At 44.9% G+C, this 72089-nt stretch overlaps 1 protein-coding gene across 2 annotated transcripts; it reads left to right on the top strand.

Annotated features, from left to right (window-relative positions):
* The first annotated feature begins 14687 nt into the window (after window positions 1-14687).
* On the top strand, window positions 14688-53708 carry LOC148524104 (C-X-C chemokine receptor type 1-like). Of its 2 annotated transcripts, none has more exons than XM_088472427.1 (2): window positions 14688-14721; window positions 52031-53708. In XM_088472427.1, exon 2 carries the CDS (start codon window positions 52046-52048, stop codon window positions 53096-53098), a length of 1053 nt encoding a protein of 350 aa, XP_088328553.1. In that variant the 5' UTR covers window positions 14688-14721; window positions 52031-52045; the 3' UTR covers window positions 53099-53708. The 2 variants fall into 2 exon arrangements, with proteins under 2 accessions (XP_088328553.1, XP_088328554.1); XM_088472428.1 differs by lacking the exon at window positions 14688-14721 and adding an exon at window positions 45974-46016 and having other exon boundaries at window positions 52095-53708.
* Window positions 53709-72089: the final 18381 nt, after the last annotated feature.

Genomic DNA, 72089 nt, shown 5'->3' on the forward strand with positions numbered 1-72089 from the left:
ATAAGCTCTATCCCTACTCCTCCCACTAAGGATTTAATAGGTTGCACCAACCCCATGATCACCACCCCTGGCCAAAGCCCAGCCTCCTGGTTTAAGTCACTCCTGGCTTATTCAAGCCCTGCGTTATTCAGCACCAAGCTGAAAAAGAAAGCCTCAACCAAATGCAGACTGCAGGAAGAGGAATGAATAGCATATTGTGTAAAACAAAGTAATTTCTGAAATAAAAATTATAAGCAATTTTTTGGGGGGCAGATTTTGGAAAATGGATTTTGTGGGCAAGTATAGTGCCAGGGAGTGGGCATGGGTGAGGGGGTAAGTGTGAGTTATGGTGTCAGGAAGTGAAAGTGAGTAAGAGAAATTACAGTTGGTAAGTCATGGTGTCAAGCAGGTGTGATGGCTGAGGGATATCTTAGTGGATGAGGCATGGTGCCAGGGAGTGGGGATGGGTGAGGGGGTAAGTGTGAGTTATGGTGTCAGGAAGTGAAAGTGAGTAAGAGAAATTAGAGTTGGTATGTCATGGTGTGAAAGAGGTGTGATGGATGAGGGATATTTCAGTGGATGAGGTATGGTGTCAGTGAGTGGTGGTAGGCAGGGCCAGACTGGGACTAAAAATAGGCCCTGGCATTTAAAGCACACAGGCCCACCTCGCATCAGGATCTGGCTGCTGGCATAGACTCCTCCCATTATTTCTACTGACTCCTCCCACTTTTTAATATATGCACTTACAAATATAATTAATATTAGAACATATAAGTGTACATAATTCTTTGTATTAATCTCATTCTGTAGGGGATTCAAACGTGCTATAGTCAGACATTGGTATTTGATTGGTTCTGGTAGGTAAAGCTGGTACTTCATTGTAGCCCTAGCTTAGCAGTTGTAGAGGATTAGATAGTGTTCCCTGTAGGATTTTTTTTTAAGGGCAGGGGGTGCTGAACCCAGAGGATGACACATCTGTGCACCAAAGCAGAGCCGTTAATACATATTGGTGGCCTGTGTAGTGTTCACTGTAGGATTTTGTTAGGTCATTAGCTATCACCGAGGATGGCACACCAGCGCATGCCTCTCTGTGGGAGGCATGGTCCCATGGCATGCCCCTACCCCCCTTTCCATCATCTATACACGAGAAAAAGAGACACATGATGTTTAAATGAATATAAACATGAGCCATTAACACCCAAACCACAGCATAATGTGACCCCTAAAGTATACATGCCTACCCTCCCGGAATTCGTGGGAGGCTTTTTCGGGTAACACCCTGCTACCCTGGAAGAGTAGATACTTCTCCCACATTCTGTCCACTTCCTAGTGAAGTGGGCAGAATGGAGAGAATTTTCATGGCGATCGCGGGGCCCTGTGCAGGGGGAGGTACTTAATGAGGCAATTCTTCACAAATCGCGTCATTTAGTCCCGCCCCCTATGTAAATATTCGCCAATCGCGGCAATTTACCATGAAGGGGGTGGGGCTTAATAACAGGAACCATCAGGCCTGGCCACATCACAATTCATGTGCTTCACCTACCCAGACATCTCCCGGGGAGGAGAAAATAAAGGTAGGCAACTATGCTCTGAAGATACACAAGGAGAACACATGAAACACAAAACAAACATTTGGATGGATAATAATAATATACAGAATTGAACTCGCATTTATGACTGCATTACCTACTCAGCGACATGTGGAAAGCCGCACTCACACTCTCCTCACCCTGGCAGCAGACATGACACAGTCACACCTGTACTCTTGTGAGGGGGTAGGCAGAATGCGACACTGAGCCCGGATTCGCACAGTGACAGCAGGCCTAATGCCAGAGCCTGCAGTGATATCATTCCCACCTGCCCCCCAAACAGGCCTATACTACACACCAGGGTCCCCGATTCAAAGCATAGTACACAACAGGGCCTCCTTCATAGCATGACACACAGTAATGCCCTTTATAACAAATTATTCCACACAGTAGTGTAATGCCCCTTATAAGACATTATGGCACATACAGTAATGCCCCTTATAAGACATTATGCCACACACAGTAAAGCCACTTATAAGACATCCCACACACAGTTATGCCCCTTATAAGATATTATGCCACACACAGTAATGCCCCTTAAGATACATTATGCCACACGGTAATGCCACTTATAAGACATGCAACACATAGTAATACCCTTTATAAAGTCACAGTGCAGCGTTGAATACAAACGGAGATGGATAGGACTCTGCAAATAAAATTGCCCTTTCTTCTATCAAGCAGTGATACTTGTAAGTTCCTTTAAAAGCTAAAACCCTTTTTAATCTTAAAGCATCAGCAAATTGGACTGATCTACAGCTGACATAATAAAGGTGAAAAAGGGTACAGAGTCAGCCTTGTGATAAAGGCAGTTAGCTAGTGTACACAGTTGAAAGGCATTGAAGGGGTTAACACCAGTCACTCTTCAAGTATGTGTACTGCTGTGGTACCCCAGGTCCTGGGCATACCACTTATGTGTACCATTTGGGTAGAAAACCTCAGCTTCGCTATAATATAAAGTAAGGTACATGCTTTGTATTTGCGTTGGTGATACAGTTAATATATATATTGGACTGTACCTCTAACCAGCAATCATTCCCCTTTCTTTATGTTAATGACTCTGCTCCTCAAGGAGCATAATGGTTTCCCCTAGCAACTTGGACTGTCACCAGGGGCGGATTGGGAACTAAAAGTAGCCCTGGAAAAATTTGTGGAAGTGGCCTCACGTGTAGGCGGCGCCAACATCAAAGTGTCCCTATACACATATCTTAAAAAGAGAGTGGTAGAGCACATACTACACGGACCCCCTCACGTGTGTCTCCATATGTAACTCAAATCAGCCCACCTGCTTCCAAATAACAAACTTACCCCTCAGACCACCCCACCTGTTTCCACATACCACAACATGCCACTCTGACAACCCCCCCATGCCACCCTGACCAGCCCATGTGCCTGCACAAGCTAAAACACATGCTAGTCTGACTTCAAATGCAGGGGCCCCCAATGCATCTATAGATATACCTCTATCTGCAGGGCTGTATCTCTTAATGCTTTTGGATGTTGACAGTCAAAATGTTGACAATGCAATTTTATCCTAACACTAACCTTCACCTAAAATGCACCCTAACGCTCACCCTAATGGCACCGTAAACCTAAATGAAGCCTAACTCTAACTGCAGTCTAATCCTAACCCTACCCTGACTACAGCCTTAACCAATCCTCTTTACAGACTTACTCTTACCTTAGCTTAATCCTAACCCTACCCTAACTACAGCCTAATCCTAACCGCAGCTAATCCTAACCCTACCCTAACTACATCCTAACCCTAACAGCAGCTAATCCTAACCCTACCCTAACTGCATCCTAACCCTAACCGCAGCTAATCCTAACCCTACCCTAACTGCATCCTATCCCTAACCGCAGCTAATCCTAACCCTACCCTAACTGCATCCTAACCCTAACCGCAGCTAATCCTAACCCTACCTTAACTATATCCTAACCCTAAACCTACCCTAACTACAGCCTCACCTTAACTGCATCCTAACCCTAACCGCAGCTAATCCTAACCCTACCTTAACTGCAGCCTAACCCTAACCGCAGCTAATCCTAACCCTACCTTAACTATATCCTAACCCTAAACCTACCCTAACTACAGCCTCACCTTAACTGCTGCCTAACCCTAACCGCAGCCTAATTCTAACCTAACTACAGTCTAACCCTAACTGCACCCTAATGCCAGGCACACACTTAACGATATGCTCCATGAGTGATATCGTTAAGTGTTTTCCCCTGCATTGCTGGGCTCAATGTCGTTAACGACATTGAGCATACACACTGAATGATATAGTTAACGATATCGTAAATGACGTCACCGGCTACAACCCCGAATTTGCAGGAGCTGACGATATTGTCAGATTGTCCTGCAAGTTCGGCCGATGAAAAAGACGATGGGAGGGCGCATCGTCAACAATGTCTTGCATACACACTGGACAATATGAACGCATATGAATGATAACGATATCATTATAATTCAAAAAATCATCTAGTGTGTACACGGCTTAATTTTAACCCTACCCTAACTGTAGCCTAACCCTATCCTGACTACAGGATAACCATAATTACAGCCTAACCCTAACCGCAGTCAAATCCTAACCACACTCATCTATAGGCTAACCCTAACTGCAGACTAATCCTAACTGCAGACTAATCCTAACACTACCATAACTACAGTTTTACCCTAATGGCAGCCTAACCCTAATCCTTACCCTAAATGCATGTGTTGACATTCTGGCTGTCAACATTCACAATGGCGACAATATGTCAATATTGACATTGTAAATGTTGACATTATGAACATGTTGACATCCTGAATGTTGACATTATGGTGTTGACATCCTAAATGTCAACATGGTTACCACATAACCTCCAGTACTCTTCATTTCTAATATAAAGGGCCTCATTTAACAATGAGTGACATTCTTATTATCACTCGTTACTAATCTTAAATGGTGCTCCAACCAATCAGCTCTTGTAATTTTTCAAAAACATGCTGGGATCACACTGGCCGATATATTGGCCGATCAATTGATCGGACAATTTATCGTGCCCCCGTCGGCCAGTGTGTACAGACGTTATGTCTGTGAACAACGTCGTTCACAGACATATCGCATTGGCTGTGCTGCACAACCAATGAACAGATATGTCTGCAGACATATCTGTCCATCGGCAAGTGTGTATGGGTGGATCAGCTGATCGCCCGTACACAGGGGTGCAGAGAGAGGGGTGGGGCCGCGAGCGGGTACTACTTGCCTGGGTCCGGCACCGCTCACCATCCACAGCAACCCTGCACACGCTGCTGTGTGCTGGGCTGCACTGGGAGACTGTCTGACGCTGCTAAAGCAGCAGCCCGAGCAGTCTCCTATGCCAAAGGGGGAGCGATCACGCTGATCGCGCCCTACATTGGCTGTGCACCGGGCTGAGGGGCACACAGCGCCCCCCTCCCCAGCGCCGCAAATGTTTTTCTTTTTTTTGAAGGGGGCGTGGCCATGCCTTCCGTGATTGCCACGCCCCCTACCTGCCCCCGGCCGCCGGGACCCGCTGCAGCATGCAGATGATGGTTGTTCAGTGTGTATGAACGACCATCATCTGCAGATATTATCTGCAGATATATCTGTCAGGTGTGTACCCACCTTTACAGTAGGAGCGGATTGGTTGTAGCACAATTTAAGATTAGTAACGAGTGATAACAAGAATATCACTCATTGGTAAATATGGCCCATAGTTATTACATATAATTAATTATAAGTGTAACGTACAGTAAGTGACTTACCTTCAAGCTGGAGGAGCAGGATTCAGTGGTACTGTAGCTCCCACACAGGACGAGGCTGTGTCGGTGTCTGTAAGCAAAGAAAATAAATAAAAAGTACTCTATATCCGGGGCACACTCATACGGTATGACGTTAATTAATTAAATAAAACTTGACATTTTTTACCTTTGAAACTAATAAAAGTTAACGGCCAATGAAAGATAAGGAAGAAAAATTATAAGGAAAAAAAATTGGAAAACGTCCTAATCCACAGATCTTATAATATATTGGCAAAGGTCAGTTTTCAAGAAATAAATGTACATACATATATATGTGTGTGTGTGCAAGATAGTGAATATCTCTGATTATTAATAAATGCAGAAGAAATTCCAGTACAAAGTGTTCTTGTGGTGACAAAAACAGTGTATAGGTAAGTGAAAACATTAATAGATAAGTGAGTATTGGTGAAAAATATACAAAAGAACATGTGAAAAAGTAAAGACAAAAAAATGACATAAATTAAAAACCACACCATCTACTCATTGTCGTAATTTGGAAATAATTTATATAATTGACCAACACTGCAGGAAAGAAGATGTATATCCACAGAGCATTTGCCTGTCAGCTGCAAAATAGTACCGTTCTTATAGCAGTTTCTGTCATTTGAGATAATATGCTTCCCAGGGTAGGGTAATTCATTAGATCATCTTTATAATTAGAATTGCATAGAAACATATATAATTCATCCACAAAGTATATTATGATATCATACAGATATGTAGCTCTTTTCCAAGTTTTTTTTTAAAATATTGGGCTAATTCCTAGGTAATACACCCTCCAAGATAAGATAGAAAACCAAGTAAATTATAGTGACTTATCTTGCTCTTCCCTGTTTTGCCTATTGACATAACAGCATGGAATGAGAGTCACGGTCACTTAGCTCCGGAGAATATAGTGTATCATCAGCATCTGCTGTGAGACTACTGATTCTAATGATAACCCTAATGCCAAAATGCAGCGCAAGGTAACATACATGTGTTCGTCCAATGACAGTGGCGGGAAATGAGAAAAAAAGAAATTAGGGGAGAGAAAAGCAAGAATAAGGGAGCAAAATAATTAATTAATTTAGATCATGTTCATGACCAACATTATGAGTAGCATATGGAGCAACATCTGATGATACAGAGATATACATTTCTTTATCATGATTGTAATGTGATAAATAGTCCCTGAATAATAAATCCTCCAAAGTGAGATAGAAAATAAAGTCTGTACAATAGCAGTGACACGTGATCTGCTTTCCCCTGTTTAGCCCATAGGCATAAGAGCAGGGAATGAGAATCACAGTCACCTAGCTCCAGAGAATGTAGTAAATCATCAGCCTCTACTGTTAGACTACTAACTGCAGTGATAACCCTGCTGCATAACACACATATTTTCGTGCACCTCATTTGTTATTATTATCTACTATCAGTAGATATCAGCCGATACACTTTTAAGTGCCTATTTATGATCTTATCTTTCTGTGCAGTCCCCTATCTTCCCTTCTTTTCCACTTTACCCAATAGCATCGGTGCCTGTAAGGTCAGGGGTGTTGCGGGTGGGGGAGATAGTAGGGAGTTTGGTGCTCTGAGAGGAGAGAGAGTAGAGGGGAACCTGGGTGGGGCAGGGGTGCTGCAGATGGGGAGGGTTTGGAGTTGTGAGGGGAGAGTAACCAGGAGAGGGTAACCTGTGTGGGCAGGGGGGGCGGCGTGGGTGCCACAGATGGGAGAAGTAAGGAGCTGTGAGGGGAAACAGAGCAAAAGAGAGGAACCTGTGTGGGGGAAGGAGAGAGGTGCCGAGGATGGGGGAGGGGTTGGATCTGTAAGGGGAGATAGAGCAGGAGAGAGGAACCTGGTGGGGGAAGGTGAGGGAGGGGTTGCCACAGATGGGGGGTTTGGATCTGTGAAAGGAGAGAGCAGAAGAGGGGAACCTGTGTGGGGGAAGGGTGGTGGGGTTGGATCTTTGAGGAGAGAGCAGAGCTGTGAGGGAAGTGAGAGCTAAAGAGAAAGACCTGTGTGGGAGAAGGGGCTGGGGGGTGCCGTGGATGGGGGATGGTCGGATCTGTGAGGGGAGAGAGAGCTGAAGAGGAGGACCTGTGTGTGGGAAGAGGGTCAGGGGAGCCATGGATGGGGAAGGTGTTCGATCTGTGAGGGAAGAGAGAGAGAGCTGAAGAGAACCTGTGTGGGGGAAGGGGGGAGTCAGGGTTGCCGCAATGGGAAAGGTGTTCGATCTGTGAGGGGAGAGAAAAACATGTGTGGGGGCAGGGGGGTGGTGTGGATGGGGGTGGTGTTGGTTCAGTGGGGGGAGGGAAGTGGGAGAGATATCTGAAGAGGAGAACCTGTGTGGGGGAAGGAGGGGTGAAGCGGATGGGGGAGGGGCTGGATCTGTGAGGGGTGAGAGAGCTGAAGAAAAGAACCTGTGTGGGGGAAGAGGAGGTCAGGGGGTGCCACGGATGGGGGAGGGTTTAGATCTATGAGGGGAGAGAGAGCTGAAGAGAACCTGTGTGGGGGAAGGGGGGGAGTCGGGGGGTAGGGCGGATGGGGGAGGGGTTGGATCTGTGAGGGGAGAGATAGCTGAAGAGGAGAACCTGTGTGTCACGACCCTGTCTGGTTTTTACCTTTTGCCTGTTGACTTTCCACTGCCAGCTGGCTCCATGGATCTGTGTGTGTGATTGCCTGAGGGATCTGCTCTGGTCATGCTGGCTGCTACACTTCTCTGTGTGCATTCCCTTCTACACTGATTGTCCACCTGAGCCTCCTGTGTCTGTGAGCATTGCTAGCCCTGATTGGAGTCACAGGTGTGGTTCTGATTCTCAGTGCTGCAGAGATGAATACTCCCTCCGCATGTTGTGCCTTCCACCACTCAGAATGCTACTGCCAGACCACCTGTCCGTATCCACCAATTGCTGCCAGACCCAGGGTATATATTTCCTCCCCTGATAGCATTTGGGGCCTGAACATCTCGTCTTCCCATGGTGTATGGTTCATGCTGTTTCTGCGTTCTAGTGTATCCCTGAAACCTGCTACAGCAACCCCTGGTGCAATCCAGAAAACCTATTGCAGCTATACTTGGCAATCCAGTAAACCTGCTGGCAGCAACCCCCGGTGCATCCTGAAAACCTGCTACAGCTATACCTCGCAATCCAGTAAACCTGCTGACAGCAATCCCTGGTGCATCCCGAAAACCTGCTACAGCAATACCTGGCATCCAGACGCCCTGTTACAGCAATACCTGGCCTGTGCTCTGCTACTAGCCTTACTCCTGGTTGGTCCCTGGCACCGTGCAAACCTGCATCATGTCATCCTGCCTTGCTTCCTGCTGTGGATCAACTCCTGCTCCTTTTACCTACCTACTACCTCCCTGAACCTAAATCCCAAACCTACCCATTCCTTCCTGAACCTGTAATTCCCAATTATCCAATCCAGCCTGCACCTGAGTTCCAACCTTTGTCACAGCATTTCCGGATCACCCTGTTTAACCCTCGTCTCAGCATTACCTGACTTCCCTTTAGCCATTGTCACATTATTCCAATCCAGAGTCAAGATCAAAGCTCATCAGTTCAGTCCACGATGTTCCAGTCCAGAGTCAAGTTCCAAGCTCATCAGTTCAGTCCACGTTGTTCCAGTCCAGAGTCAAGTTCTTAGTTCATCAGTTCAATTCAACAAGTCTTCCTGCCGGCCCCAGTCCAGTTCCTCCAGTTCCTGTCATTTATCATCAAAGGCAGTTTTCACTGCTACACAAGTCTTGTAAATAGAGCTATCTACATCACCCATGGTTCCAGTCCAGCCGGCCTCCAGAGAATCCAGTTCATCACCTGAGACAGGTAACTCACAAGCACCAATCATGACAGAATGTTCAGGCCCAACGATGGTGGCGGATCAAGCACCTAATAAGGGACTAGATGCTTTCCATAACCTGGTCGCCCACTTGGATTCACAGGAGGCCGTACAGCATCAAGTGCTACAGCTTTTGCAAATCCTGAATAACCGGCTAGATGTTACCCAAACCTTACCTGAACCCCTAACTACCTTCCATCGACTGCTGGAACAGCTTCATGCTCTACTCAGCAAAATTTTTCAGATCATTCCTGAATTTCTTAGAGCTGCCTCTGTCTCGACTTAAACCTCTGCCTTGGAATCCCTAAGAAACAAGGATTCTTCCGAACCAAGTAATGTCATCGTAGTTAGCCACGCCCCAAGCTCTCTGTGGCCGAACGCCAGCGGCGCAAAGATTTACAGCTCTGCCTCTATTGTGGGAGTTCTGACCACTTCATTAAAGACTGTTTCCTTTGCAACTCCAGCAGTGGTTCCAAGTGTCAACGTCTCAGTGCCCGTTCCGGCTCCAGCCCGGATTCTGCCCGTTCCGCTCCCAGCCCGGATTCTGCCCGTTCCACTCCCAGCCCGGATTCTGCCCGTTCCGCTCCCAGCCTTGAGTCTGCCCGGTCTGCTCCCAGCCCGGATTCTGCCCGTTCCGCTCCCAGCCCGGATTCTGCCCTTTCCGGTCCCAGCGCGGATTCTGCTTGTCCCAGCAGGGGACTCCAGTCAGCAGCCCCAGGAGGGGTCTTAAGTCTCGTACCCCAGGAAGGGGCTTCAAGTCTCATACCCCAGGAGGGGGCTTCAAGTCTCGTATCCCAGGAGGGGGTTTCGAGTCTCGCACCCCAGCAAGGGGTTTCAAGTCCCATTCCCCAGAAGGGGATCTCAAGTCTGGCACCCCAGCAAGGGGTTTCAAGCCTCGCACCCCGGGAGGGGGTTTCAAGCCTCGTACCCCAGGAGGGGGTCTCAAGTCTCATACCCCAGGAGGGGGTCTCAAGTCTCATACCCCAGGAGGGGGTCTCAAGTCTCGTACCCCAGGAGGGGGTTTCAAGCCTTGCACCCCAGGAGGGGGTTTCAAGCCACGCACCCCAGGAGGGGGTCTCAAGTCTCATACCCCAGGAGGGGGCATCAAGTCTCGTACCCCAGTAGGGGGTTTCTAGCCTTGCACCTCAGGAGGGGGTTCCAAGTCTCGAACCTCAGGAGGGGGTTTCAAGTTCCTGTTACCAGGGAGATGTATCTTGTACTACAAAATCTGATAATGGTTCCTGTTCGCCATCTCCTGCAAATATTGTTCTAGAAGATGGCGATCTCTATAGCCTGTTCCCAGCTTTGATTGTTGATGCTACTGTCTCTAGCTCCTCTGGACCCCTTCCAGTCCCATCAGTTGGTCCGAATACCGAACATCTGTCAGCTTCAGTTGTTTTGACTCCTCATCAATCGGAGCATCCTCGCGTCTCTTCTAGCCCTGCACCTGAATGTGCTCCACAGTCCTTGAACACACAGGATTCGTTGGATACTCCAACATGCATTTATTTCGATGGGGACTTATCTCAATACTATGCTTTATTGAAACAATTCTTCAGTATGATGAATTCTTCTTTGCCATGTGGAGTCAAGTCTACTAATATTGTAGAGTTTATTATCCCATCTTTTCAAGGTAAAGCTTGGGACTGGGTTGCCCCTATTTACAACTCCAATGATCCAATGCTTCAAAATATAAAGACTTTCAGTGAAGCTGTTGTCAAAGAATTTGGTCCTTAACCTGTAAACCAAAATTCTAGCGAAGTTCTCAGTTCCAAAATATTGTCCAAGCAGTCTGTTTTGTGCTACCAGGAATTCGTCCTCCACTCCTCTGAAATTCGAACAAGGTCAAGTTTTCAAGGGCCAGCGTGCTGAAATCCAGGCATCCCAAGGAAGCAGCACTATAAAATCTGTATCCCTGAACATGAGATGTGCACCCACCTTCTTGTCCTCTCCATACTGCGGTACCTCCCAAAACACCATCAAAACTGGTCAAGTTTTTATTTAGATCCTCCCAGGTGTCCTATCTGTCTTCAAGTCATACTAATTCTTGCATTTCACCTTTAGACACTGACTCGGAATCTGAGTTCAATCATGCACACAATAATTCTCCATTTCCTGAAGACCATTTGTCATTTGACCCTGTCCTTCCCAGTCATGTATTTCCTCAGGAGTTGCCCGAGAGAGCTACGGCTTTCCGGGTAAGACGATCATCTTCCCACCAAAGATACCAGTGAAATAATGCCGGTTCTACATCTTCTCATACTACATTTCCAGAAGAATGTTCTCATATTGGGATTACTAAAAACTTCCTAGGTGATGAAGGTTCCACCTGTAGTGAGGAAGAATGGTTTACTTACTCTGAGGATGAAGATGTCTGAAGAGATGTTTTCAGAGTTATGGGGCCAAATGTAATAGGGTGAGAGTTTAGGAAATGTGAGAGTTTAGCAGTAAACTCTCACATTGGTTGAGTTTTATCTTCAAAATGGGAAAACATCTGAATGATATTTTAAATCGTGAGAGTTTTCTAAGTCTAAAAAAACATGCAAGTTCGCTCTGTTACTTTGTTTTTGGACTCTATTACATTGGCAAAGTTTAAAAAGTGTCAGAAACTCTCACTTTTTTAAACTCTCACCCTATTACATTTGGCCCTAGGTGTCCCTGTGTTTGAAGCTCCTAGAATGTCATGTCTGAAGAAAGTTTTTGTTTTGGTGTCCGGAGTAAACCCATAAAGAGGGGGGTACTGTCACGACCTTGTCTGGTTTTTACCTTTTGCCTTGAATACTCCCTTTGCATGTTGTGCCTTCCACCACTCAGAATGCTACTGCCAGACCACCTGTAAATATCCACCAATTGCTGCCAGTCCCAGGGTATATATTTCCTCCCCTGATAGCATTCGGGGCCTGAACATCTCGTCTTCCCGTGGTGTATGGTTCATGCTGTTTCTGCGTTCTAGTGTATCCCTGAAACCTGCTACAGCAACCCCTGGTGCAATCCAGAAAACCTGTTGCAGCTATACTTGGCAATCCAGTAAACCTGCTGGCAGCAACCCCCGGTGCATCCTGAAAACCTGCTACAGCTATACCTCGCAATCCAGTAAACCTGCTGACAGCAATCCCTGGTGCATCCCGAAAACCTGCTACAGCAATACCTGGCATCCAGACGCCCTGTTACAGCAATACCTGGCCTGTGCTCTGCTGCTAGCCTTACTCCTGGTTGGTCCCTGGCACCGTGTAAACCTGCATCGTGTCATCCTGCCTTGCTTCCTGCTGTGGATCAACTCCTGCTCCTTTTACCTACCTACTACCTCCCTGAACCTAAATCCCAAACCTACCCATTCCTTCCTGAACCTGTAATTCCCAATTAACCTATCCAGCCTGCACCTGAGTTCCAACCTTTGGCACAGCATTTCCGGATCACCCTGTTTAACCCCCATCTCAGCATTACCTGACTTCCCTTCAGCCATTGTCACATTATTCCAGTCCAGAGTCAAGATCCAAGCTCATCAGTTCAGTCCACGTTGTTCCAGTCCAGAGTCAAGTTCTTAGTTCATCAGTTCAATTCAACAAGTCTTCCTGCCGGCCCCAGTCCGGTTCCTCCAGTTCCTGTCATTTATCATCAAAGGCAGTTTTCACTGCTACACAAGTCTTGTAAATAGAGCTATCTACATCACCCATGGTTCCAGTCCAGCCGGCCTCCAGAGAATCCAGTTCATCACCTGAGACAGGTAACTCACAAGAGGAAGAGGGGGGCAGGGAGTACCATGTATGGGGGAGGGGTGGATCTATGAGGGGAGAGAGTTGAAGAGGAGAACCTGTGTGGTGGAAGGAGGGTCGGGGGGTACCGCAGATAGGGGAGGGGTTGGATCTGTGAGGGGAGAGAGAGCTGAAGAGAAGAACCTTGTGTGGGGAAAGGGGTGGTTGGGGGTGCTGCAGATGGTAGCGGGGTTGGATTGATGAGGGGAGAGAGAGCTAAAGAGGAGAACCTGTGTGTGGGAAGGAGGAGTGGTCGAGGGGTACCGCGGATGGCGTAGGGGTTGGATCTGCGAAGGGAGAGAGAGCTGAAGAGGAGAACCTGTGTGGGGGAAGGGGTCGGGAGGTGTCATGGATGGGTCTTGAAGGGAGAGAGAGCAAAGCTATGAGCCTCTGACAGGATGGGATGTAGTGTAGCCGGCACATGCAAGAAGACCTGAAGGAACAGTTTATAAGGGGCTGCGGAGCTGACTGTTAGGAGCCCTGTGGTGGATGAGGAGGTGCGGACCTTTGCTAAGCGGCTTACCTGGCTTCCAATGGTGACCAGAGCTGAGTGTGGGGTGAGTACAGTGCTGTTTGGTGGAGCGATGACCCAGAGGTGTTGTGTGGAGTGGCAGGGACTGGCAGCCCGTGTGTCAGCAGGTGGACTACAGGGGCAGAGCCCATTGACCCGGAGGCCAGCTGGAAGGTGTGCCAGAGCCCTGAGGCATTGCATGGTGCAAACTGCTACAGAACAGTTCCGCTGACATCACAGAAGAGGTGTGGCTTACTTTCTTTGCTCCCCTACGCTGTTTCAGCAAAAGGAAACTGCTGCTGCTCGACTGGACCAGCCCATGTGGCCATTGGCCCTTTTGGCATTTGCCAGAACTGCCAGATGGCCAGCCAAGTCCTGGTGGTAGGTGTGGGGTATTTCAATGGGTGAGGTATGGGGTCAGGGATTGAGGAAAGTTAAGGGAATTATAGCGGGTGAGGTAGGGTTTCAGGAAGCGGCGGTGAATTAGGGGTATTTCAGAGGGTGAGGTTTGGGGACATTGTTTTATGGGTCCCCCGCTGTCATATTCATGTTTTTCCTTGCTCTCTCATTTCTCTAATTCTGTGCTTACAGTGCATGCCTATTTGAGTAACAAAAGGCTATAAGTATTCAGCCAGAAATTTAGATCCTGGTATTTTCCCCTGCACACCTTTTCCCCTGCTCTCTGGCAACATCGACAGCCATTCCAACATGTCTGACATGTCATGGGACTGTGATGCTGCCAGGGCGGTGTCCATCCCCTTCTCTCTCTCTTTGCTTTTCACTCCCAGCCAGGCATAGAGGGAAGCTCCTCTAGCAGACAAGAGCCCTAAATAAAACAAATTGAAACAGTAATATAAATATTGAGGGTTAATTTTTGATATTGGGGGTAAGAAGGGCAGTAGGCTGAAGCTATGCTTAGGGTGTCAAGAAACCTTGCACCGGCCCTGCCCGTTCCAATATATTCATGTATGTAAATCTGTCACAACTACACACTTATGTTTGAGAAATTAGTCAATTTATTGGTGCTAATTCAGTCTGTCCCACATAATATGACATGATAGCACAATGGGTTGGACGTTTGGATTACCACATAGTGTACATATTAAGTGAGCCTAGGCAATGCATGCCTGCTTTCTGAATTTGGGAAGTCTTCATTTGTCTTTCACTCCCCCAACCAAATTACATTGAAAAGAAAGTTCCACTCTGCTAATTTGTCTGTACAGTGGCAGAAACATCAGCTGGAGCTGGAAGCCAGAAGCAGAACAGGTTGGTACTTCTTATCAAATATATGATCTGAGTAGATATTATATGATAATTGATATATTAGAAACAGGAAAAGCAGGGGACCAGGTACAAGCAATAAAGATGTTACCTTGGGCTCAACAAAACTTGGGGACATAGACTTCAATTCAGGGTCTGCAATTGACAACCACCAGTAGAATTTACATCACATTATATTACAAATAATTATTTACCCTAGCATAATATAATTCAAGAAGAAATTATCTTAGAAACCAGTTTAGAAAAAGAATACTAGTTATGCCAAATATATTTTACATGCTATATAGAATAGTTATCTTGCAAATTTTATTTTAAATGTTTTACTCAATTTATCCTCTATTCCTACTATGGATTACATAAAGATAAGTCTCATTAACGAACCAGTAACAATAGCTCCCTGTTTCAGAAAATACTGCTTATAATCTTTATAAGATATATATATATATATATATATATATATATATACATATATATATATACTGTAACAAGATAGTTTTACTAAAAAAGTTCAAAGTGAAAAGTAAACATGTTACAAGCTCTATTAAACAAGTTGTCAATACACTGGCTAATCCATATGTAGAGGTACTGTGAATCTACAAGAGACGTTTATCCGGCAATTGTCAGGTTAGACAGGATTATATTGATTAGAATCGGTGGACTTTTTGGGCCAACCCTCCCTGATTGTCAGGGAGTCTCCCTGAAATAGTAGCAATCTCCCTGACTCCCTGAAGAGTCTTGCACCTCACCCCCCTTACAGAGATATTTAGGGCTCAATCCAATTAGGTGCGAATGGCGAGTAGCGAGTTTGTTTCTTGAAACTCGCACACTTCGCAACAAAGCGCTTTCCCCGAGACTTCGGCAATCCAATGAAAAATGCCTATTCGCACTACTCAATTAAAAATAGAAATAGGTAAGTGTGCTCCAATTCACAGTACTCCAATTCGCACTACTCGCAGCGGAGGGGTGCGAATTGACTGCCATATGAGATTTGCGAGAAATGCATGAAAATGTGGGGAGACCATCCTGGACCCCCCAAAATGGATAATTTTGTTAGCAGGACTGTATAGAAGGCGGTTTGTGGGCATTAGGAAGTAACTGTAGGTTTTTATATTATGTCAAATGGCTAATTTGTGGGGGGGATTTTTAAATGCAAGAACATTCTAAAAAAAACAAACTTTTTTCGTTTAACCTCAAACGAATTAAATGAAAAATGCAAAAAAAGGAAGAAAAAGGGTGATTTTGCGTTACTTTGAGGGCACCTTGAAATTTTTTTTAAAATTATAAAAACAATTATTTTTCAAGTAAAAAATTATTGTAATTAACTTTGGTGTGCCTAAACTAACGAAAATGTAGATTTTGAGGTAATTTGCGTACATTTTTTTTTACCCCAAAAAATTACATACAATTATTGGACTAATAAAGCTTATGGGAAGCATCCTAATGCCTAATTAGTCAGAGGGGGTGTCCGAGGCGTTCAGCACAGTGTCACAACATTTTAACCATAAAATAAAGATTTTCCTTTCCATCTCTCACCCTTAGGGAGCTGCAAATGGAAAGATGCAAATTCAGTCTGAATGATTCAGTGCGAGTTGCTAATTGGATTGCAAAATTAATTCGCTATGTGAATTTGAAGTGAAAATGGCAACTCGCACCTTGCCATTCGCACCTAATTAGTACAATTTTCTTGCATTGGTTATAAAGCACAATGAGAACTATGGCTACATGCATTTTCTGAAAAGTATCAGTGTGTATCAACAAATAGATGTTCATAACTGATTTGGGGCTTACTTATATTTGGATGTAAATCAGTTTTATGACATGCTTCTCAGATGTAGCAGCAAACGTCCACTTTACCACCGCGATCATAGGTGTTGCTTTCACAATCTCCCTGAAAACCTTTTTCAAAAGTAGGCAAGTATGTTTTTGGGCCAGTACATATTTGCAGCAAATTACGCCTAAAAGGACCTTATTGGGGTTATTTTTAATTCCAACATTTCAAAACCATTAGTGCATATCATACCCCTTTTACACCGGAGCTAAAACCCGGGTTATTGAAGGATGAACCCGGGCAGCTCCCTGGTGTAAAAGGGGAGAGGGTTGGATCGCCGGGTCGAGTGACCCGGCAATCCAACCCAGGTAACTAGCAGGGTTTAACACGATGATGACCTGGAGTGCGCTGCTAGCCGGCCGATTGGTCCGGCTTCAGTGGCGCTTGGAGATGACGTCATCTCCACGCAACCATTTTCACTCCGGAAAAGTCGGATCTATGCAGACCCGACTCCGGTGTGAGCGCCACCGACTCGGGAGTATCCCGAGTCGGCACCGGCAAAATTCCGGGTCTGATCCATATAGGAACTTCGTTCCAACTCCGGGTTAGACATGGAATTTAGGTGGAAAAGGGGTATTAGATAGGCTTGCCATAATACTCCTTTAATCCAGGACACATATGACTTACACAGGTTCTGTGGTTAGCTAAATTCAAGTCTGGATTTCACCTTGTTTTAATCAGACACAGAACCTGTCTAATCATATGTGTCCTGCATTAAAGGGATATTATGGCAAGTCTAATATTATATGAAGATGGCTCAGGATTAATTTAAATTATGTAGAACAATTATTCCCAAACTCGGCTCTCAGGACCTCAAACAGTACATGTTTTCAAAAGCACATAGCTCAGGGGCAAACGCAGGAATTTCGTTATTAAACACGTACACACACATATATATATATTATATATAACATACACACTAACACATATAAACACATACCACACATATACAGTATACATACACACTAACACATACATATACAGTAGCATATACAGTACATACACATATAAACACATATCACACATATACAGTGAAACACAGGTGAATGCAGTAATGAGATTAACCCCTCACAGGTGTGATCCACAATAGTCCAAGGAATAGAGTCAAGGCAGCAGCCCCTACAGGTGAACCCCAGTACTGCACACTCAGAATACACAGTTCTTACACTTTCACTCTCTCTCTCTATTTCTCTTGTTTCTATCACTTCTCCCTCTCTTTTCTCTGTCTATTCTCTCTTTCTTTCTCCCCACTCTCTTGTCTTTGTCTCTCAATCCCACTTTTCTCTCACACTCCCCTCTTTCTGTCTCTATCTCTCTATCCTGCTCTTTCTCCATCTGTTCTCTCACACTCTTCTCTCTCTCCGACTCTTTTTTTCACTCTTCCTCTCTCTCTCTCTCTCTCTCTCTCTCTCTCCTGATCTTTCTTCTTCTCTTTTGCTGTCTCTCCTCCCTCTCTTCTCTATATGCTTCTTTTTCTCTCTCTCTCTATTCTTCCCATTTTTTCTCTCTTCTATGTTAAGCTCTTTTCTCCCTCTCCTTCTATATTCTCTCTCATCTCTTTTCTCTCTCTCCTCTGCCCCTCTCTTCTCTCTATCCTCTCTATTTTCTTCTTTCTGTCTGTTTCACTCCCTTCTTTTTCTCCCCTCTTTCTGTACCTCGCTCTTCCTGTTTTATTTCTCTTGTACTCTCTCTTCTTCTCTGACCCTCTCTTCACTCCCTTTTTTTAAAATATTTTCTCTCTCTTTTCATCTCTTCTCTCTCTTCATTTTTTCTTTCTCTGGTCTCCCTTACGTACTTTCTTCTCCATCTCTGTTCTATGCCTCTTTCATTAATGAGGGTCACATTAATACATTTCATACATCATACAGAATATATTCAGGGGTGATAAGAGTGGGTGTCTTCAGAAATACAGGCTTGCCAAAGAGTTGTAGTTGCTCCCCCCAGGTGGTGTGGCCACTGCCTTCAGTGGCATCTAAAAAGGTACCCAATATTCACAACATGGAGTGGCCATGCCCTCATGTGCATACTACCCCTGCAGTCCCAGGGGAGGACACTTCAAATGACACCCCAGAATGTATGTGATGTGCAGTTCTCCATTATTAACCATTGGGCTTCCAGGTCTTATTTCCAGGCATATTGCTGGTTTTACATTTACAGTAAATTAATGACATGTAGCACAATGTGGATATTTCACAGAAACATATTTCTTCATCTGATGACAAATAGATGACAAAACATTTTACTGCACACACTGTCCTAAGCTGTATATCATTGTCTGAAAATGATATGTACTGCGTTTTGTTGTGACACAGTTTATAGCATAAGCAGTTGTAATTTTTTTGATCCTTAATAATATTTAGCAGTTATATTTAGACAATACATATACGTTACACTTATAGAAGTAACAATTGTAGCAAACTAATACTTATATAATTCAATTTTTATTAAGAAATATAAAAGGATTTGCCTTAAATCTACTGCTCTGATCAGTTTTATTGTTTTCTGTTTTCAACTTCCATTCATAATTTGTATTGGCTACAGTGTGCATTCATGGATTCACTACACAATAAAAGTATGTAATATACTGTACAGTGCATCCGGACAGTATTCACAACGCTTCACTTTTCAACATTTTGTTATGTTACAGCCTTATTCCAAAATGGAATAAATTCATTTTTGTCCTACACACAATGGCCCTCATTAAGAGGCGCTCGCAAAATGCGAGCGCTCGTTCTAAATGTGGGCGGCCGCTTCTCTTTTGAAGTGCGGCCTCCTGGTCGCTAGCTAAGCTGTGGGTTACCACCCACAGTTTTAGCGACCGACCAGGTTGATGGGACCATCTGGGCTTGCAACAAGACCCTAAGGTTGGGTCTCGGCAACCGCAAGCCCCAGGGAGCTTCCTGCTCTGATCGAGCAGGAAGCTCCCCACTGACATCACTCCTGATGTCAGTGCAGTTGCCCACAAAATGGCAGGCATTCCTTAAGGAACGCCTCCATTTGTGAAACCACATGCACATAAGTATTCACGACCTTTGCCATGAAGCTAAAAATTGGGCTCAGGTGCATCCTGTTTTCACTGATCATCCTTGAGATGTTCATACAGCTTAATTGGAGTCCACCTGTGGTAAATTCAGTTGATTGGACATGATTTTTAAAGGGATATACCTGTCTATATAAGGTCCCACACTTGACAGTGCATGTCAGTGCACAAACCAAGCATGAAGTCCAAGGAATTGTCTGTAGGGATTCAATATGATTTACCGCTGGCCGACAGCGGCAGCCCGACAAGGATGAAAATCCAGATTGTCCCAAGGTAAGTATTCACTAACCTATTTTACCCCCTAACCTTCCCTTAGGGGTGCCTAACCCTAACCTCCCCCCTAAATGTCTAACCCTAATCCCCCCTCTACGTGCCTAAACCTAACCCCCCCTTCCCCACCACCTAATCCTAAATCCCCCGGGGGGGTGCCTAACCCTAACCTCCCCCCGGGGGTGCCTAACACTAACCCCCCTTCCCCTGGCCTAAACCTAACCTCCCGGGGGGGTGCCTAACCCTAAGTCCACCCCGGGAACCCTAAACCTAACCCTCCCTCCCCGCGGCTGTCCACGCCCGTCGCCGGGCTTACCTTCGATCGGTAAACCGGATGTCGGTCTCCCGGCATATCGAAAATGACAGGCGTCAGAATATATCGACGCCTGTTATTTAACCCTTGCCGGGATTACACAGTCGGGAAGCCGACGGTCGGGATTCCGTCCATTGGCTTCCCGACTGTTTCCCGTCTGTAGACCTCCAAGACAGGATTGTCTCGAGGCACAAATCTGGGGAAGGGTACAGAAAAATATCTGCTGCTTTGAAGGTCCCAATGAGCACAGTGGCCTCCATCATCCATAAATGGAAGAAGTTCAGAACCACCAGGACTCTTCCTAGGGTTGGCCGGCCGCCTAAACTGAGCGATCAGGGAAGAAGGGCCCTAGTCAGTGAGGTGACCAAGAACCCGATTTTCACTCTGTCAGAGCTACAGCATTCCCCTGTGGAGAGACGAGAACCTTCCAGAAGGACAACCTTCTCTGCAGCAATCTACCAATCAGGCCTGTATGGTAGAGTCGCCAGACAGAAGCCACTCCTTAGTAAAAAGCACATAGCAGCCCACCTGGAGTTTGCCAATAAGCATCTGAAGGACTCTCAGACCATGAGAGACAAAGATTAAACTCTTTGGCATGAATGCCATGCGTTATGTTTGGAGGAAACCAGGCATCGCTCACAGAGGCGTAACTAGACTTTTTGGTGCCCTGTGCCAGAAAGAGCATTGGCACCCCTCCCCCATATTTTGTCAAATAGGGACATAAGACAAGCACCCGGAAAAGGATCATGGCCTCATGAGGAAAGGCCAGGGATGAGATAGTTGAAGCCAGGAGATGCTGGGAATAAAAGAAGAGGAATCTACAAGTGATAATGATAATAAATAGAAAATTAACAGGTCCGAACAGCGCCCCTGCTTTGTGGTGCCCTGTGCCATGGCACAGGTCGCACTACCCTAGTTACTGCCCTGACCGCTCATCATTAGGCCAATACCATCCCTACAGTGAAGCATGGTGGTGGCAGCATCATGCTGTGAGGATGTTTTCAGTGGCAGGAACTGGGAGACTAGTCAGGATAGAGAGACAGATGAATGCAGCAATGTACAGACACATCCTGGATGAAAACCTGCTCCAGAGCGCTCTTGACCTCAGACTTGGGCGACGGTTCATCTTTCAGCAGGACAACGACCCTTAGCACACAGCCAAGATATCAAAGGAGTGGCTTCAGGACAACTCTGTCAATGTCCTTGAGTGGCCCAGCCAGAGCCCAGACTTGAATCCAATTGAACATCTCTGGAGAGATCTGAAAATGGCTGTGTGCCGACGCTTCCCATCCAACCTGATGGAGCTTGAGAGATGCTGCAAAGAGGAATGGGTGAAACTGCCCAAAGATAGGTGTGCCAAACTTGTGGCATAAAATTCAAATAGACTTGAGGCTGTAATTGCTTCCACAGGGGCATCAACAAAGTATTGAGCAAAGGTTGTGGATACTTATGTACATGTGATTTCTTAGTTTGTTTGTTTTTTGTTAAATTTGCAAAAATCGCAAAAAAACCTTTTACACGTTGTCATTATGGGGTATTAAATTTTGAGGACAGAAATGTATTTATTCCATTTTGGAATAGGGCTGTAACATAACAAAATGTGGATAAAGTGAAGCGTTGTGAATACTTTCCGGATGCACTGTATGGTTGCACATTAGGAACTCTGCTGTATTGGGTGGTAGGTGACACTCTCACCCAACTCTACCTCCACTAGCAGCTTGTGCGCCCACAACCATGGCATAAACTTACAGTATTTACCATTAGCATATAAAATACTTATTCTACCATAAGCCTGCTCTAAGACCAGAGGTGACTCAACACCTTGTACCAGTTTCAAAAAAGATCATCAAAAAACAGTTTAGTTGGTAAACATTTAGAAAGAAACACGGTTCACATCTAAAATTACCCCAAGTCTGTAGTATCCATATACCACTGTGTCTTTGAAGTTCTCTTAGAAGGATATGTAACAGCCAAAAGAAGACCTTACTTGACCGCACAGTATTTCATAAATATCTACTGGAGGTATTAGACGTATAAGGCATCTAAAGTTTGGGCAGTTGTACAGTTAATGCTCAGTTTCTGCAAAGCTGCGTTTACACATTCACATCAATGGGAACAAATCTATCTATGATCATATTATATTAAAAGAAATGATCGAGTAACAGTTCTGACTCAAAATTACAGTAAAGTTAGTAACTTTTATTCTCTAAAATAACACATTTTTTAATCACTCATTTTTTATACACATGACTAATGAACCACCTAACATTTCATATTATATGCCAAGGTCAACCTACTTCCACATAAGATTAAAATGTATAAGATTTTTGCTTAGATTACAGATTCATTTATGTTTTAAATTGTATTTAAGGTTGAGGCACTGCCTTTACTGCAGGTGTCACTTTTTTATCTGAATGTATTACAGGTTGAGTCTCCCATATTCAAAATGCTTGGGATCAGGGGTATTTTGGATAACGGAATATTCCGTATATTGGTATATTTGTATATCATAATGAAATATCTTGGGAATGGGACCCCAATATACACACAGAATGTATTTATGTGTTATATACACCTTATACACACAGCCTGCAGGTAATTTTATACAATATTTTCAATAATTTTGTGGCTCAAGCAAAGTTTGTGTACAGAAATGAAATTAATTTATGTTTCATATACACCTTACACACAATGCCTGAAGGTAATTTTATACTTTATTTTTAATAATTTTGTGCCTTAGACAAAGTTTGTGTACATTGAACAATCAAAAATCAAAGGTTTCATTATCTCAGTCATGCCAAAATAATTCTGTATTTTGGAATATTCCGCATTTCGGAATATTTGGATATGGGAGACTCAACCTGTATTACATTAGTTAAAGTGTACCCAGACAGACATGTGCTTTCTTACATAAAGTTCAACTGGAAAGTGTGAAATGTACATCTATAAAATTATAGAATGACTCCTGTGACAAGCTGGAAAATGTAAGTCCTATTGCTGATAGAAAAGGGACATGAGCCTTCTTCTAAAATGGGGGAACACTGGTTCTCAGCCCCCACCAGCTGATTTAAATAATCTCATTCTGCAAAATTACATATCATGTGTTTAATTCTTTTTATTATTGTTAATAATAATAATAATAATAATAATAATAATAATAATTCATAATTATTATTATTATCTATACAGCACCACCAAGAATCAGTAGCAGTGTAGGGAAAATGACAAATAGATATCAGCCAATGCAACTTAAAAGATTCAAAGAGACAGTACAAGGCGAAAAATCAAACAGTGAGCTATAAAGAAAACTAAGTGACTGATACAGTAGTGTTCAATGGCCCAGTGCTCTGGGAAGGGCGATCAGAAAGGATCAGAGTTGCTGACTGTAATTGGGAGCTCACTGGAAATAAAGATAGTGCAGAGTAAAAACCAAGAGGGTAGAAGGCCTTGTCCATGAGAGCTTACAAGAATATACCTGATATTGATATGCCCACTGCTATATTGAGTCACAAAACCATGTGCTTTCCTATAAAAATAGGTCATTTGCATTAAAAAACTGAAATAATGGGACTGAATGGTATTATAAACCAGAATCTACACAGCACGATCTATTTTTAAATTGTTACATTTATCTAAAATGTATCAGCAAAATACCAACCTATATATATATATATATATATATATATATATATATATACTCATATATATTGTTTATAATAAATATTTTGCTTCCAGTATATAGTGTTTATAACATTTAAAAAATAAATAAAAGGCACATTATAGATACATTTTGAAAAGCCTGCAGTTCTGAAAAGTATATTTTTATAGAGGGGGGAAAGACTGCAGTAGCTATTTATACAACAAAGCATTGATGCATTAATATATAAGTTTAAAGATGGCAGATAATCTCTAATTATCTGTAATAATAATAATAATAATAATAATAATAATAATAATAATTTGTTTTGCATAATTATTTATAAAAAGTTTTATAAAAATCAATAAATTAATCCATAGATAACAGATTTCTCATCGATTGGTCAGACTTTCCCTGTGCACCTATCAACAGTGGGTGTTTTGGCACTGCAATATTGAAATATATTTTTTAAACACAATGTAGTATATCTGCAGTATATCTTTTGTCTTTTACAATTTAAGCTAAGAGAAAAGACAATATACCCAAAAATCATGTATAATATATTTACATTAATACTATACTGTAAAATGAGTTTACTTGTATAGTTTATGTCACAATTAGTTTACAGATGAGCAAACTAAACCACAAAAGGTACTGTTCACAAACATGTCATAGGAAATTAACCTCTTGTGTTTCACAACAGCGAGTAACGTGCTAAATTGCAGGAAATTAGCTTGTTTGTGCAATGGCTCCATCTGTGGTGTATTGCGCTTTATCCTTCTCACCGTGGTTTTTTTCCTCTTAAAAACAAACAAAAAGGGAACCATTTAGCCTCTGAATTATAAACTTAGAATGTCTTAATTTTATTTACTAGCCCGACCCCCACCCCACCCCCTCCTCTTAGCTTCTCCTGGGAAAGCTTTGTGCTTGATGATGTGAGTCTGAAAGACTCAGTGCTAGTGAATGGTGGAATAAAAAAGCCACACAGAGGGGCCTATTTATCAATATAGAGAAACAGAGGACACTTTTCTTTTAGCACTGAAACTTAAAAAGTCATATATAGGAAAAGTAACTGAGTGATATTCACCTGCAAAACTAATGCTGGGTACATACTGACAGATATATTGGCCGATCAATTGATCTGCCAATATATCTGCTGGCCGTTGGCCAGTGTGTACCTGCGATATGTCGGTGAACGTCGTAGGTCACTAACATATCGCATTGGCTGTGCTGCACAGCCGATGGACAGACATGTCTGTGTAAGAGGTGGGGGGGGTCCCCCGGGATTGAAGTTCCTCCTCGGCTGCGGTGCCGGTGTACTCGGTCACTTACCTCTTAGCTCCCAGCCTTTCACCTTCAGGCCGCTGAGGGTGCTCCCGTCGTCGGTCCTGGAACACAGGTCGGACACAGATAGTCGCAAATGGGGTTTCCACTCCTGGCCCTGGAAAAGAACAAGGTGCTGAGGCGGGGTAACCTCCACTGGGATCAGTGGATGGTCATCATTGGAACCTAAGGCCTCAGACTGGCTACACCTACGTGCCAAGTACAAGGGTGTACCCCAGTGGCGTAACTAGGGCAGGGAGAGCGGGGCATGTGCCCTGGGCGCCATGGGTCGGTGGCGCGGGAGGGGGTCGCTGCCGGCCACGGTACCGGCCCGCCCTAGTTAGCCAATGTAACGCCGACTGCAGTGAGTGCGGTCAGCACTACACATTTACACAGGACTGGCACTAGGCTTCCAGCGCCGATCCTGTGCTCAACAGCCGACAGTCAGACAGACTCTCATTGACTGCTGCAGGCTCACTGCAAGAGGCGGCTCCCTTCTGGTTCCTGCAGTGGGTAATGGGAGAGACGTCATGACGTCTCTCCCATAATGCAAAGCGCGCCAGCCTGGGAGGACTGACATGCGGCGGGAGCAGTGGCCTGAGCTGGAGCGTGGATTCAGGTAAGTGTATTTTTTTTGTGTAACTTGTGTGTCTGCGCTACAGGAAATGGGGGGAGATACTACTACTACTACTGGGGGCACCATTATTGGGGGGGGAGATACTACTACTGGGGGCACCATTATTGGGGGGGTACTATTACTACTGGGGGCACCATTACTGGGGGGGAGGGGAGATACTACTACTTCTGGGGGCACCATTATTGGGGGAGTAGATACTACTACTACTGGGGGCACCATTACTGGGGGGGAGATACTACTACTACTACTACTACTACTACTACTACTACTGGGGGCACCAGTATTGGGGGGGAGATACTACTACTACTACTACTGAGGACACCATTATTGGGGGGGGGATACTACTACTACTGGGGGCACCATTATTGGGGGGGAGATACTACTACTGGGGGCACCATAATTGGGGGGGAGATACTACTACTACTACTGGGGGCACCATTACTGGGAGGGACATATTACTACTACTGGGGGCACCATTATTGGGGGGGGCTACTACTACTACTGGGGGCACCATTACTGGGCGGGGGAGATACTACTACTACTACTACTACTGGGGGCACCATTATTGGGGGGGAGCTACTACTTCTACTGGGGGAACCATTACTGGGGGGGACCTCTACTGGAGGTGGGGCACTACTGGGGACTACAACTGAGGGGGCTACTACTGGGGGGACTGTATCGGGAGGGGGAACCTCTACTGGGGACTACTACTGGGGGGAAAACTACTACTGGGGGCACTATATAAGGGGCTTTCTACTAGGGGACCCACTACTGGGGGCACTAAATAGGGAGGACCACTACAGGAGGGATCACTACTGGGGGCCTGCATAAGGGGGAGCACTACTGGGGGCACTGCCTGGGGTGGGGACTAATGCTGGGGGCACTATATAAGTGACTAGGGGCACTGCACTGGGGGGACCACTACTGGGGGCACTAAATTGGGAGGACCACTACAGGGGGCACTGTATAAGGGGCACTGGATAGGGGTGATCACTGCTGGGGGCCTGCATAAGGGGAGCACTACTGGGGTCACTGCATGAGGGGGAATATTGCTGAGGGCACTATAAAAAGGGCACTGCATAGGGGTACCACTACTGGGGGCACTGCATAGGGGGGACTACTACTGGGAGCACTATATAAAGGGCACTGCATAAGGGGGTACCACTACTGGGGGCACTGCATTGGGGGGACTGCTACTGGGGGCACTATATAAGGGGGACCACTACATGGGGCACTGCATAAGGGGGACCACTACTGGGGGCACTGAATAAGGGGAACTAATGAGGGGCTGCATAAGGGGGACCACTACCGGGGGCACTGAATAAGGGGAACTAATGGTGGGCTGCATAAGGGGGACCACTACTGGGGGTACTGTATAAGGAGCACTACTGGGGTTAAGGTGCACATGGAGAGGAATGTTCAGAGTGACGATAAAGGGGTGTGTGTCATGTTGACATGCCCCATTTTTAAGTGACCACGCCCATTTCTTTGCCGCGCGCGGCTTCGGCACGCGCACATAGAGGGTGGGCTCCATTTTTAAATTTCCCCTGGGCTCCAAATACCCTAGTTACGCCACTGGTGTACCCCGAACGAAAATGCCCGACAGGGAAAAGGGAAATGGGTGACACACGACACAAACAGCACACAAAACAGTTTACGCTCACCGAAAATAATCTTGTCCCTTTGCTGGACGTGTCCTGATCTCAGCACCTGTAGACGAAACACAACAGCAAGAGCCCAGCACTGGACCCGATACAATAACAGATGCTTTACCACTGCCTACCTTTAATGGGGGCCTGACTGTGGGAGATACAGTGACTTACCAACAGCCTACCTTTAATGGAGGACTAGCGCCGAATTACAGTGACCACGGCCTAGCACTGAATTACAGTGACCACGGCCTAGTGCCGAATTACAGTGACCACGGCCTAGCGCCGAATTACAGTGACCACGGCCTAGCGCCAAATTACAGTGACCACGGCCTAGCGCCGAATTACAGTGACCACGGCCTAGCACCGAATTACAGTAACCACGGCCTAGCACCAAATTACAGTGACCACGGCCTAGTGCCGAATTACCTGATGGTCTAGGGAGGCATGCAGGGACTTACCCGTCCTGGAGCCTTCAGTTGAGCCGAGCCTGGCCGAGTCAGAACCTCCGCGTGGTCTTCACCGGAGGTGGAACTCCTCCAGCCACCTCCGAGTTTCCTGCAGTCTTCACCTGGGCAGCAGTGGCCGGGGCTAGCTCTTTTGCATCGCACACTGCTGACCCAGGGCCTCCGGTGCCTTCTCCATCCTCCCTCCTGGTGGGCGCTGGTCTGCAGCTCTTCGCTCGGCGGGCGGCGGCCTGTGTGAGCTCTTTTTTAATAGGCACCGCCCTGCGGGACTTCCGGCGTCTTCCTCGTGCTTCTCGCTTCGGGAGCTCTTCCTCGCTCCATCCCGACCGTCGAACTCTTTGTGCCCTCCTCACGCCAGCTAATTCAGGCCAACGCCAGAGGGCGGGGCAATGACGCAGCGAGCTGTGATTGGGTCGGCGTGGCCATCCCCTACTGGCTGCCGATCTGTGAGTCCTGATTGGTTCACAGTCGGCGCCAAATTCAAAGGGGCGCGTGCTGATTGGCTGAGTCTGAATCCACCAGGATTCAGACTTGCCATCACGCACGTGGAGCAGCGGCAGCAATCCGCCGCTACCTCCACACCCACTGCGACGAATGGGAGGCGGGATCACAACCGATCCCAGCCCACCGCCCAGTCTGCTGCTGGGCCCTGCCACACCCTTGAATGGGGCTGGGATCCCTCTGGATCCTACCCCACTCTGATGCCCGGGGGTTCCTCCGACCCAAGGCACCCCCACACTCCAGGCGTGGAAGGCGAGGATGCCTAGTAGCAGGGTGAGTAACCGCACTGGTTCACTCAGCCCTGCTACACTCCTCCCTGTTTTTTCATTTTTGGTCCCCACAAAGGCAGTACTCACCTCTGCTTTCGGGTTGGGTCTCTTTGTCCGGGTATGGCTGGGCCTCCATCGGGGGTGGCTCTTGTTGTTCCACATTGTGTCCGCCGTCCTCTGCATCCTGCCAGCTATGCCAAATGTAAGAGGTGGGGGGAGGGGGTCCCCTGGGATTGAAGTGCCCCCTCGGCTGTGGTGCCGATGTACTCGGACACTTACCTCTTGGCTCCCAGCCTCTCACCTTCAGGCCGCCGAGGGCGCTCCCGTCGATGGTCCTAGAACACAGGTCGGACACGGACAGTCGCAATTGGGGTTTCCACTCGTAGCCCTGGAAAAGAACAAGGTGCTAAGGCGGGGTGACCTCCACTGGGATCAGTGGATGGTCATCATTGGCACTTTAGGCCTCAGACTGGCTACACCTATGTGCCAAGGACAAGGGTGTACCTCGAACGAAAATGCCCGACAGGGAAAAGGGAAATGGGTGACACACGACACAAACAGCACACAAAACAGTTTACGCTCACCGAAAATAATCTTGTCCCTTTGCTGGACGAGTCCTGATCTCAGCACCTGTAGACGAACACAACAGCAAGAGCCCAGCACAGGACCCGATACAATAACAGAAGCCTTACCACTGCCTACCTTTAATGGAGGCCTGACTGTGGGAGATACAGCGACTTACCAACAGCCTACCTTTAATGGGGGCCTGACCGCCTGACCAAATTCCATGATGCTTTGAGGGCCTTCTGCCCTTAGGTACCTGCGGCCTAGCCTGACTTACCCTCGTCCGAGGCCTAGCGCCAAACTTCAATGATCACGGCCTAAAGCCGACAGCAACAACTCCTACGGCCTAGCCTGACTTGCCCTCGTCCAAGGCCTAGCGCTGAGCTACAAAGATCACGGTCTAACGCCAACAGCAACAACTCCTACGGCCTAGCCTGACTTGCCCTCGTCCAAGGCCTAGCATCGAGCTACAAAGATCACAGCCTAATGCCGACAGCAACAACTCCTACGGCCTAGCCTGACTTGCCCTCGTCCAAGGCCTAGCGCCGAGCTACAAAGATCACGGCCTAACGCCGACAGCAACAACTCCTACGGCCTAGCGCTGAATTACAATGACCACGGCCTAGCGCCGAATTACAGTGCCCACAGCCTAGCGCCGAATTACAGTGACCACGGCCTAGCGCCGAATTACAGTGACCATGGCCTAGCGCCAAATTACAGTGACCACGGCCTAGCGCCGAATTACAGTGACCACGGCCTAGCGCCGAATTGCAGTGACCATGGCCTAGCGCCGAATTACAGTGACCACGGCCTAGTGCCGAATTACAATGCCCACGGCCTAGTGCCGAATTACAATGCCCACGGCCTAGTGCCGAATTACCTGATGGTCTAGAGAGGGATGCAGGGACTTACCCATCCTGGGGTCTTTGGCTGAGCCGAGCCTGGCCAAGCCAGAACCTCTGCGTGGTCTTCACCGGAGGTGGAACGCCCCCCAGACACCTCCGGGTTTCCTGCAGTCTTCACCTGGGCAGCAGTGGTCGGGGCTAGCTCTTTTGTGTCGCACACTGCTGACCCAGGGCCTCCGGGACCTTTTCCATCCTCCCTCCTGGTGGGCGCCGGTCTGCAGCTCTTCACCCGGCGGGCGGTGGCCTGTGTGAGCTCTTTTTCAATGGCCGCCGCCCTGCCGGACTTCCGGCGTCTTCCTCGTGCTTCTCGCTTTGGGAGCTCTTCCTTGCTCCTTCCTGACCGTCGAACTGTTTGTACCCTCCTCGCGCCAGCTGATTCAAGCCGACGCCAGGGGTGGGGCCAGTCACAGCTCGCCACGGCCATCCGCTGCTGGCTGCCGATCTGTGAGTCCTGATTGGTTCACAGTCGGCGCCAAATTCAAATTCAGACTTACCATCACGCATGTGGAACAGCAGCGGCAATCCGCCGCTACTTCCATGTCAGCTGCGCCGGATGAGAGGTGGGATCACGACCGATCCCGGCCCGTCACTGGGCCCCACCACACCCTCGAACGGGGCTGAGATCCCTCTGGATCCCACCCCACTCTGATGCCCGGGGCTCCCTCCGACCTAAGGCACCCCCACCCTCCAGGCGTGGATGGTGAGGATGCCTAGTAGCAGGGTGAGTGACCACACTGGTACACTCAGCCCTGCTACATCTGCAGACATATCTGTCCATCAGCAAGGGTGCAGACCGCCCGTACACACACAGCGGCAGCCACGGGGAGGGGGCGGGACACGCCCTGACACGCCTCCTGCCGCCGGGACCCGCACCCAGACAAAGATGATGGCCGTTCAGTGTGTATGAACGACCATCATCTGCAGATATATCTGCAGATCACTTGATCTGCAGATATATATGTATAGTGTGTAACCACCTCAAGTCAAATTTCCAATGTTTCCCTCTGTTGTATTTGGAGACAAGACAGAGGGGCATATTAATTACAGTCCGCATTTTTAATGAGAATGCGATAAAAGAAAATGTGTACAGTACATTCGCTTTGTGAAAATGAATATTTTCACAGGAATTTAACATTCTGTTCTTGCTAGGAGAAAGGCTCAGATAAGATCCCATCCCAGTGAACAGCTGGAAGCAGAATGATAGCTTACGCCAGTGGTTCCCAAACTGTGCGCCGCGTCACCCTGGGGTGCTTTGGGACACTTGCAGGGGTGCCTCAGGTTGGCTGTCCAGCACCAAATCAAATTATTTATGGTCAATGTAATGTAAATATGAGGACAAACAGAAGCGCAAACCGGTCCACCACCACATAACTAAACCTAAGGATGACAGGTAGCACAATTTACCTCACTTTACTACATTTTTTTCTGAATTTCTCAATACCAACATTTTGGCTTAGGGGTGCCATGAAAACAGTGCTGATACTCTAGGGTGCCCTGATTCAAAAAAGTTTGGGAACCACTGGCTTATGCTATTACTCTGCTTCCTGGTTCGGTATCTGTGGGCTTACTGTGCATCGTGGCCATCTTCAATTAGCTATCAGGTACAAGGTCTTGAATGCCACGCATTCCGCTCAGCTCCGGGCGCCATTCCTCTGAGGTCTCACTTACCTGAGCTGCTCTACTCCTCCGATCATGCCACCTCAGAGGTCTCCGGCGTTCATTTTCTCCAGGCTCAGCCACAGCTCGCTAAGGAAAATGCTGGGTCCAGTCCCCTACATACCTCACCCTGGAGTTAGCTTATGTATCGATATACAGAAAATACCAAGCGCCACGAAGGGGTGTGAATCAGTAATTATGATATTGAAAATCGAATGTGTAGGAAGCTGCCCTCCACCTGGGAGTATGCCACCACTCCCAATTGGCACAAGCAAAGTGCCAGAAAACAGCAAAGGGTGTAGGTGGAATGGCGCTAGGTACACATTAAAACATAGGGATTATGTAAATAAAGCTTTTAATATGATGCAACAATCAATAAGCAGTGCTATTTAACAGGAGGCAATGTGACACTATAGCCTACAAGATGTTGTGTCTCTGACCACAGAATCTGTGTAGTTGATTGTAGTGCCATTCTGCAGTTCTATTGTATGTCTGCATTGTATGTGACTTATGCTAGCGCTGCCTGTCTGAATATATTTCTCTATACTGTCAGCATATATCTTTCCCTTTTTTTGCTTACTTTGCCCTAACATACAGGTGTGTTCAAGGTTTTCCTGTGCCTTACATCTCTTGTATTTGTGAGGGTTGTCACATACAGTTGGTTACTGCACTGTGCCATATTTGTGCTGTGCGCTCCTGCAGCTTGCTCGAGTATAAGACAGGATCAGTACATTGCATTCCTACTTGTATTCTACATACCTAGTGGTTGCATTTTACACAATGCCATATTGTGTGCTATACTACTCTGCAGCTATGTCTGTGCTGCAGGCTTAAGTGCGGAGGATTTGATAAAAGATGGGTTATGTTCTAAGTGTTAAACCCCACTGGACCCATCAGACACCCCAGCTCCTGCACAAGAGCCCTTTTCTCATGTGCTGGCTACTATTGCGGACCGCCCAGCGGCCCCGGCTGTAAATCCCCCTATGGGTTTGCCACAACAGTCTGCATTTCCCCCTCAGGGGTTGCCACAACAGGTTCAGTCTTTACAGGTACCTCCTGTTCCCCCTCAATGGGTAGACGTACTCTCTAGCTCAGTACAGCTCTAGCTCAGAGTCTGGTGGCTACCTCTACAGAAGAGGCATTTCTAGAGAGGAGGGGGCAAGTGTGCGGTCTCCGTCATGGATCTCCTCCTCTCAGTCCGGTGGCCAGCTGCGCACTGAGGGCCTAATTCAGACCCGCTCGCAAGCGCTGAGTGCTCGCAAGCGGGTCGATGTTGGCCCAGTGCGCATTCGCACGACGGACCCGGCTCCGTCGTGCGCATGCGCGAGACCCGGATAGCGACGGGCAAGCCGTTACTATGGGTCTCACTACAAAGGGGGCGTACTGTCGATGGTGAGTGACAGCACGCCCCCTTTGGTGGGTGTGCCTGCCCAGACTGAGGCATTCCCATGGGAACGCCTACCGTCTGGGGCCGGCCCCACTGACATCACAAGTGATGTCAGTGGGAGTGCCTTCGGCTCTTATAGAGCTGAAAGCACTCCAGGGCTTGCGGCAACGAGACCCTACCACAAGGGTCTCGTTGCAAGCCCGATGGTCGCGATGGTCTTGACCATCGCGACCATCTTCCTGGCCGCTCGCTATAGCTGTGGGTGGTCACCCACAGCTATACGAGCGGCCAGGAGGCTGCTCTAAAAATGAAGAAGGACGGCCCTGATTCAGAGCGAGCGCTCTGTCAGAGCATCCAGCTTTGAATCAGGGCCAGAGCACAGCGCTGCCAGCCCCACACTGATAGACTCTGGGCACTAGAGTGCGCCCAGAGTCTATAGCACATGCGCAGGTCACCGGGAAAATGGCCACGGTGGCCATTTATTTTGTGCTGCACACACGCAAAACGACGGGAAAATGCCAGCAGCAGCCATTTTCCAGACATTTTCTAGCGCTGACACCGGCGCTAACGTGGAACTCCAGAAAGGTAAGTATAACATGGGTGCAAGGTGTGCAGTGCGGGCCCCCTCTGGACCCTGGGGCCCGTGTGCACCGCACACCCTGCACCCATTATAAATACGCCCCTGCTCTCCAATCTTTCAAACTATGGGCCATATTCAATTTGAGGTGTTAAGTGCAGATTTGCGGTAATTTACCGCTGATGACGTCATTATCGCCTGTTTTAGTTTTCCTCCGTATTCAATTTGAAAGACTTTCCGCCTAGGCGTTAAGTCTATGCAATGTAATAGGCGGTAAAGTATCGCCTATGAATGGCAGGCGTTAAAAAGTGCAGAATTGGGGTTTTGGGGTGCAACATTTCAGGAACCCCCATGCAGCCTTCAGACATTCCCCCAAAGGTAATCTGTGTCAAAAAAATAAAAATAAATTTAAGGTCACCATTGACTTTGAAAAAGGGGGTGAAAAAAAAAAGTTGGGGTACAAACTTAAAAAATAGCGAACTTGACTCTGGGGGGGTCCCCAAGTATGCCCCAAGTGTTGTTTTGATTGCAGGTGTTTGCGGCAGGTGGGGATTTCATGATTTTTTTAAGTCACTTTAGCAACTTTCAAATATGCTGAACCCCATTTTCAAGTACCTCAAATTTGATGGCCATAGTTGTTTTGCCCTAAAAAAACTTCTAAATGCTCTTCTGCATCTCCTTATTCAAAGCCGCATTTATGCACCTGCCGCGGCTATTAGAAACCCCGACTTCCTTCAGGAGATAAAAATGGGGGTACCCATAGTGATCCCCCATGTCTACACATCTTTAGGGGGGTCCCTAGAATATTTTCCAAAAATTCATGTTTTTTTAACCTGTAAAAAAAAGTACTAAAAATGTAAAAAAATTGACATAAGGTCCCCCCCCAAAAGCCAAACCAGCCCCAGGCTTGCCAGCCAGTGGTGGTTTCTAAAAATACGGGGAACAAAATGTGTAGGGTTCCACCATATTTTAGAAACCAACACCAGGCTGCAGGGACTAGTGCTGGGTTTAAATATAGGGGCAAAAAAGACGTGGGGTACCCCCTATATTTAAGACCAGCACCAGACCCAACCGACTGGGGTGTAATGCCACAACCCGGAGACCCTATCATCGGGGCTCCAGGTCCAAAGCATTACACCCCAAGTCAGTCAGCGCAAGCCGGTGATCTCGGGGTAGTCGGAGACCCCCCAAAAAAGGGTCCCCCCTCTCCCGAGCACCAAGCCTCGGGCACACCAAGCCTGGGGCTCATCCCCATACCCCTGGAGCGGTGGGTATGGGGGTAATAAGGGGGCCAAATAATATAACACTATTGTACTTTACAGTGGAACTACAAGTGACAGCATGCCTGCCATTTTGCACTTGTGGAATTTCCAGCAGACATGCGGCACCTGTAATTTCACTGTAAAATAAATAGTTAAAAAAAGACAAAACTCACACACAGTGACAGTATAACTTTATTACACACACCTACCCATTCACACATACTTACCTATACCAGATGAATCTGTCCCCTTCTCCAGTAGAACATCCGAAAACATGGCCCTGCAAGGAAGATTTCATCTCACCTATATGCTGGCGCTGGTCTCCGCAGCATCCCCGGGACTTGGCAACACAAAAAAACGCATTTACCCGATCCACGTACTAGCTATGAGTATGTGTGTTGCCACACATACTCATAGCTGCTGAATGCCAGCTGACGGCACATCCACGGAGCTGGCAGTCCCGAGAGCCAATCAGCGGCCGTGCTGATTGTAGAGCGGCTGCTGATTGGCTCCGGCTACTGACAGTTCCCACGTGGTGTGACTCGCCCACGTGGGAACTGTCAGTAGCTGGAGCCAATCAGCGGCCGCTCTACAGTCAGCGCGGCCGCTGATTGGCTCTCGGCACTGCCAGCTCCGTGGATGTGCCGTCAACTGGCATTCGGGAGCTATGAGTATGTGTGGCAACACACATACTCATAGCTAGTTCGTGGGTCGTGTAGTCGTCTTGTTTTTTTGCCAAGTACGTGGATTACTGCGGAGACCAGAGCCAGGATATAATTGAGTATGATTTTTTATTTGCAGAGCCATGTTTTTCGGATATTCTACTGGAGAAGGGGATAGATTCATCTGGTACAGGTAAGTATGTGTGAATGGGTAGGTGTGTGTAATAAAGTTATACTGTCACGGTGAGTGTTTTGTCTTTTTTTAAGTATTTATTTTACAGTGAAATTACAGGTGCCACATGTCTGCTGGCACTTGTAGTTCCACAAGTTCAAAATGGCAGGCATGCTGGCACTTGTAGTTCCACTGTAAAGTACAATAGTGTTACATTATTTGGCCCCCCTATTACCCCCATACCCACCGCTCCAGGGGTATGGGGATGAGCTCCAGGCTTCAGCATAAGCCTGTGGTGCTCGGACAAGGGGGGACCCTTTTTTGGGGGGTCCCCAACTCCCCCGAGATCACCGGCTTGCACTGACCAACTTGGGGTGTAATGCTTTGGACCTGGAGCCCCGGTGATTAGGTCTCCGGGCTGTGGCATTACACCCCAGTCGGTTGGTCTGGTGCTGGTCTTAAATATAGGGGTACCCCACATCTTTTTTACCCCCTATATTTAAAACCAGCACAAGTCCCTGCAGCCTGGTATTGGTTTCTAAAATACGGTGGAACCCTACACATTTTGTTCCCCGTATTTTTAGAAACCACCACTGGCTGGCAAGTTTGGTTTTTGGAGGGGGACCTTATATCTTTTTTTTTGTCAATTTTTAGTACTTTTTTTTACAGGTTAAAAAAAACCTGGAATTTTCGGAAAATATTCTAGGCACCCCCTAAAGATGTGTAGACATGGGGGATCACTATGGGTACCCCCATTTTTATCTCCTGAAGGAAGTCGGGATTTATAATAGCCGCGGCAGGACTGAAGCTATTTAAAAACCCGACTTTCTTTTGCAGCCAAAAACAGGGGTACCCATAGTGATCCCCCATGTCTGGACATCTTTAGGGGAGTCCTAGGATTATTTCCCAAAAATTCCCATTTTTACCGCCGATCCAAGTATCGCCGGGTCCCATTTTTGCCTACTTTCAAATTGAATATGGGGATACGCGGGCACGCGTGCAATACTTTAACACCTGGAAAACAGGCGAAGGCAGCGTTAAGCTCAAATTGAATACGGGCCTATGTTGCAAGGTGAAAAGCCCCTACTTAGTAAAACTTCTAAGCATCCTGATGTATTCTCAGTCCACGCAGCTCTCAGATTCTGAGGTATCATCTGAGGAGGCAGAAGATGCTGATCTCTCTAACACTGACTCCCCGCCGGGGGACGAAGAGAGTCAGTCAAAAATTAATATTCCTGCTTTGGTGCGAGCTGTTAGATCCATCTTACTAATAGAAGATGATGAACCAGCCCCTAAATCAAAGCACCCACTGTTAAAACGACAGAAAATGGCTTCAGAATTCCCTCTATTGGATCAACTAGTTGAACACATGGCAGCAGCTTGGCAGATGCCTAGTAAGAGGTTTCAGCCCCAAAAATGTCTGACCTCCTGTTATCCATTTCCTGTGGCTCACTGATCAAAATGAGAGACTTCCTCTGTGGTGGATTCCCATGTTATGCAATTAATTAAGAGCGCTACATTGCCTATCCCTTCAGTATCCTCTCTGAAGGACCCTACGGATAGAAAGGTTGAATCTTGCCTTAAATCGATGTACTCTTTCAGGGGCTGTTGCTCGTCCGACCATGGCTATTGCATTGGTACTAAAGCAATAGAGAGTTGGGCTGATGCACTTGAAGACTCTTTTCCCTCAGACACATCTAGGGATCAGATGTCTTTCATAGCTCACATACGAGATGCAGCTTCCTATATTGGAGAAGCGACATTGGATGCCAGTCTTCTAACTTCTAGAGTCTCAGCCACGGTGGTGTCTGCCTGGCATACCCTGTGGCTACGCTCATGGAAGGCAGATGCGGATTCTAAGAAGGGCTTAGAAGTATTGCCCTACAACAGAGAAATCTTGTTTGGCCCAGACCTTGACAAGATTGTAATCACATTGGCGGCATCAAAAACTGCATTTCTGCCTTCAGCGTCTACAACTACAAAGCCTTGGTCTACATTTTTTAGGTCCTTTTGTCTTCAAGGAAAGCCTAAAGGTCAGTCCTTTCCTAGGTAGTCGGCTTCCACTAGGGCCGCCAAGCCCAGGACCAAGTAGGCCTGGACAACCAAACGCCCTGCTTCAAAATCCGAGGACAAGCCCTCAGCCTGACGGGATGTACCTTCCCCTAGGGGACCCCAGAGTAGGAGGCTGACTTCTCCAGTTTGCCCAGTGCTGGTGTCAAACCACCACGGACGCTTGGGTAAGAGAAGTGGTCTCTCACGGGTACGCCCTCTAATTTCTAAGACGGCCACCCCACCAAATTTTCTACACAGTCCCTCTTTCAGACCCAAACAAGGCCCTGTAAATCCAGAAAGCCATACAGTCCTTGCTGCTAGCAGGGCTAATTGTGCTAGTCCCCCTATCTCAGTGAGGGACAAGTTATTATTCTACTCTCTTTCTGGTTCAAAAGCCGAATGGGTCTCATCGGCCTATCCTCAACCTCAAATCCCTGAAAAAATTCCTCAGGGTACCCAGGTTCGGGATGAAAACCCTATGCTCTATCATCCTAGCTATGGAACCTGGGGACTTTATGGTACCTCTGGATATTCAGGACACTTACCTACATGTACCTATAGTGCCATCTTATCAGTGATATCTCCAGTTGGCTATATTACAGCAACACTTCCAATTTCAGGCTCTGTCCTTTGGGCTACAGCTCCATGGGTATTTACCAAAATTATGGCTATTATGGCGGCCCACCTGTGTGGTCAGGGTGTCCGACTGCTACCATATCTGGATGACCTCCTGCTTTTAGCAGGATCCCCAGAGGTGCTTCACTGCCATCTGCAGCTAACCATCGCTTTCCTTCAAAAGCATGGATAATCAACTGGAAAAAGTCCTCCCTGTATCCCTCACAAAGAATGGTTCATCTGAGAGCCCTGCTGGATTCTAAGGATCAGAGAATCTTTCTGATCTCAGATAAGATCTCCACACTTCAAATACGAGTGTGCAGATTCTTCCAGTCGCTGAGTGTCAGTCCACTCAGCAATACAGGTTCTGGGATCCATGGTATCCACCTTCAACATGGTGGAGTATGCTCAGTTTAACTCCAGGCCTCGGCAAAGGCTAATCCTCTCCAGGTGGAACGGGTTGCCCCATCGGATCAGGGCTCAGACGATGGTGCTCTGTCTTGGTGGCTACAGACATCTCATCTAACTAAGGGTCACCCCTTTTGGATCCCGGACTGGGTACTCCTAACAATGCATGCCAGTCTCCGGGACTGGGGCGCAGTGACCGGTCAACACTTCATCAAGGGCCATTGGATATCGGTCAAATCAACCCTGCCAATCAAGAGATTGGAACTTCAAGTTGTCTACAGGGCCCTCATACTGGCCCAGGACATACTTCAAAGAAAACCTGTACAGGTACAGTCCGACAATGCCACAACAGTGGCTTACATCAACCATCAAGGAGGCACTCAAAGCCGTGCAGCTATGAGAGAAGTGTCACGCATTCTGACATGGGCTAAGGGTTACCTCACGGCCATCTCTGCGGTATTCATTCTGGGAGTTCTCAATTGGGAAGCAGACTTCCTCAGCCGTCACGACATGCATACCGAGGAATGGTCTCTTCACCCAGAGGTTTTTCAACTCCTAGTGAACGGATGGAGTCATTTGTGATGACCTCCCGACACAATCACAAATTGCCAGTGTATGGGTCCAGAACAAGGGATGCTGAGGCAACATTTGTAGATGCATTGTCAGTTAAAGGGACCTTCCAGTTTGCGTACTTATTTCCTCCAGTCTCCTTTCTTCCTCGAGTTCTTCGGAAGTTCAAACAAGATGGAGGCACTGTCCTGCTGATGGCTCCAGCTTGGCCCAGATGTCATTGGTACTCAGATCTTCGGAGTCTCTCCATCGACACTCCATACCTTCTGCCTCAATGTATGGACTTGTTGTCTCAAGGTCCTTACCTATACCCGGACCTGGGTCATCTGTCTTTGATGGCATGGCCCTTGAGACATCCCTCCTGAGGTCCAAAGGATTCTCTAGCTCTGTGGTCCAGACTATGCTCAGAGTGCATAAGCCAGCCTCTGCTTGGATCTACCATAGAGTGTGGCATACATATTTCCAATGGTGTACTAGAAGCTACGACCCTCAAGTGTTTAGGATTTCCAGAATCCTGGCTTTCCTTCAAGCTGGATTGGATCTTGAACTCCGACTTGCCTCGCTGAAAGTGCATGTCTCTGCTCTATTCATTTGGTTCCAGCGTAGACTTGCTCCACTACCGGATGTCCACACATTCCTCCAGAGTGTCCTCCGTATACAACCTCCCTTTGTCCCACCAGTGGCTCCATGGTATTTGTCAGTAGTTCTCTGTGCCCTTCAGGGTCCGCTGTTTGAACCACTGGAATCGGTGCAACTCAAAAGAAGACTTTTTTTCTTCTGTGACAAAATATATAAAGAAAAGAGAGCGCTGAAAACAGCAATATTTAGTATACATTTATTAATTAATAACTTCCTAAAAGTACACATTAAAAATATCTATATATTGGGGGTGAGCGGGTTCGGATTTCTGAAATCCGAACCCCCCCGAGCCCCCCCGATCCGAGTCCGATCCGAGTCAGGATCGACTTTTCCCGCCTGACTCGGATTCTGAAATCGAGGCAAAACGTCATCATCCCGCCTTCCGAGTCTCGCAGGTTTTGGATCCTATATAAGGTACCAGCGTCGGCGCCATTTTCTCACTCGGCTGTGGACAGTGAAGAGGGGGGGTGGGAGTTAGGGCTGGCTGGGCTGTGTAGTGTAGTGTAGTGTAGTGCAGAGTAGTGTTGTGCTGTGCTGTGCTGCGCTGTGCTGCTGTTGTCCATAGGGGCTGTGTCCACTACTTCAAAGTCCATAGGGGCTGGCTGTGTTGTGCTGTGCTGCTGTTGTTAATAGGGGCTGTGTCCACTACTTCAAAGTCCATAGGGGCTGGCTGGACTGTGTTGTGCAGTCAGTTGTCCATAGGGGCTGTGTCCACTCCAAAGTCCTGTGCAGTGTCCCAGTCCTAAAGGGGTGCTGTAGTGTTGTCCAGGGGGTGCTCTGTTCGTCAGGGGTGCTCCCCCCAAGTGCTAAAAAAAAATAATTTTTTCTGTGTTTGTGAATTGTGTGCGCAGTAGCCGCACGTGCATCAACAAAGTAGTGCCAAGCGTGCGCCTGTGTCATAAGTAAAGGGCCGGCTGGCTTGACCGTTAAAGGGTGCTGTAACCCCCAAAGTACACTCCAAACCAAATAAAAAAATGTTTTCTGTGTTTGCGAATTGTGTGCGCAGTAGCCGCACGTGCATCAACAAAGTAGTGCCAAGCGTGCGCCTGTGTCATAAGTAAAGGGCCGCCTGGCTTGACCGTTAAAGGGTGCTGTAACCCCCAAAGTACACTCCAGTCCAAACCAAATAAAAAAATATTTTTTGTGTTTGTGAATTGTGTGCGCAGTATCCGCATGTGCATCAACAAAGTAGTGCCAAGCGTGCGCCTGTGTCATAAGTAAAGGGCCAGCTGGCTTGACCGTTAAAGGGTGCTGTAACCCCCAAAGTACACTCCAAACCAAATAAAACATTTTTTTCTGTGTTTGTGAATTGTGTGCGCAGTAGCCGCACGTGCATCATCAAAGTAGTGCCAAGCGTGCGCCTGTGTCATAAGTAAAGGGCCGGCTGGCTTGACCGTTAAAGGGTGCTGTAACCCCCAAAGTACACTCCAAACCAAATAAAAATTTTTTTTCTGTGTTTGTGAATTGTGTGCGCAGTAGCCGCACGTGCATCAACAAAGTAGTGCCAAGCGTGCGCCTGTGTCCCATAAGTAAAGGGCCGGCTGGCTCATTTCTTAAAGGGTGGTGTAACCCACAAAGTGCACTAGTCTCCAACAAAAATAAAAATTATTTTCTGTGTTTGTGTGCGCCTTAGCCGCACGTATATATCAATATAACATAAATGGAGGACCAAACTTTCTCCGATAAAAATAAAATAGGGAAAGATCAAGAACCACTTCCTCCTAGTGCTGAAGCTGCTGCCACTAGTCATGACATAGACGATAACATGCCATCAACGTCGTCTGCCAAGGCCGATGCCCAATGTCATAGTAGAGGGCACATACAATCCCAAATGACAAAGTTCAGGAAAATGACCTTGAAAAAAACATTTAAATCATCTGAAGAGAAACGTAAACTTGCCAATAAGCCATTTACGACACGGAGTGGCAAGGAACGGCTAAGGTCTTTCCCTATGTTCATGACTAGTGGTTCAGCTTCACATGACGATGGAAGCCCTCCTCCCGCTAAAAAAATCAAATGAGTTAAGCTGGCAAAAGCACAGCGAAGAACTGTGCGTTCTAAGAAGATATCACAAATCCCCAAGGAGAGTCCAAGTGTGGTGGCGGTTGCGATGCCTGACCTTCCCAGCACTGGACGGGAAGAGGTGGCTCTTTCCACCATTTGCATGCCCCCTGCAAGTGCTGAAAGGAGCACCCACAGTCCACTTGCTGATATGCAAATTGAAGATGTCACTGTTGAAGTACAACAGTATGAGGATACTGGTGTAGCTGGCACTGAGGAGGAAGTTGGCGAGGAGGATTCTGATGGTGATGTGGTTTGTTTAAATCAGGCTCCGGGGGAGACAGTTGTTGTCCGTGGAATGAAAAAGCCCATCACGGTCATGCCTGGGCAGAAGACCAAACATTCCACCTCTTAGGTCTGGCAATATTTCTATCCAAATCCGGACAACAACTGTCTTGCCATATGTACCATATGTAAAGGTGAAATAAGTAGGGGTAGGGACGTTAACCACCTAGGAACATCCTCCCTTATACGGCACCTGCAGCGCGTTCATAAAAAGTTACTGTCAAGTTCAGAAACTTTGGCTCAGACCGTAAGCAGTCCAGGGTCACCTAAATCCCTTTTTCCTGTTTTATCCAAGGAATCGGTGGATTAGGAGGATGAGGACGACATCTTGCCTCCGTAGAACCAGTTTGTGCAGGGACACATTAATTGCCAGCTTGTTTTGTGGGGGCCCAAACGAACCAATCATTTCAGCCACAGTCAGGTGGCAGACCCTGGTGCTGAAATGTTTGGTTTGTTAAAGTGTGCATGTCCTGTTTATACAACATAAGGGTGGGTGGGAGGGCCCAAGGACAATTCCATCTTGCACCTCTTTTTTTTCTTTGCAGTATGTACTGTTTGGGGCCTAGTTTTTCAAACTACCATCCTGTCTGCCACTGCAGTGTCACTCCTAGATGGGCCACGTGTTTGTGCCGCCCACTCGTGTCGCTTAGCATAGTCATCCAGCTACCTCGGTGCAACCTTTTGGCCATTAAAACAATATTGTGAGGTGTGAGGTGTTCAGAATAGACTGGAAATGAGTGGAAATGAAGGTTATTGAGGTTAATAATAGCATAGGAGCAGAAAAACCCACAAATTCTGTGATTTTAGCTGTTTTTATGCTTTTATTAAAAAAAATAGAGATCCAAAACACAAAACCCAGAACCCAAAACACGGAAGGGTGGTTTTGGCAAAACCAATCCAGATCCAAAACACGAAGAAAGATCCAGATCCAAAACCAAAACACAAAACACGAAAAGTGGCCGGTGCACACCCCTACTATATATATAATCTTATTGAACATACACCTAATGCCGGCCAGCAATATTTATAATCCAATAATTAACATAAATCTCATTAAAACTATATATACCACATGTACAATTACTTATGTATATGATTCTGTGAGGTCTGCGTTACTATAACACCTTATTAAGCCTAACATTTTTGCACATAATCGAATAGCTCATCTTTTTAATCAATTCCAGTTGCTTCACAAAGAGAATATTGCCTATTTTAGGCTTGCCACAGATTGTAGAGTAGATCTCCCATATAGAGAGTTGTAGAATCAGCATTTATTTTTCCTGATTTAAAAGTGTTTCACAAAGACTTGCGCCAGGTACATCTTGCTTTTTGTTTTATTTTACTTTGGTACCTACTCTTACCAGACTGGAAATCTAAGAATGTCATCATTAAGAAGTTTGTCAAATAGGATGGAGAGAAGAAATGGTTATCTTAAAGGGACAGATTAGATGGTGGATGAAAATCCCAATACAGGGGCACAGACTATTTAATAAACTTGAAAATTTGTGCATCTCTGAGACGAGACATTGGTGGGATCAGGTCACCCTGCAAAAATATTTGGATGGTGATCAGATACCTAGGGGCATTAGAATTCTAAAAAATCCAACTTTTGGGGATGATAAAAAATTCACAGAGGATTGGAACATTATTCTCGATGCCTGTTCAAAGAATCTGATGAGGCTGTTAATTAGATTCACGGAAGAAAAGGTCAAAGAAATGATGAGTGAAATAGAGAAAATACAGATCCAATTAAAAACATATAATAATAATCCAAAATTTAAAATAAGAGATTTAAAAGTGAATCAAAAAATTTAATAAACCCTGATTATGAGGAAGGAACATAAAATGGGTAGAGATGTAACGGATTATCAAAATGGAGAAGAGAGACATTATAATAGGAAATATAGGAACATACAAAAGACCCCCCAAGGGATAAAAAATAGGTGAAATTTCATGAGAGACCCTATTATAATGGAAATACTAGATTTGGCAATGGAAATTATACTCAGAAAGGTAGGTAAAATCATAAAAGAAAAAGAGAACCAAAAGATTGGGGCTTTATACATAGGAACAAATATGAAGCACTTAATCAGTACTCAGATGTGCACACTATACACCAGAATGGAAACGTAGAATAAGACAAAAAAGATCAGAGACAGATGATGAAAATGTATCCCCCTTCAATAGAAAACATTTTTTAGATAAGCCCTAGTAAACAAGAATAGGCATAAGGGAAACCACAAGGGGCCCAATGAAAAGAACAAGGGAAAAATAACTAGAGGCTCAAAGGGAGGCAGTTGAAAATCCAACAAAGAGTTTATGCATACGACAAAAAATTAAAAAGGTAAAGGGATTTTTAACCTGTCAAATAGAAATTTAAATGAAGATAAGAAAAAACTTCTAGAAAAGGGCTTGACCTTTGCCCCTGTAACTAAGCCTAATGTATTTACTCTCTTAATTGATCTAAATAGGTAAATAGGTATGTAAGGATCCTTACTAGAAAAAGATACTTCGCGCTTAAAGCCCTCAATCAAACTAGATTGGAAGGTAAACCAGTTCTCATAGATGAGAACGATAAAATTCTAATAGAGACATTAGAATCCCTACAAGACGAAGAAAAAGCAGAGATAAAAAAAGAAGTAAAGATATTTGATGTGAAACAAAATACTAAGTTTAAAAATAAATCAGAGTTTTATCCCTCCCAATATAGAGGCCCTTTTGTTGAAGCCTTCTATAGTAGTACATTAAACGAATTTAGGCAAATATGTGAAAAGGCACAAAAGAGAAATACAAAAGATAATAAAAAAAAGGTGAAAGGAGAGCTTTAAAAACTGTATACTCAGACAAAGGAATAATAATAAAGCCAGCAGACAAGGGGAGGGGGACTGTGATAATGAATACAACTGACTATTTGGTGGAAGCAAATAGACAGCTGCAGGAACTTACATTCTATATTAAAATGGATCACAATCCCACCTCCCTATATCAATTAAACCTAAAGAACTTACTAGATGAGGCCTTGTTAAATGGCACAATATCCAAGGAAGTATCTCATTTTTTATTCAACACCCACCCCACTATACCCACATTTTATTTTATCCTAAAAATTCACAAATCACTCACTTCACCTCTGGGGTGCCCTATTATTTCTGGTGTAGGTTCACTAACTAATAAATTATCATCATTTGTAGATTATTATCTTGAAGGTCACGTAAGGAACCTAAAGTCATATATAAAAGACACTAAACATTTTTTGAATAGAATAAATAATATAATATGGAAAGATAATTATATTTTACTTACATGTGATGTAGAAGCACTGTATTCAAACATCCCCCACAAAAAGGGAATAGAAGCAGTTGAATACTACCTTATAAATGACGATAATATCTCAGATTCCCTATGTGACTTTGTCAATTGAGTTAATTTTAGAACACAATTATTTTTTATTTAATTCAAATTTTTATTTACAAACCAAAGGCATGGCTATGGGTACCAGGTTCACTCTGAGCTTCGCCAACCTGTACATGGGTTACCTAGAAGAGGAACATGTGTGGGGCATGTTCGGAGTGAGCCTGATGTACTACGGAAGATTTATAGATGATTTATCATTTGGGATGGGGACTTCTCACAGTTGGATTCTTTTGTTGATAGTTTGAATCACAATTCATTTGGATTAAAATTCATACACTCTGTTAGCACTAAAGAGATCAATTTTCTGGATATTGTGCTCAAAATTAAAGATGGTAAGCTGGTGACAGAGACATATGTAAAATCAGTAGACCAAAATAGATATTTAAACTATAGAAGTTCCCATGCAAAAATATGGAAAATAACTATTCCAAAAGGGCAGTTTATGAGGATTAAAATAAACTGCTCCACAGAGGAAACATTTGATAGACAAGTAAGACTTCTGTTCAATTCTTTTAGGGAAAAGGGCTACCCGATCAGTATCCTACAGAAAGCTTTGGAGAAGGTTAAGACAATGAATAGAGAGGATTTATTGAACGTAGAGGCCAAAAAGGTAAAGGAGATACAAGAGAATTAAAGAGATACTAAAGGGGACAGATCAGCACTATTTATTACCAAATTTAATAGTTGTGAACAAGAAATTAGATATGTTATAAAAAATTATTCATTGATCTTACAAATGGATATGGTTCTAAAAGGGCAAGTGGACTTGGGAGGAAGGGTTGTCTTTAGGAAATCTGATAACCTAAAATTCAGTCTTGTTTGTAGCCATTTTGGATTATCCCAGAAAAGTAAAGAAAGTATAAACACCTGGCTACCCATAAAACCAAGGGGTTTCCACAAATGTGGGAAGAATCTATGCAATACATGTAGTCACACAAAACAAAAAACTAACTGAGTTTTACACATATACGAATAACAAAAAATTCCCCATTAAGGAATTTATAAATTGTCAATCTTTCTATGTGATATATGTAATACAATGCAATTGTGGAAAACAATACGTAGGTAGGACTACCCGAAAACTAAATACCAGGTTTATGGAAAACTGGAGAAATATATGTAACGGGATAAAACACATCCTCTCTAGAGTCATATTGCCTACTGTAACAGAACTTCTCCTAAAGATGTCAACATTATAGGAATTGAACAGATTAAATCTACAATGAGAGGGGGGGAACAGATTTAGTCGGCTCTGTAAAAGAGAGGCTTTTTGGATGTACCAACTGGGAACCTTATTCCCAGAAGTTTTAAATGATACAACATTAGATTATAATCCATTCACTGGATTCCCCCATGTGTACTGGTTAGGATCATAGTACCCTTTGGACAAGGCAGCTACGAATTGGGAGACCATATACTAGAGTTTATACCGACTATCTGCCTCTATTTCCTCTTGTCTACATGTCCTCTCATGGATGTATGTATGTATGCATATATGCACATGTATGTGTGGATTTGTATGCAATACATGCATACAGTTTTGGAATATTACATGATGAACTATATAGCATTGGGTGTCTTTAGTCTGGTTATGCAAAGTTTTAGATATACCCAACTGCAAAGAAGGGGGTGAGGAATAAGACATCTTTGAAATGCCATTCAAGTTGTTAATATATGTATAAATATAATCCCTTGTCTACTATATATATAAGGTTTCAAACCCCCCTCCCCCCCTCTTTTTCAAAGGACATATGCTGGTTGTCTTGTTAGTTTTTCGGGGGTCTATATTAGGGATTAGGGCTGGAGGGGTACTAGAAATGGATATAGAGGAAGATTTGTTATATGTCACTCACTCTGGTGTATAAAGAATATATACTGTAGATTGATCCTCCATACAGTATATGTGAAGAAAAAAGAAACAAATGAATATTTTCTATAATACGATATTTTTTCATATTGTATGTCTAATGGATATATGTTCCAGTAATACACTAAATAAAGATGGGATAAAAAAAAATGCTATAAATTAAGAACTAAGAACCAAAAAAACAATAGGTTGCTGCTCCATCATCGAAATAGGCACAACAGAGAGTTGTATCAAGATAAAAAAGATATATATAAGTCTTTGTATATCCACGATCTGTTCTATGGAAGCGAGGTCGGGATAAGGAACAGAGCTGTGCATGCGCTAACTCCGAGAGACAGATAAATGGCGGGCTCTGCTCGGTGCGGAGGTATGCTGACTGAGGAAGCCGCCGAGTTCTGAGGCAGAGAAATGTGTATTTTTTATACAGTGACGACGGCCGACATTGCTCTACACTTACCGAGCACACGCTCAAAGGGTAATTTATATCTACAACCCCTACAGATGAGCGATAGGAACCGAGAGTGATAACAGCTGGTGAATCCCCTGAAGGATCCCCAGAAACTGCCGGCTCAACATCTCGGTAGAAGAATATTTTCTTTTTATTACCACATGGCCATGTTGGATATCATTATATACTGCATATTGCAGAAACTTTGAAAAACAGCATCTTTGGCAAATCCTCTATATCATAGTAAAAGGAAAGGGAGCAAAATAATGCGCAGTAAAAAATAGCATGCAGCTTACTTAGCTACCATTAGGTATCAGTCACACACCTGAACCTGCAAACATATAACAACAAATGATGATGGAATAGATGGCGCTTCTAATTGATGGATGTATAAAATTGTTTGCCCTTTAAAGATGGAAGCATATACCTTCTTGAATATATAGAATAAAATGTATTGCTAACAATAAAATAGACATATACATACTTATAAAAACAATCAGATAAAATACATAATTAGCCAGCACATAAATATAAAGTGCAAATTGGCAAATAAATAAAAGCATATATGATTTCAGATTTCCCCAAAGTCATACCATGGAGGGTGGATGGTGTGAGCAACCATACGGACAATAGCCAAGTCCCTGATGGTATAAGGCTGGTTCCGCTCTACACCACCTAGCTTTGCTGATAACTTCAAAGGCAAAGCTAGGTGGTGTAGAGCGGAACCAGCCTTATATCATCATGTCTGCAATCATTAATTAGGTGGGAAGCCCAGGAGCAGAGCATTTTGTACCGGATGGAAGGGTTCATGTTGGAGGGTGGGAAAAAGTGTTAAGCTGGGTACACACATCTAAAGATCATCTGTATAACCAGCCAACTAGTTGATTGGTTGGAATGAAAATCTGGTAACGTATGGGAGTAACTGATGATCAGCAATTTGCTCCTAAACGCCAGAAAACAGATGAAAATGGTAATTCAGACAAGTTTGATAAATGTTTAATCTAAACAATTTGTTCAAACAACAGTTTTTGTCCATTTTCCAGCGTTTGAGAGCAAATTGCTGATTGTCATTTGCTTTCATACCTTACCAGATTTTCATTCCAACCAATCAACTACTTAAATCTAATATATTCTGGCGCCAACACCCAATATCAATCCTGTCATGTAGGGTTAATTGGTGGTTGCAGCAATAACTAAAAACAAACACTGTGTAAATTTATAATTTCAGCAGCAATAGTCATAGAACATAGTCTGCGCATCCACCAAAAAATGACCCACCGCAGTATAAAAACCCACTGGGTATATCAATATAGTAGGTACAAGCTAAAGTATAAATTACTGAACAGGAGCTTATCTGACTTAGAGAACTGTCAAATAATGAAAAGAAAAATACATTTATTGAACCCACTTAAATAACCCCTCTTATCACATAAAAAATTAGCAATAAACAAATAATAAGACAATATAAATTGAATAATAACAATTTAGAAACAATGTTGCAGATATACAAATAATAGTGTCATTAATCTCAAAAAAACGTTCATAAACTAATAACAGGGGGTAAATTTACTAAGCTGAGAGTTTGGGAGAGTTAGCATTCTCTGGAGAGTTTGGGCATTTTTTCCCACTCTCAAATTTACTAATGTCAAACTCGGGAGAGAGATCTCCTTTGCTACGGGAAAATACTGGAGAGTTAGCAAACTCTCTTCAAATCACCATTGGCAAAACTCGAGAACCTTTTCGCTAGTGAAGATAGGATTCTGGAATTTACCAAGCAGAGAGATTTTAAACTCTCATGAGATGGGAAAACTCTACTGTAAAAACTCGTGAAAAAAATACACCTGCCTGTGATCTGAGAGTTTGGAAGACACAAACACAGATCGCTGTGATCCATGTATGTTTCTGCCTGTAAATATAGAAAAATTTAAATATCTGAAAAAAAATGACATAGGATCCCCCCCCAATAGCCTAACCAGCCCCTGGCTTGCCAGCCAGTCCTGGTTTCTAAAATTACAGGGAACAAAATGTGTAGGGTTCCACCATAATTTAGAAACCATTACCTGGCTGCAGGGCCAGTCCTGGTTTTAAATATAGGGGGAAAAAATTGCGTAGGGTACCCCCTATGCAGCATCGGACCCAAAATGGCCAGGCTGTAATGCCACAGCCTGGAGACCCTTTCACCGGGGCTAAAGCTTTATCAGCCCAAGCCAGGGATCTCGGGGGAGGTGGGGACCCCCCCCAAGAAGGGGTCCCCCCCCAAAACCCCAGGCTTGGACTGAAGCTCGGGGCTCTTCCCCGCACCCCTGGAGCATTGGATATGGGGGTAATAAGTTAAAGAATAGAAGGAAACTATTGTATTTTACAGTGGGACTACAGGTGCCAGCATGCCTGCCCTTTGGCACTTGTGGAACTAAAAGTGCACTTGTGGAACTAAAAGTGCCAGCAGACGGGCCTTTCATCACAGACCATGTGACTTTTTCAAAGGGGGGAAAAAAGTCACATGGTCTTTGATGAAACGTATTAGGCGGGACGCCATTCAGATACACTGTTGAAAAATACCATTGATTCATGCTTCATCTACACCGATTCCGGATACCGTTTAACGGAGAGTGGATCTTTACCTTTCGGCCAGTCATGGTTACACCGGAAACCAAACGGGACTCAGGACACTACAAGTAAGGGGGCCCCCATAATGTCCCATCAGCTTACCGTGAGTACACATCAGAACAACTGATTATTTATTAGTTACCGGACACATGCGGTAATAAATCTTACAAATTCAGGCCGCCAGTGTCTGTTGGATCAACCGGCTATCTTTATAATTTTACATTCTCTGCACTAAAGACTGCTTTTTCCACTTCTGCTGTGAGTTCAGGATACTTCTGAGAAGATTTATCTCTGATTATATATACTCATAAAGGAGGACCCGCGAGAGGCAATTATTTTGCACTACGGAAACAGCAATATATGCAAGGTTATTTCCCTCTCTATACAGGAGGAGACCCGGCTATTATTGGAGTGCATTTATATGGACACTGGAATCCAATATCATTTAATGTGAATATACTTTTCATTTGCCGGACTCACTGTGGTGATTGGAATCATTCAGATTTATACTCAAAATAAATGCAAGATTTCACTCCTGTTATTAGTTTATGAATGTTTTTTTTAGATCAATGACACTATCATCCATATATCTGCAACATTGTTTCTAAATTGTTATTATTCAATTTATACTGTCTTATTATTTGTTTATTGCTATCTTTTTATGTTGTAAGTGGGGTTATTTAAGTGGGTTCAATAAATGTATTTTTCTTTTCATTATTTGACAGTTCTCTAAGTCAGATCAGCTCCTATACAGTACTTTATACTTTAGCTTGTACCTACTATATTGATATACCCAGTGGGTTTTGATACTGCGGTGGGTCATTTTTTGGTGGATGCTCAGACTATGTTCTATGACTATTGCAACCAATCAACTAGTTGGCTGGTTGGACAGATAATCTTCAGATGTATGACCAGCTTTAGTCTATAGCAGCAGCTTTAAACACTAGATGGTGAGTGCTATGTGTTGTAGGATTCCTGGCAATAGTCCCATAATTGTGTCCCTGATAAGGTTACCCATGAGTAAGAGCCATGTAATTAAAGCAAGTACACAGAAAGTTGATTAACAGTAATATTTAACATTAAATACTCACTTAATGCCTAGGACAGTGCCAATCCCCAAAACAGCCTGGTTCAGAGATTTGCTCTATAGAACTTATGTGTGTATTTCATTCTAACACTCTATTATAATCATATTACTCTTCCCAACAGCCTCAGAAGACAAACATGTCCAAGTACGTGATTTTTTACCCCTCTGAGCATGAGAACAGCACAGATACTTTTACCTATATCCCATCTCCCGATACAGCACCGTGTAGGGATCCATGGACCCTCAATAAATATGTAGTCGTCGTGGTTTACACCTTAGTCTTCCTACTCAATATAGTCGGCAACAGTATTGTGATTCTGGTCATTTGCTGCAACAAGCTGAAGAGGTCGGCCACAGATGTCTACCTCCTGAATCTGGCCATCGCTGACCTATTGTTTGCTGTAACTCTGCCTTTCTGGGCAGTTTTCAAAGCCCATGAATGGGTGTTTGGCATTCACATGTGCAGATTTGTTTCTATATTGCAAGAAGTCAACTTCTACAGTGGAATTCTGCTGCTGGCTTGTATAAGTGTGGACCGATATTTGGCTATTGTTCATGCCACTGAAACTGTAACGCAGAAGAGGCATTGGGTAAAATACATATCTCTGGCTATTTGGATAATTTCATTTGTCATTTCATTTCCCACCATCTGGTTCAAAGCTGTTTTCACCTATGACAAAGTAGTAGTTTGCTATGAGAACATTGGACATGAGAACACAGAACGCTGGAATGTCATTTTAAGATTTGGGCGGCACTTGGTTGGTTTCTTAATACCTTTGCTCATCATGCTCTTCTGCTATGGTTTTACAATTAAAACTCTTTTCCAGACCAAAAATATCCAGAAACACCGAGCCATGAAGGTCATCTTTGCAGTTGTTCTTGCCTTCCTCATCTGCTGGCTCCCCTACAACATCACCCTTATTGTGGACTCTCTAATGCGAACAGGCTATATCAGTGACACATGCGAGTTTAGAAATCAGTTGGACCCTGCACTGTCTTTGACTGAAATAATTGGCTACACCCACAGCTGTATCAACCCGATTCTCTACGCCTTCATAGGCCAAAAATTCCGAAACAGCTTCCTAAGGATCCTGGCCAGCAAGGGCATTGTCAGGAAAGACGTTCTTTCCCATTATGGCCAGGGCTCATCCGTAATGTCCACATCTGGAAATACATCTACCACACTTTAGCATTATCGATGGATTAGGGAATCTTATCATGGACCTAAATTAACAGAATTATGGGGTCACAACAAAAGTGAACAATTTCTGATTCTGCATAGTTATTTTTACTTTTGAATCTAATATCACATGGGGCTCTACATTAATGTCTAATATTCTTGTCAAGTTATGTTCTTAAGATGGGAACTTCAGATTCAGATGATATCTGTTAATTTTAGGAAAGCAGCTATGAACACCATGCATTATTCATTCATTACTCAGCTTGGAGCCAATTACTATATTCTAGATCTACAGCTTGAAAGGGAAGTGCAACATTATTTATTTTTATTACTCAAGTGATAACAGTTTTCTGCTGCCTTCTGCTATAAATAATCATAACTTGAAGACAGCAGAAAATTAGTGGACATCATGCATTTACAATAGTACAGGCATAATTTACTAGGGGCAAGTTTGGTTCTCCAGGGGTTTTGCACTCCAACAATTTACGAAGGCCAAAGCTGCCATAATAAGCGCAGAGAAACCACCCTTTAGAATAGAATATCAACGCAACATTGATGCTTTAGCCCATACACAGAATAAAAAACCCCAGATTTATCAAGTGGTGGTTTTTAAAACTGCCGTAAAACTAATGACAAATCTGTCCAAAATAGATGACTAGGCTCAGACAGACATGATTGCTGAAATGGAAGAGTTCAACAGAAAGTTATTCCCAGAGCACACCTATTAGCATATTGCTCCTAAAAAGTGGTTGGTGATGTTTCTATAATTATTAGCATCAAACAATAGAAAATGTATGAAATCAATATACCATAAAACAATTAATTAATTTTGGTAAGAATCTGAAGGCTTTATTCAATGTAAAAAATAAAAGTTGATAGAGCAATTCGTGTCTCTATAAACACAACAATATAAAATAAGTAAGTGGGGATAAATAAATAAATAAATAGAGAGACCCTAATTGGGTATGATAAAGGTATCTTACTACAGTATGTAGTGTATTACTAAATATGATTGCTGAAATGACAGGTAAACTAATTGATTTTGTCAGGCAAGATTGACAGGAATGTCTTTTAATTGGGCTATGGAGGATTATAAGGCCTCTCACCAGACATGACTGGACTTGAAACACACAAACAAAAAAAATAATACAAAACACAATCACATCATACTCACACACAGAAACACACACAGGACTTTAAAACCAACTACAGACTTTAAAGATAACAAATCTGAAACAGACAATGGGCCTGAGTCACTACCGATCACAACTGCAATTACGCACTCAATCAGCCAATTGTTGCATTCTGCGCATGCGTATGCATCGCAGTGCGTGAGTGCGAAGACTCCACTGCGATCGGCAGTGACTACGCATAGCCGTTGCAGAGTGATTGACAGGAAGTACCGTTTGGGGTTGGTGACAGGGGGGTGGTGACAGAGGGGTGGTCAGCGATATGCAGGCGCGCCAGTGTATTTGAACGCCGTTACAGGGGCGTGCATAATTTAGCCACTGCGATGCCATACGCAGCTTGGGCTTGCATTGTGTGCGATGAAGTTAGCAATTTCTGAGTAAGGTCAGACCTTGTGCAAGTGTGTGTGAGGCTCCGATTGTACTCGATGTTACCGATGGTTTCACAGTCTTGCTAAGTATTACGGATGTGTGTAAGGTAAAGTGGGCGTCCTTATTTTAGGCTGCATATGGCATAACGATTGCAGACATTAGCAGATCTTCGCAGTGAGACTGCGTGTGTAATCGCTATTGCGATCGCAATCGCGATCCTTACTGAATCAGGCCCAATATACAGAACATAAAACAAGGCAACTTTCAAAAAAAGTAATGAATATATATCTTTTCCTACTACTTTCCTATAATTTTTATAAACTATTCACAATCCCAGAAAGAAAAAAACAGGAAATTGCCAGGGCATGAATGCTGCTTGTTTCTATGATATCAGCTAACTGCTGCTTTTAATAATAAATAGAAAAGCACCATTAAATGAATATGAATAGAATAGAACAGCGTCTAATCCTCAGTGGTTTTTAATAGACAACACCACCAGATATAGAACATGCAACAGCGGTTTGTCATTACTAATCCCCTGTAGAACGATGGATGATTATTTAATAAATGCTATCAATTAAGGCCCCATAGATCAGCAATCTAAAAACCACAATTGAACAATTTGAAGATTTATTGCCCGATTTTAGGATTTCCCAATCTAGCAATCTGCGCCCATACATTACAGATCTTTTTCAATGATTTGCAGATCACTTTCAGCAAATACAGATCTGCCAATCTTGAGAGGCCCATCATTTTACTAGTAGCGGTCTGCAAATCTGCTGATCATGTCCACACAATAGCAATCTACAGCCACAATCGATCTGTGAAATCCAACATGTTGGACAATCTGATTTAACAATTCCAATCACTTTGGTTGCAATCTGTGAAGCTCATAAATTGCAGATTTTTTTATACAATCATCTGCAAATTGCAGACTTGCCACAATCGATTGCTGATGGATGGGGGCCTTTAGACGTGAAAACTGCCGTTCACACCAGGTTCCGGTGGGTTCTAAACCACACCAAACTAGGGGTGTGCACCGGCCACTTTTCGTGTTTTGTGTTTGGATCTGGATCTTTCTTCGTGTTTTGGATCTGGATTGGTTTTGCCAAAACCACCCTTCCGTGTTTTGGGTTCTGGGTTTTGTGTTTTGGATCTGTATTTTTTTTAAAAAAAGCATAAAAACAGCTAAAATCACAGAATTTGTGGGTTTTTCTGCTCTTATGCTATTATTAACCTCAATAACCTTAATTTCCACTCATTTCCAGTCTATTCTGAACACCTCACACCTCACAATAGTGTTTTTATGTCCAAAAGGTTGCACCGAGGTAGCTGGATGATTATGCTAAGAGATACGAGTGGGCGGCACAAACACGTGGTCCATCTAGGAGTGACACTGCAGTGGCAGACAGGATGGTAGTTTGAAAAACTAGGCCCCAAACTATTCATAATGCAAAGAAAAAAAAGAGGTGCAAGATGGAATTGTCCTTGGGCCCTCCCACCCACCCTTATGTTGTATAAACAGGACATGCACACTTTAACAAACCAAACATTTCAGCGCCAGGGTCTGCCACACGACTGTGGCTGAAATGATTGGTTCGTTTCGGCCCCCACAAAACAAGTTGGCAATTAATCTGTCCCTGCACAAACTGGCTCTACGGAGGCAAGATGTCGTCCTCATCCTCCTCATCCACCAATTCCTCACCCTCTTCAGTGTTGTGTACATCCTCATCCTCACAGAGTATTAATTGGTCCCCGCTGGAATCCACAACCACAGGTCCCTCTGTACGTTCTGTAGGCAGGTCTCCCTGGAAGAGTTGATAATTCATTTTATGAACATCATCTTCTCCACATTTTGTGGAAGCAACCTCCTACGCCTTTCGCTGACAAGGTTCCCGGCTGCACTAAACACTCTTTCGGAGTACACACTGGAGGGGGGGCAACTCAGGTAAAATAGAGCAAGTTTGTACAGGGACCTCCAAATTGCTTCTTTTTCCTGCCAGTACAGGTACGGACTGTCTGACATGCCTACTTGGATGCTGTCACCGATGTAATCCTTTAACAGACAGACGCACGCTTGTCGCTGCTGTTTTAAGGATGCAAGTGCGGCTACAGCCCACACATTTCACAAAGAGAAAAAAAATAATTTTTTTATTGTTTGTGTAGCACACTTTGAGGGTTACCCACCCTTTAACAGACAGACGCACGCTTGTCGCTGCTGTTTTAAGGATGCAAGTGCGGCTACAGACCACACATTTCACAAAGAGAAAAAAAAGAATTTTTTTATTGTTTGTGTAGCACACTTTGAGGGTTACCCACCCTTTAACAGACAGACGCACGCTTGTCGCTGCTGTTTTAAGGATGCAGGTGCGGCTACAGCCCACACATTTCACAAAGAGAAAAAAAAGAATTTTTTTATTGTTTGTGTAGCACACTTTGAGGGTTACACCACCCTTTAACAGACAGACGCACGCTTGTCGCTGCTGCTTTGAGGATGCAAGTGCGGCTACAGCCCACACAATTCACAAAGACAGAAAAAAGAAGAAGAATATTTTTATTGTTTGTGTAGCACACTTTGAGGGTGTCACCACCCTTTAACAGACAGACGCACGCTTGTCGCTGCTGCTTTGAGGACAGTATCATATGCAGTGACAGTAGACTTGTCAGAAACTGTTGGCACGTCCTTCAGTCCGGACCAGATGTCCAAACCAGCCCTTGACTTATGACACAGGCGCACGCTTGGCGCTGCTACTGTGTTGATGCACGTGCGGCTACATCGCACACAAGTCACAAACACATTAAAAAAATAGTTTTTTATTTTTTGGAGCACTTTGAGGGTTACACCACCCTTTAACAGACAGAAGCACGCTTGTCGCTGCTGCTTTAAGGATGCAGGTGCGGCTACAGCCCACACATTTCACAAAGACAGAAAAAAGAAGAAGAATATTTTTATTGATTGTGTAGCACACTTTGAGGGTGTCACCACCCTTTAACAGACAGACGCACGCTTGTCGCTGCTGTTTTAAGGATGCAGGTGCGGCTACAGCCCACACATTTCACAAAGAGAAAAAAAATAATTTTTTTATTGTTTGTGTAGCACACTTTGAGGGTTACACCACCCTTTAACAGACAGATGCACGCTTGTCGCTGCTGCTTTGAGGATGCAAGTGCGGCTACAGCCCACACATTTCACAAAGATAGAAAAAAAAAGAAGAATATTTTTATTGTTTGTGGAGCGCACTTTGAGGGTTACACCACCCTTTAACAGACAGACGCACGCTTGTCGCTGCTGCTTTGAGGATGCAGGTGGAATCTAGACGGGATTTGGAACCGGGGACACACTACCTCCATCAATTGTCTAAATCCCACTGCACTAATGGCGGATACCGGACGCACGTCTAACACCAACATAGCAGTCAAGGCCTCAGTTATACGTTTTGCTTCAGGATGACTGCTGTCGTACTTCATCCTCATCGCTAGGGACTGTTGGAGGGTCAATTGTTTAGTAAAAGTAGTGATGTTCCTACATCCTCTCTGGGATGATGAACAACTCCCAGCAGCAGCAACAGCACTAGGAGGAAGTGGTTCTTGATCTTTCCCTATTTTATTTTTATCGGAGAAAGTTTGGTCCTCCATTTATGTTATATTGATATATACGTGCTGCTAAGGCGCACACAAACACAGAAAATATTTTTTTATTTTTGCAGGAGAGTAGTGCACTTTGTGGGTTACACCACCCTTTAAGAAATGAGCCAGCCGGCTCTTTACTTATGGGACACAGGCGCACGCTTGGCGCTGCTCCTTTGTTGATGCATGTGCAGCCACAGTGCACACAATTCACAAACACAGAAAATATTTTTTTATTTGGTTTGGAGTGTATTTTGGGGGATACAGCACCCTTTAACGGTCAAGCCAGCCGGCCCTTTACTTATGACACAGGCGCACGCTTGGCACTACTTTGTTGATGCACGTGCGGCTACTGCGCACACAATTCACAAACACAGAAAATAATTTTTTTTTTGGTTTGGACTGGAGTGTACTTTCGGGGGTTACAGCACCCTTAACGGTCAAGCCAGCCGGCCCTTTACTTATGACACAGGCGCACGCTTGGCACTACTTTGTTGATGCACGTGCGGCTACTGCGCACACAATTCACAAACACAGAAAATAATTTTTTTTTTGGTTTGGACTGGAGTGTACTTTCGGGGGTTACAGCACCCTTTAACGGTCAAGCCAGCCGGGCCTTTACTTATGACACAGGCGCACGCTTGGCACTACTTTGTTGATGCACGTGCGGCTACTGCGCACACAATTCACAAACACAGAAAATATTTTTTTTTTTGGTTTGGACTGGAGTGTACTTTCGGGGGTTACAGCACCCTTAACGGTCAAGCCAGCCGGCCCTTTACTTATGACACAGGCACACGCTTGGCACTACTTTGTTGATGCACGTGCGGCTACTGCGCACACAATTCACAAACACAGAAAATAATTTTTTTTTTGGTTTGGACTGGAGTGTACTTTCGGGGGTTACAGCACCCTTAACGGTCAAGCCAGCCGGCCCTTTACTTATGACACAGGCGCACGCTTGGCACTACTTTGTTGATGCACGTGCAGCTACTGCGCACACAATTCACAAACACAGAAAATATTTTTTTTTTTGGTTTGGACTGGAGTGTACTTTCGGGGGTTACAGCACCCTTAACGGTCAAGCCAGCCGGCCCTTTACTTATGACACAGGCGCACGCTTGGCACTACTTTGTTGATGCACGTGCGGCTACTGCGCACACAATTCACAAACACAGAAAATAATTTTTTTTTTGGTTTGGACTGGAGTGTACTTTGGGGGTTACAGCACCCTTTAACGGTCAAGCCAGCCGGCCCTTTACTTATGACACAGGCGCACGCTTGGCACTACTTTGTTGATGCACGTGCAGCTACTGCGCACACAATTCACAAACACAGAAAATAATATTTTTTTGGGTTTGGACTGGAGTGTACTTTGGGGGTTACAGCACCCTTTAACGGTCAAGCCAGCCGGCCCTTTACTTATGACACAGGCGCACGTTTGGCACTACTTTGTTGATGCACGTGCGGCTACTGCACACACAATTCACAAACACAGAAAATAATATTTTTTTGGGTTTGGACTGGAGTGTACTTTGGGGGTTACAGCACCCTTTATCGGTCAAGCCAGCCGGCCCTTTACTTATGACACAGGCGCACGCTTGGCACTACTTTGTTGATGCACGTGCGGCTACTGCGCACACAATTCACAAACACAGAAAATATTTTTTTTTTGGTTTGGACTGGAGTGTACTTTCGGGGGTTACAGCACCCTTAACGGTCAAGCCAGCCGGCCCTTTACTTATGACACAGGCGCACGCTTGGCACTACTTTGTTGATGCACGTGCGGCTACTGCGCACACAATTCACAAACACAGAAAATAATTTTTTTTTTGGTTTGGACTGGAGTGTACTTTCGGGGGTTACAGCACCCTTAACGGTCAAGCCAGCCGGCCCTTTACTTATGACACAGGCGCACGCTTGGCACTACTTTGTTGATGCACGTGCGGCTACTGCGCACACAATTCACAAACACAGAAAATATTTTTTTTTTTGGTTTGGACTGGAGTGTACTTTCGGGGGTTACAGCACCCTTAACGGTCAAGCCAGCCGGCCCTTTACTTATGACACAGGCGCACGCTTGGCACTACTTTGTTGATGCACGTGCGGCTACTGCGCACACAATTCACAAACACAGAAAATAATTTTTTTTTTGGTTTGGACTGGAGTGTACTTTGGGGGTTACAGCACCCTTTAACGGTCAAGCCAGCCGGCCCTTTACTTATGACACAGGCGCACGCTTGGCACTACTTTGTTGATGCACGTGCAGCTACTGCGCACACAATTCACAAACACAGAAAATAATATTTTTTTGGGTTTGAACTGGAGTGTACTTTGGGGGTTACAGCACCCTTTAACGGTCAAGCCAGCCGGCCCTTTACTTATGACACAGGCGCACGTTTGGCACTACTTTGTTGATGCACGTGCGGCTACTGCACACACAATTCACAAACACAGAAAATAATATTTTTTTGGGTTTGGACTGGAGTGTACTTTGGGGGTTACAGCACCCTTTATCGGTCAAGCCAGCCGGCCCTTTACTTATGACACAGGCGCACGCTTGGCACTACTTTGTTGATGCACGTGCGGCTACTGCGCACACAATTCACAAACACAGAAAATATATTATTTTTTTAGCACTTGGGGGGAGCACCCCTGATGGACAGAGCACCCCCTGGACAACACTACAGCACCCCTTTAGGACTGGGACACTGCACAGGACTTTGGAGTGGATACAGCCCCTATGGAGAACTGACTGCACAACACAGTCCAGCCAGCCCCTATGGACTTTGAAGTAGTGGACACAGCCCCTATTAACAACAGCAGCACAGCACAACACAGCCAGCCCCTATGGACTTTGAAGTAGTGGACAACAGCAGCACTACACTACACTACACTACACAGCCCTAACTCCCACCCTCCCTCTTCACTGTCCACAGCCGAGTGAGAAAATGGCGCCGACGCGGGTACCTTATATAGGATCCAAAACCCGCGAGACTCGGAAGGCGGGATGATGACGTTTTGCCTCGATTTCAGATCCGAGTCAGGCGGGAAAAGTCGAGCCTGACTCGGATCGGACTCGGATCGGGGGGGCTCGGGGGGGTTCGGATTTCAGATTATTTAGTTATTAAGATGTTTTCAGCTATAGATTGAGTTGTAGGTAAGGTAAATAGACTAATGGATGTTGAGAAGTTAATTATCCATACCGATAGGAACCAAAAATTTATTTCATTTTCTAAACCATACTTGCCTACTTTTGAAAAAGCATTTGTGAAAGCAACACCTATGAGCACCCGGTAAAGTGGGCGTGTACTGCTACATCTGAGAGGCGTGTCATAAAATTAATTTACATCTAAGTGTAAATGAGCCCCTAAGCAGTTAGTAAGATTTACTTGTTGTTGAAACCACACTGATACTTTTCAGAAAATGCATGTAACCATAGGGATCATTTTGCCTTATAACCAATGCAGGGAGATTATACTAATGATTAGGAATGTGCACTGCCGCACGTCTTTTGGTTTTGGTTTTGGATCTGTATCGCCTTCAAGGTTTTGGATCTGGATTTGGTTTTGCAAACCACCCTCAAGTGTTTTGGTTTTGATTTTGGATCTGGATTTTTTAAATAAAAAATAGATAAAAAGTTTTAAAAACAGCTAAAATCATGTAATTTATGCAATCCAAAATCCTAAATTCAGATTTAAAATCCGAATTCTGATCAAAAAGATCAGAACCGCGCAGAAGCTTATTCTGATTGTCTGATGCCTTGGAACCGTCCCGGCGTTAACCACTAGCCGCCGTCCAGGTGTTCTGCCCCCGCAAGCTGCTGGCTTTTCCGCCACTGCCCACTCACTGTTTGCTGCTGCCAGGCCCAATCGAAGCTGTCAGCTGAGCTCTGATTGTGGACGTTGCAAAACGGCAGTACCAGTTGCCAGAGTCTCTGTCTAGCCATCCAGTCAGCAGCAGGTACCCCGGCCGTGCCTGCACCAAACCTCCAACGGCCCTAGGCATTTGCCTAGTGTGTCTATGCCTAGAGCCGGCTCTGCATCATACAACAAGACAAAACACTGCAAAAAAAGCTAATAGAAGATAAACATTAAAAGGTTTCAATACCAAGATCAGTGTTGTGTTCCTGTATAGTCATTTACTAGTGTAGCTGCAAAATATGCATAGGTCTGACTATATTACATTTGTCACTTTTTGTGGTTACATGGCATATAAAGTATAACTATGCTCACCAGTATAATATGTGCTTGATTAATACAAAATCTGTCCCACTGATATCCGAAATACACCCAATTATTGGCACCTCCTGTACATTGATTAACAAAAAACAGTCATTTTACAAAGGAAAACAACTTGATACCCTGATCATGTCCCCCTAACTGTGATAACTCACCACCTGAATCTCATTTAAATATCACCCAAAAAGCAGAGCACACGTGTAAAAATAGGTGCTTGTCATCAGAAAACATGATTTGCGCTGTGATTACAACTTTTGCATTTTTAAAATGATTCTTACTGATCAAATGACAATAAGCTGAATCCTTTCCGCACATTGGGGCCGAATTAAATTCAGCTAACAGCCTCACAGCTTGCACTTTAGTTGGAGAATTCAGTTTCTCGCACATAAATACCCAGGTTAAGTCGCGAGAACCAGCATTCTCCAACTTCAGTGATTGTAGTCAGACTAAACTGTTAGGTCCATATAAACTTACAGAGGGAAAGGGGATCAAAGGCGATACAGATAATAATCCAAACAATAAACCCAACAAGTTTTTTATATATAATACAATGGTAATAATGATACTAATACCAAACGTTTTCACAAGGCACGATATAGGTTATTTTTCATCCACTTGGTCACAGTTTTTTCAATAAATGTCCATACATGTAAGTAAGAATAAGGGACCAATGTGAAGTATTGCAAATGATACAAAATAATAGATTCCCCTTTTTGGATGGAATAAGAAACACGTGGAACAACTTTCATAATAATTCAATGCTTTGTAGAAGGATAGATCCTCACCACCAATATAAAATGAAATTCAGCGGACCAAGAACTCACTTTTCAGCAGTGTGAGAAAAACATGTAAAGGTATCTTTAACTACGTGAACGTCACCAAATACTGCCCATATAGTCACTCTAATCATGCATACCCCAACTCATGTGAATGGTAGTTGGGATCGATATATAAAGGTTTCTTTATTCATCCGATGATGTCCATAGTCAATCTCACACAAATGGTGTATAATAAATGTATTTTATTCCAAAATAAATCAAAGGCAAAAAACAGGAAACCAAATGGCCTAAAAAATGTCCATCAAGAAAGTCCAAATAACAATGAAGAAATGGATCAATGTATGCAAAATAAACCTCTATAGCAGGTATCAAAAGTCCGGACTTCAAAGCCTGTATCTAGAAGCGATGTCTATGTCACAAGTATCTAGAGATGGAATCAGTATGTTATACCACCGGCCGTTTAACTTCGTTCGGGCTCCCAGCATAGCAGGGGCATTTCTAGAGAGGAGGGGGCCCGTGTGCAGGCTCCGACACGGGCTCCCTCCTCTCCATCCGGCAGCCGGCAGCGCACTGAGCTGTACGCGGCCAGCCCCGGAGGTATAGACTCTGGGCACTAGAGTGTGCCCAGAGTCTATAGTGTATGCACAGGTCACCGGAAAAATGGCCGCCGCGGCCATTTTCCAGTTGTTCTACAGCGCCGGACCGCCGGGCCGACGTGGGACTCCGGAGAGGTAAGTATTATTACGGGTGCAAGGTGTGCGGTGCGGGGCCCCCCTGGACCCAGGGGCCCTTGTTCCCGCACACCCTGCACCCATTATAGATACACCCCTGCGGCATAGGTATAATGACAGGCGTCAAGATTTCGACGCCTGTCATTAGTATCCTGCCGGGATTTGACAGTCGGGAAGCCGGCGGTCGGCATTTCGACCGTCGGCTTCCTGACTGCATCCCCTAGAGATTATCCTGGACTGGCCCACAGCTCTTAGTTAACAAAACTAAACTGCTAGGTCCAACTTCCTGGAGCTATTCTCCTCGCTCCAAATTGAATCGCCCCCATTTTTCTGTAATTGTCTTCATTTCTTTTATACTATGTTCAAACTGCCAAATATTCTTATGTTTTGCTTTTATATAAATGTTTATTTAAATAAAGAAAGTTGCTTATTTTACTTGAACAGGAGCAAAATATATAAATATTATTTTTATCCTAACAGAAGATGTGTCTTGGTAATGCACAACTACACATTTCCTTTATAAACACATGCACTTACAGATCAGAGCTAATACAAGTAATACTATACAACCATTTACAATGAGGAAGTCGCTGTATGGAACCAACTCACAAATCTGATTTCAACATAGATCAAGCATCTGGCACAACTGAGCACCAGGACCATACACTTGTGCAAGCTACTGTACCTTACAAAGTTTGATATTTGTTTGCACAGACACTTTGCCAATCCCATGTCCATCCTACTAAAGTATGTGTCAGCAAAAGTAAAAATGTTGCTTTGTCACAAAAAATTCCACCAAAATGGAATACATACTTTTAGGTGGTGCTCATTAAGTTGAAGACTAATGCTGATTACTACTGTACTTACCTGGAGTCCAATGTACTCCCCAATGTGGTGGGAACCTTGATGTCTGTAGAACCTCATAGATGCTATCCTCAACTTTTGCTGCCTGACTTAAACAGGCAGTTGTGGTGTCAATGCCACAATGAAACCAAAATATAGTTGCATTGAAAACATGCTGTCTGCTTGAAGAAAGGTATACTTTAATGGAAGTGAAGATGGCATTGACAGACTCTTATAGACATCCGCGGACCTTCTGGATCCCCTGATATGCCAGACTTCAGTCAAGTAAAATGAATGATTATTGATAGACCTCTTAAACTCCACCAATAACTATATAGTTTGTGGACATGGGTACATTGCACAAGTGTGGTGATTGCACATCATGAAGATAAAAATGAGATATAATTAAAACTAAAAAGCACATCTTTGTACCTGGATCCTATAAAAGTGTCATACCAAATATAATCATATGCTGACTCTACCTGAATGTCCTAGAGGCTCCAGGGATTCTGGGAGTCCTCCATGACTTCCAAGAAAGTGTGTCTCTTGGACAGCAGCAGAAGTGGATGCAGATGAAGATATAAATGTGATTTGTGTCATCAGGGCCGTAGCTAAGGTAGTGCGGCCGGTGCCATCGCACAGGGCACAACAGGTCAGGGGGCACTGTTTGGTCCTTGAAATTTCTGTTTATTATTATTATTGCTTGTAGTTTCCTCTTATTTCCCCAGCATCTCCTGGCCTCTCCTATGTCTTCCCTGGCCCATCCCCATGAAGCCATGGCCCTTTTTTGGGTCATTATGTCCCTTTGAAAAATGAGGGGGGTGCCAATGCTCTTTCTGGCACAGGGCACCAAAAAGTCTAGTTACGGCTCTGTGTATCATCATGGAGCAGTTATCATGTCATGATCCCCTCACCATCAATGTGCAATGATGTAATATTTGGAGAGCAGGTCTACAAAGTCAGCTGTATGGATACACAGGTTGAGTCTCCCATATCCACAATGCTTGGGACCAGGGGTATTTTGGATATCGGAATATTCTGTATTTTGGAATAATTGCATACCATAATGAGATATCTTGGGAATGGGACCCAAATCTAAACACAAAATGCATTAATGTTTCATATACACCTTATACACACAGCCTGCAGGTCATTTTATACAATATTTTATACAATATTTTCAATCATTTTGTGGCTCAAACAAAGTTTGTGTACATACATGAAATTAATTTAGGTTTCACAAACACCTTATACACACAGCCTGAAGGTAGTTGTATACAATATTTTTAATAATTTTGAGACTTAAACAAAGTTTGTGTACATTGAACCATCAAAAAGCAAAGGTTTCACTATCTCAGTCATGCTAAAAAAGTTCCGTATTTTGGAATATTCCGTATTTCTGAATATTTGGATATGGGAGACTCAACCTGTAATGTATAAATATTTGGTATACATATTTGGTATCTCTAAACCCTCTATGCAGAACTAGCTGATTACACTTTGGGGTTAATAGGGGCAGTTTCTTATTTTGTGTAAAGGTTAATAAAGGAATAATATAACACAAAATAAAAATATATTTGTTCTACTATTTAAACACACATACTGTATATTAGGGGTGTGCACCGGCCACTTTTCGTGTTTTGTGTTTTGGTTTTGGATCTGGATCTTTCTTCGTGTTTTGGATCTGGATTGGTTTTGCCAAAACCACCCTTCCGTGTTTTGGGTTCTGGGTTTTGTGTTTTGGATCTGTATTTTTTTTTAAAAAAGCATAAAAACAGCTAAAATCACAGAATTTGTAGGTTTTTCTGCTCCTATGCTATTATTAACCTCAATAACCTTAATTTCCACTCATTTCCAGTCTATTCTGAACACCTCACACCTCACAATAGTGTTTTTATGTCCAAAACGTTGCACCGAGGTAGCTGGATGACTATGCTAAGCGACACGAGTGGGCGGCACAAACACGTGACCCATCTAGGCGTGAAACTGCAGTGGCAGACAGGATGGCAGTTTGAAAAACTAGGCCCCAAACTGTACATAATGCAAAGAAAAAAAAGAGGTGCAAGATGGAATTGTCCTTGGGCCCTCCCATCCACCCTTATGTTGTATAAACAGGACATGCACACTTTAACAAACCAATCATTTCAGCGCCAGGGTCTGCCACACAACTGTGGCTGAAATGATTGGTTCGTTTGGGCCCCCACAAAACAAGCTGGCAATTAATGTGTCCCTGCACAAACTGGCTCTATGGAGGCAAGATGTCATCCTCATCCTCCTCATCCACCGATTCCTCACCCTCTTCAGTGTGTACATCCTCATCCTCACAAAGTATTAACTCATCACCACTTGAATCCACCACCACAGGTCCCTCTGTACCTTCTGGAGGCTGGTCTCCCTGGAAGAGCTGATAATTCATTTTGATGAACATCATCTTCTCCACATTCTGTGGAAGCAACCTCCTACGCCTTTCGCTGACAAGGTTCCCGGCTGCACTAAACACTCTTTCGGAGTACACACTGGAGGGGGGGCAACTCAGGTAAAATAGAGCCAGTTTGTACAGGGGCCTCCAAATTGCCTCTTTTTCCTGCCAGTACAGGTATGGACTGTCTGCCATGCCTACTTAGATGCTGTCACCGATGTAATCCTCCACCATTCTGTCAATGGTGACAGTATCATATGCAGTGACAGTAGACATGTCAGAAATTGTTGCCAGGTCCTTCAGTCCGGACCAGATGTCCAAACTTGGTCCTGCCTGCCCTGCATCACCGCCAGCGGGTTGCTTAGGATACCTAAGTTTTTTCCTGGCAGCCCCAGTTGCAGGAGAAAATGAAGAAGGAGCCGTTGACGTGTCACGTTCCGCTTCAGCTGACAGTGTGTTCACCAGCAGGTCTTTGCACCTCTGCAGGCTTGTGTCGGCCGGAAAGAGAGACACCACATAGGCTTTAAACCTAGGATCGAGCACGGTGGCCAAAACGTAGTGGTCTGATTTCAACAGATTGACCACCCTGGAATCCTGGCAAAGCGAATGAAGGGCTTCATCCACAAGTCCCACATGCCGAGCGGAATCGCTCCGTCTTAGCTCCTCCTTCACTTTCTCCAGCTGCTTCTGCAAAAGCCTGATGAGGGGAATGACCTGACTCAAGCTGGCAGTGTCTGAACTGACTTCACGTGTGGCAAGTTCGAAGGGCTGGAGAACCTTGCACAACACGGAAATCATTCTCCACTGCGCTTGAGTCAGGTGCATACCCCCTCCTTTGCCTATGTCATAGGTGGATGTATAGGCTTGTATGGCCTTTTGCTGCTCCTCCATCCTCTGAAGCATATAGAGGGTTGAGTTCCACCGCGTCACAACCTCTTGCTTCAGGTGATGGCGGGGCAGGTTCAAGAGTGTTTGCTGGCGCTCCAGTCTTCGGCACGCAGTCGCTGAATGGCGAAAGTGGCCAGAAATTTTTCGGGCCACCCAAAGCGTCTCCTGCACGCCCCTGTCGCTTTTCAGAAAATTCTGCACCACCAAGTTTATTGTGTGAGCAAAACATGGGACGTGCTGGAATTTGCCCAGATGTAATGCCCGCACAATATTGGTGGCGTTGTCAGATATCACAAATCCCCAGGAGAGTCTAAGTGGGGTAAGCCACTGGGCGATGATTTCCCTCAGTTTCTCTAAGAGGTTGTCGGCGGTGTGCCTCTTACTGAAACCGGTGATACACAGCGTAGCCTGCCTTGTAACGAGCTGGCGTTTCTGAGATGCTGCTACTGGTGACGCTGCTGCTGTTGCTGCGTAAGGTGATACATCTACCCAGTGGGCTGTCACAGTCATATAGTCCTTAGTCTGCCCTGTTCCACTTGTCCACATGTCCGTGGTTAAGTGGACATTGTGTACAACGGCATTTTTCAGGACACTGAGGACACTTTTTCTGACGTTTCTGTACAGTCTCGGTATCGCCTGCCTAGTGAAGTGGAATCTAGACGGGATTTGGAACCGGGGACACACTACCTCCATCAATTGTCTAAATCCCACTGCACTAATGGCGGATACCGGACGCACGTCTAACACCAACATAGCAGTCAAGGCCTCAGTTATACGTTTTGCTTCAGGATGACTGCTGTCGTACTTCATCCTCCTCGCTAAGGACTGTTGGAGGGTCAATTGTTTAGTAAAAGTAGTGGTGTTCCTACTTCCTCTCTGGGATGATGAACGACTCCCAGCAGCAGCAACAGCAGCAGCGGCAGCAGTAGGCGTAGCAATGCAGGATCCTCCAGAGGAATCCCGGATAGGAGAGTCAGTCATGCCAGTGACATGGCCTGCAGGACTACTTCCGATCCTGACTAAGGAGGAAATTGACGAGGAGGGAGTTGACGGTGTGGTTTGCAGGCGCTTGGATACAACAGGACAACGGGATTTAGGTGTCCCTGGACTGCTTACGGTCTTAGCCAAAGTTTCTGAACTTGACAGTAACTTTTTATGAACGCGCTGCAGGTGCCGTATAAGGGAGGATGTTCCTAGGTGGTTGACGTCCCTACCCCTACTTATTTCACCTTTACATATGGTACATATGGCAAGACAGTTGTTGTCCGGATTTGGATAGAAATATTGCCAGACCAAAGAGGTGGAATGTTTGGTCTTCTGCCCAGGCATGACCGTGATGGGCTTTTTCATCCCACGGACAACAACTGTCTCCCCTGGAGCCTGATTTAAACAAACCACATCACCATCAGAATCCTCCTCGCCAACTTCCTCCTCAGCGCCAGCTACACCAGTATCCTCATCCTGTTGTACTTCAACAGTGACATCTTCAATTTGCATATCAGCAAGTGGACTGTGGGTGCTCCTTTCAGCACTTGCAGGGGGCGTGCAAATGGTGGAAAGAGCCACCTCTTCCCGTCCAGTGCTGGGAAGGTCAGGCATCGCAACCACCACCACACTTGGACTCTCCTTGGGGATTTGTGATATCTTCTTAGAAAGCACAGTTCTTCGCTGTGCTTTTGCCACCTTAACTCTTTTGATTTTTTTAGTGGGAGGAGGGCTTCCATCGTCATGTGAAGCTGAACCACTAGTCATGAACATACTAGGGATCGACCTTAGCCGTTCCTTGCCACTCCGTGTCGTAAATGGCATATTGGCAAGTTTACGTTTCTCTTCAGCTGATTTAAATGTCTTTTTCAAGGTCATTTTCCTGAACTTTGCCATTTGGGATTGTATGTGCCCTCTACTATGACATTGGGCATCGGCCTTGGCAGACGACGTTGATGGCATGTTATCGTCTATGTCATGACTAGTGGCAGCAGCTTCAGCACTAGGAGGAAGTGGTTCTTGATCTTTCTCTATTTTATTTTTATCGGAGAAAGTTTGGTCCTCCATTTATGTTATATCGATTTGATATATACGTGCGGCTAAACACAGAAAATAATTTTTTTTTTGGTTTGGACTGGAGTGTACTTTGTGGGTTACAGCACCCTTTAACGGTCAAGCCAGCCGGCCCTTTACTTATGACACAGGCGCACGCTTGGCACTACTTTGTTGATGCACGTGCGGCTACTGCGCACACAATTCACAAACACAGAAAATAATTTTTTTTTTGGTTTGGACTGGAGTGTACTATCGGGGGTTACAGCACCCTTAACGGTCAAGCCAGCTGGCCCTTTACTTATGACACAGGCGCACGCTTGGCACTACTTTGTTGATGCACGTGCGGCTACTGCGCACACAATTCACAAACACAGAAAATAATTTTTTTTTGGTTTGGACTGGAGTGTACTTTCGGGGGTTACAGTACCCTTTAACGGTCAAGCCAGCCGGCCCTTTACTTATGACACAGGCGCACGCTTGGCACTACTTTGTTGATGCACGTGCGGCTACTGCGCACACAATTCACAAACACAGAAAATAATATTTTTTTTGGTTTGGACTGGAGTGTACTTTGGGGGTTACAGCACCCTTTAACGGTCAATCCAGCCGGCCCTTTACTTATGACACAGGCGCACGCTTTGCACTACTTTGTTGATGCACGTGCGGCTACTGCGCACACAATTCACAAACACAGAAAATAATTTTTTTTTTGGTTTGGACTGGAGTGTACTTTCGGGGGTTACAGCACCCTTAACGGTCAAGCCAGCCGGCCCTTTACTTATGACACAGGTGCACGCTTGGCACTACTTTGTTGATGCATGTGCGGCTACTGCGCACACAATTCACAAACACAGAAAATAATTTTTTTTTGGTTTGGACTGGAGTGTACTTTCGGGGGTTACAGCACCCTTTAACGGTCAAGCCAGCCGGCCCTTTACTTATGACACAGGCGCACGCTTGGCACTACTTTGTTGATGCACGTGCGGCTACTGCGCACACAATTCACAAACACAGAAAATAATTTTTTTTTTGGTTTGGACTGGAGTGTACTTTGGGGGTTACAGCACCCTTTAACGGTCAAGCCAGCCGGCCCTTTACTTATGACACAGGCGCACGCTTGGCACTACTTTGTTGATGCACGTGCGGCTACTGCGCACACAATTCACAAACACAGAAAATAATTTTTTTTTTGGTTTGGACTGGAGTGTACTTTCGGGGGTTACAGCACCCTTAACGGTCAAGCCAGCCGGCCCTTTACTTATGACACAGGTGCACGCTTGGCACTACTTTGTTGATGCACGTGCGGCTACTGCGCACACAATTCACAAACACAGAAAATAATTTTTTTTTGGTTTGGACTGGAGTGTACTTTCGGGGGTTACAGCACCCTTTAACGGTCAAGCCAGCCGGCCCTTTACTTATAACACAGGCGCACGCTTGGCACTACTTTGTTGATGCACGTGCGGCTACTGCGCACACAATTCACAAACACAGAAAATAATTTTTTTTTGGTTTGGACTGGAGTGTACTTTCGGGGGTTACAGCACCCTTTAACGGTCAAGCCAGCCGGCCCTTTACTTATGACACAGGCGCACGCTTGGCACTACTTTGTTGATGCACGTGCGGCTACTGCGCACACAATTCACAAACACAGAAAATAATTTTTTTTTTGGTTTGGACTGGAGTGTACTTTGGGGGTTACAGCACCCTTTAACGGTCAAGCCAGCCGGCCCTTTACTTATGACACAGGCGCACGCTTGGCACTACTTTGTTGATGCACGTGCGGCTACTGCGCACACAATTCACAAACACAGAAAATAATTTTTTTTTTGGTTTGGACTGGAGTGTACTTTCGGGGGTTACAGCACCCTTAA

Source organism: Taudactylus pleione, unplaced genomic scaffold, assembly GCF_031769625.1.
Source record: "Taudactylus pleione unplaced genomic scaffold, aTauple2 ptg000122l, whole genome shotgun sequence".
NCBI lineage: Eukaryota > Metazoa > Chordata > Amphibia > Anura > Myobatrachidae > Taudactylus > Taudactylus pleione.

Bases quoted from the DNA above. Each gene is read 5' to 3' on its own strand.
- LOC148524104 (XM_088472427.1), top strand. From the start codon at position 52,046: ATGTCCAAGTACGTGATTTTTTACCCCTCTGAGCATGAGAACAGCACA.